Here is a 72,089-nt window from a genome sequence, read left to right on the forward strand (position 1 = left end):
CTCTGGACCGTTATTTTTTTTTTGCCACAGCAGCAAGATATTAGAGCTAACGCCTCCGTCACATCAAGAATAACTTATTCACAACGCTCAAAGCGCTAGTGCTTGTCTTCTGCAATATGCTGCCTGTTTTGGCCTCCGGGATGCATGAACGGATGCCCCAACTGTCACGAGAGGTAGGGCGCTCATAAATTACCAAGAACATAAGCTTCGCGATAGCGCATTGGTTAGCGCCTTCTCCACCCAAATGCATGCTGCCACCGGGGGCTTGAGTTCAAAATGCTATATAGTTGCGGTTGTTTCAATGCCTCGCTATATCTTCGTGCGTTTTATCTGTCTTTCGCGCGCACTTCCTACATGCAACCTGCAGAGCTGCCGCGAGCCCCAACTCTGACGTCACATTTTCCCCACGTATACCTTCTGGGAGGTCGCCCGAGAAGAACATGCCACCGAAGCCCTGATGCAGTCCCACAAAGTGCTGCAGCAGCTGGCTGTTAGTGACTGCTTCAGGACCGCTGATGACGTCAGCAGGAGGTATCTTTGTGAAAGTGATCTTCTGACGCGCTGCAGCCTGGCAACGAAAGAAAGCGGCAAAAGAATGATGAAACTATCCATTTCTCCGGCTCTAGAATCTTTTTTTTTTTCATATCAGCGAGATATCGCTGATATGGAATGATAGCGCCAGTGCATTTAACCGCAAAGTTCGGGAATCGACTAACTACCATGAATCGCCACATTTGAGCAATAATGCGCACTGTCTCGCATCTGAGAACACCCGCGATTGTGCAAACAACTTAGAGTTATGGTTTTACTCATGTTCTTACTAGCGCTTGAACATTACTAAGACCACAATTAGAAGCTCAAAACTTTGTTTCTCGTGTTGGTACCTCTTTTCTGCTGCGCCCACGACAGCTGTCGTTATCGCGTTCACCATCGCTGGGATTTCAAATCGTTCACCTCCGCCAATGGAAAGTGGACGGGCTAACCGCTGCACCACTTCGTAACTCACGTTGCGTTTTGCGGTCACGCGCAGGCCCCGAGAGTGGCGGCGTCTACGCGTGCGTCTTGGAGGCCACGGAAAGAAATATTTAGGCGTCGACTTAGTGTGCCTCGCCAAGAGCAAGTTGTTTCCCGAGAAGATGCCTGCGCCAACAGTTACCCCCTCATTTGTCTTCGGATGCGCGCTAAATTCTAAATATGCCAATCTTTCTGGCCGTCTCACTTAGTCCCTGATCGAACCCCAGAGTTCGTGCAGGATGTCTATATTTAACGCCCCTATTCGTTGCTCGATTCGATAATTGAAGGCCGATTTCTGCGAACGTTCGAAGTCCACTCCAAGGCTTTGAAAAATCGTCAGTTTTTGGCGAGCACGCACGTCTCCGTGAGGAGATTAGGCCAAGGACACCAGGAGCTCACCCAGAAGCAGAGGCTCCAGTTGACGCGCGACGCCGCCTGCTTTTCGGTTTCGGGTTGTGCGTCCGCAGATGGTTGCCTGTACCGGACGCACAGCATGGCGAGCCCGATGAGGGGTACGAGCACGGCAAGGAGGGTACTCGCCACGAGCAGCAACAGGACGCCAGTGCTGCCCAGCAGCAAATCGGTCGCCTGGACAAACGGGCATTGATCACAGGCCGCACGAGGTAAGCGTGAACGTTACGGATGCGATGAAATTCGCTTTCTACAAGCCAATCAATATAAATAGTAAGATGGCACTATAGGGTTCGAGAAATCTCATAACGGAAGTTTGTATTGGTGTTTGTATTCTTGTTAGTGTGTTGGCCTAACGAAATTCTGGGGTGTTGCGGGCCAAAAACCCCGATATGATTGTGAGGCACGCCGTAGAGGGATCACTGCGGGTTACTTTCGAAGACCTGGGTTTCTTTATTTAACGTGCGCCCAATACAGGTTACACAGGTGTTCCGTAGGCCTCGCGTCCGGACGGCCCGTCGAAGCATACTACAGCCACCTGCCTTCTCACAGGGGCGCGGAACCTCCCCTCCGTTTTTTTCTCCAAACATCGATGTGCTTGTTCACGGACGCGCGATGAATGTTGCAATGACTAAATTTATAGGCTTTAAAATGAGATGAAAACAAGGACACATATTATTGAATATATGTAAGCAGTCTAATAAGGTACCCAAGGCGGATGGAGTCGGATTCGTTTTGGTCGACCGCGGAACCCAAAACAGTCATTTGCGGAACACCTGCGTTTCGCGGAACTCAATTTGGGAACAACTGCTGCACGCTCTTGTCGAAACGTACGTTGAGTGTTATATCCGCAGAGAAACTTTAGAGACCCGGAATGTCGACCCTCGTCTGTGGGTGTCACGTACAACAAAAGGTCTACGTAAGGATCGCTTTCGGCCAGCAAGCACGTCTCCGTGTGGAGCTTACGTCAAGGACGCCGGGAGCACCCAGAAGCAGAGGCTCCACTTGACGCGCGACGCCGCCTGCTTCTCGGTTTTAGGCTGTTCGTCCGCAGACTGCTGCCTGTAACGGACGCACAGCACGACCAGCCCGATGAGTGGCACGAGCACGGCCAGGACGACACTCTTCGAGAGAAGCAAAAGAACGTCACTGCTACCCAGCAGCAAATCGGTCGCCTGGACAAAAGGGCCCTGATCACGGGGCACATGTGGTAAGCGTGAGCTAGTAAGGTGGCCCTACTGTTCAATACATTTCATGACGGAAGCTTGTATTCGTGTTTGTTATTTGTGTCGGTGTGTTGTTACGACCTGGGTTTCTTTAATTACCGTGCAACCAGTGCACGTTACACAGACGCTCTTTATTTCATCATCGAAGTGCGGCCGCAATGGCCAGCATTCGAACCCGCGACCTCGTGCTTAGCAGCCCAACGCCAAAGCGACTAAGCAGCCACAGCGGGTGCTTGTCACCTTGTATTGGTGACGGTAAATTAAACTAGGTGGCTGGCGCAGATGTTGGACAAAGTAACAAGACCGATTTATAAAGAATAATGAATATTGATTGTTTGATTGATTGATTCATTGACTTAATGATTGAGTAACTGGCTGGCTGATTGATTGATTGATTGATTGATTGATTGATCCTGTGATCTGGCGATTTTAATGGACGTCTGGGCTTTCACCTCAGGGCCTCTCTGGAAGTCTACGGACCGCAACTGCACCTAAGAAGTATGCTGTCTCACGGTTTTCGTCCAGTGCCTCGTCGAGATATTAGTTGGATGCCCGAAATTTTCCGTCAGGTAAAGTCAAGTCTTGGACAGTCGTCGACGTTATACCTTAAGGCGTCCTTGATTACTAAGGTTGAGTTTTCACTAAGAGTGCAACACCACGTACGACGACGTACAAAGGTGGATCAAATGTAGTCTTGATATTCTACAGTAAAGCACCAATAGGGAGTAGATCTACCAAGTCAGCTATCGACGCGACAATAGCGCTTGCGTCTGTCAGACGGGTGTGTCTATGACACAGCTATGAATATTCATTTCCAAGCATGAAACAGTGAATCACAGCAACGTGCATAATGGTTCCGTGATACCTTTGGGCTACATTCGGGACCATGCATGCCCAAGACTTTCTTTCACAAAGACAGTCGAGTAGATGCGATACTCACTAGTTTGGCGTCCGCCTTGTCGATCTTGTTCATAACTGCTGCCGAGAGAGAAAACAAAGAAATAGAAAGGTAACGATGCGCGCAAAGCAGGTACGAAGATTCCTAGATACCTTGTTAACTAGATTTATAGACAGATACAAGAACCAGTCCTATAGCTGACCATGGTGGAAGCTTGTGCTAGTTGGTTCGATACCAGGAACAATAAGGCCGCGCCAAAGACATGGCGAAAGACCAGCTAGTGTGCGCGTTCTACAAGATTTCGGTTCGTCGATGTATTTTGAGCTCTTTTATCATGGCCAGTCGGTTAATGCTGTCCTTTTGGACGGTTTTCCAGGCAATAGTTGCCAAATGTGCGTTTTCTTTTTCGTCATCCTCAATGCAATCTGCCTGTCTGAGCACTTGGGTAGGCACCACGACCTTGGCAAAGAAATGTCGCAGTTTCACCCGAAAGGCGAAGCACCAATTGCAATAGAAACTTAGTAGAGAGCTGTACGGAGTAAGGATAATAGTTTTATCAGCTGTATAAACTTGGACATGTAGCAGCACCAGTAACACGCAGAACTGTTCTCGACGCCGTCGCCGTTTTGCCCGCGTTCGCACCGAACGCGCGCGGTGTTGGTGATTGTTGCCAGGGCCTCCGGGGGCGGATCGGAGGTTTTCGACGAGATCAGAACGGGAACTCGTCGAGCAGCGTCAGAAATCTTTACCACCTTCTCACCTCGAAACGTTTTTATATAAATACCCATTTGGTGCCGCAGTTAACGTCGCCATTCAAACCAGCGACATTGAAACCAGCGCATCGGTTCTGTACCCATGTGTGCTCTACTAAAGGTGCTTCCACAATGCACCAGATTATTGCGGGAAGACAACGAAGGCAGGCGCAACACAAAAAACGCGGCTCTGTCTCGATATATGCTCGTGCGTTTTCTCTGTCTTATCCGCACACTTCCTACATCCAACATGTATTGCTGCAGCGAGCCCCAACATTGACGCCAGTGTTCCCCGCATACCTTCTGGGAGGTCGCCCGAGAACAAAATAGCACCGAAGCGTCGATGCAGTCCAACACAGAGCTGCAGCAGCGCGCTGTTGGTGACTTCTGGAGGACCGCTGATCACTTCGGTAGGGGTCACCTTTATGAACATGATCTTCTTCGACTCACTACAGCCTGGCAACGACAAAAAGCGGGGAAAAATGACCGCACTTTATCAATTTCTCCGGCTCTAGACCGCTCTTTTTTTGCCACAGCAGCAAGATATGAGAGATAACACTAACGAGCTAACCCCGACGATATACCAGCCAGCGTCTCCGTTGCGGCTACAGCGCATCGTTAGTCTCGCTCCCGCTAGGACTAGCTTGGCGTACATTACGATGTTCCGGAATCTGAACTGAAACCGCCTTTCATCGATTGCGAACGGATTTTCGCAAGGGAAAGCGCTGGCGAAACAACGTCGCGGCTAACATGTACGTACGTTTTAGTGCGGTTGAGGCAAACTGCAACGTTAGAACAACTTTTTGGTCTAACTGCAACGTTAGAACAAAAAGCATGAGTGACCGTCAAAGACTGAAAATGTGCTTTTCGAAAGAGACTGAAATGAGCGCTGGGTGCGACTGTTGGCAAGCATACTTGAAATACTTGAAAATATCTTAATACTTGAGCACAAACCTAGCATCTCCATTCTCCCTCTTAACGCAACTCGTGAGCCATAACGATTTTGTCGTGTGGTAAGCCAACTGAAAAGTGTTTACTTCGAATAATTCCTTATGTATTTAGCAACACTTTTCATCCTGTGTGCTTGAACCGTTTTGTTCCAAACCGGTAATCGTTAATTTTTTTTTCGATTCAGGTTTGGCTCGGATTCAGGCACGTTCGCCGAATATCGGTTGGGGTTCATTTCCCGTAAACTTCCGGTTCGGGCTCAGTTTTCGGTTCACCTTAGGTTCGATATCCTGCTCTGTTTACAGTTCACTCTTGACCCGGACGAAAACGGAACTGCGAAACTGACGATTACGAAGCAGACGACGCTTGTGTTCCGATCAAAAAAGAGTGCGGCGTCCTAGTAAATGAGAGACGAAAGCTTTTGTTAAAACAGGTCGTTCCATGCGCTGGCGTTCGCAGCCATTTGTTAAGCGCGTGACATGTTTTGCCTAAGAATAATTCGTAGCCAACACAGAGGTTGTAAGACCTTTCGTTAAATTAGTTTCATTTTAGCGTTCTCAGCCGCTTGCATAGTGCAACATATGCTATGGTAGTACGTACGGTACGGCGCTGGCAGGGCTGGCAGCATTTCAGCTAACCGTACGCAAAAGCAAAAACGTTTAATACCCTGAACCCCGATGTTATACCAGCCAGCATCTCCGTTGCAGGTCCAGCGCATCCTTAGTCTCGTTTCCGCTAGGACTTGCTTCGCGTACATTACGCTTTTCCGGAATCTAACCTAAAAGCACCTTTCAAGGGCAAGGTCTTAGGCCCACGCTGTATGAAAATTCATATGCACATTGAATGCGAGTTTTGCAGAATATATCTGTGCGACGATCTTGCGCAAGGAATTTTCGCAAGGGAAAGCGATGGCAAAAGAACATCGCATTCTAACATGTACGTACGTTTTAGTGCGGTAGTGGCAAACTTTCTCAACGGGTCGGTGTCCGCCGCTTTTCCCGCTATGGTAGCGGCCTTCTCGGAGCAGTCTGCAACGTCACAACAAACAGCATGAGTGACCGTCAAAGACTGAAAATGTGCTTTTCACCAAAACTGAAATGAGTGCTGGGTGCGACTGTTCAAAAACATACTTGAAATACTCGAAAATACTTGAATACTTGAGAAATGTTGTGGAAAAGAACACTGCACAAGTGAACTAGATAGCATACAGAACTATCCGCAAACATACTTGAAATACTTGAAAATACTTTACTACTTCAGAAGTGTTGTGGAAAAGAACAGTACACAAGTGAACTAGATAGCATACAGAACTATCCGCAAACATACTTAAAATACTTGAAAATACTTGACTACTTGTAAAGCTTTGTGGAAAAGAAGACTACACAAGTTAACTAGATAGCAGCGCATCCAGCCACCGCTCAAATCTTTTCACATAAACACACGCTTCATCTGGTGCACCGAGCCTGGTATTCTCAATGCTTAGCGTTTGGCAGTGCTATCTAAAGGCTAAACACGACGTTCGGCATTAAGGGTGACACTGAAGCTCCGCGTTCAATGATTAGCTGATTACTGACGACTATAATAAGTAGTGTTGCACAATTACCGTCCACGTTCACTGCTCAACGATTGATTGACTGGTGGGCTTTGTGGATCGAAAGAAGCCCGTGCGCAATATGGGAGACGCTGTGTATGGAATCTATCTCCAATGTACTCCAACAAATAACCGGGTTAGGATGTCCAGTATATTTCGCTTGTAACCCCCTATTATAACCAGGCTGGAATCGTCGGTAATCAAACCCATGGCGTTGCGCTCAGCAACCGAACGCCAAGGGTACTCAGCTATTGCGGTGGTGGACAGGAAAGCGTCAGTTTGATCGGAAGTGACGTAAAACAAAACGACAGGCGGGGACACTACAGTGAACTCCGCGTGACGTCTCGGGTTACGACATCACGTAGCGTTAACTGCAGCGAATGACCGAAGCTGTGAAACAAAGCACAACTAGTTGAGCTTGAACGTCTTCACAGTTAAAGATATACGAGAGTTTTGGCGTGTCGGTTACCATTTCCGGCTCACCGCGTCACTGGAGACGTAGACGCGAGCATTGAAGTTGGTGGCGGCACCGTGTGGCGCAGAATTAGGCCAGGCTTCTTATTGCAGTCACTAAATATAGTCTATATAGCAGCTAGACTACAGCGTCCATAGCGACATTGTTAACACTCTCTTAAATTATAATTTCTCAGTTTGTCTATTTTACAGCTTATGCCATATGTTGGTGTTTTTTTTTATTTTACTTGTGTGCTGTTATCCCAAAGGAGGATTAGTCTGATTTGACGTCTTTATTACCCTACATCCGCCAGCGGATTTTCGCTCTTTCTTTTGAATGGTCTATCACCTATCTTTCAACATCCCCTTTGAGCGAAAATTTCATTTCCTCAGGTTTAACGCGCGAAAACAGCCCCAATGCTGTGAGCGACGCTGTCGGCGGGTCTCTGGATTAAAGTTTTTGCTTTTTCTCAATACCATACAGGCGAGGCCCGAGTGGGGCATAGCGTATGGGAGCAATACTTGACACGTATGCATAGCAGTCATTACTGAAAATATATGTAAACAGCGTTAATTTTGCAAGGGCAGTGTCATCCCCTAACGTATGCATATGGGAAACGTAGAAGCAAACAAATAAAATTCAAAAAACAAATACACTAGTAACAATGCGATTAGCTCTAGTACAATGGAAAAACAATCAACGTACAGCTAACGCTAAAAAAAGACACGAAAAACGTCACCTGGCGCAAAATACACAACGACATCTCTGTAAGCGTGCACGGAGTTGTAAGCGTGCAAGAACACCTGGCAAGCAGCGAGAAATAAGAAAACCAGCAATTCATCAATGATGGCGCATAAAAGTACAAATGAATTAATTGGGGGGGGGGGTACATGCCAAAACCGCGATCTGATTATATGAGGCACGACTCCGGAATAATTTCTACCACCTGGGGTTCCTGAACTAGTCCCTCAATCTAAGTACATGGGTGTTTTCGCATTTTGTCCTTATCGAAATGCGGCCGCCGTTGTCGGGATTCGATCCCGCGACCTCGTGTTTAGCAGCCCAACAAAAATGAGCACGCTCTATATGAATTATACGCTAGCCCTTCTTGAGAAAGCAATGTAAAAGAAAAAGAATAACGGAACACAGGAATATTTTTAGTCGCAAAGCATTTGTTAAGGTGATCGTGAATTTTCGATCATCTAATAGGCTTCACTAACGTGCGAACAAAAGCCCGGTCGCCACCGCTTTCGAATTTGATCGCCAATCGGTATGCTCTCGCATTGTCTGCAATCGAACCGGTGATTTCGTGATAAGCAGCAGAAAACCACAGTCAATGTGTCCCTCGGTATAAGAAGATTTAGCTCATCTTAAACGAAACTGCTTATGGGGGTCTCGGAGTACTTTCCTTGAGGCGTTCAAGGCCGGCTTGAGGCGGCGGTGCTCGGCATAACATGTCACAGAATGATCAGCAGTGCTAGCTGCGTCACAATCGCGAGTTTTGGCCTGAACACGTAAAAAAATATTCAACGCTTATAAAATAAATGTTAGCTCGGTTAACTCACTCGAACAAAGAACAACTTGCTTGCACAGTGTTTTGTTTGTTTGTTTTTTTTTTTCGTCCAGTCATTCATTCGCACTACATACACATATCTCGGTCGGGCCCCGGGAAAAACACCGAAAATCAACTTTATTTCTGGAAACAGAAAAAGTTTCTTAGCAAAACGTCGTTTTCTGCATTGGAGCACGAAAGTAACTGGAACCCCAGTGCATTTCTCCGCAAAGATCTGGAATCGACTAACTACAATGAATCGCCACTTTTGAGCAATAATTGCGCACTGTCTCCCATCTAAGAGCACCTGCGATTGTGCTAAAACTAAGCGTTGTGGTTTTACTCATGTTTTGACTGGCGCTTTATCGTTACTGCAACCGCAATTAGAAGCTCATAAGTTCGTTTCTCGTGTTGGTACCTCTTTTCTGCTACGCCCACGACAGCTGTCGTTACCGCGTTCAGCGTCGCTGGGATTTCAAATCGTGCACCTCCGCCAGTGGAAAGTGGACTCGCTAACCCGCTACACCACTCCGTAACTCACGTGGGGCTTTGCGGCCACGCGCAGGCTCCGATAGTGGCGGCGTCTACGCGTGCGTCTCCGAGGCTGCGGAAAGAAATAATTCAGCGAGACAGCTCGACTTAGTGTGGCTCGCCAAGAGCAAGTTGTTTCCCGAGAAGATTCCTGCGCCCACAATGTGAGCCAACAGCCACCTCCTCAATTGCCTTCTCATGCAGACTACAATCTAAATCTGCCTATTTTTCTGGCCATCTTACTTAGTCCCTCATCCAACCCCAGATTACTGTGCAGGATCTCAAATTTTAACGCTCCTATTCGTTGCTAGATTCGATAATCGAAGGCTGATTTCTGCGAACGTTCGAAGTCCACTCGAAAGCTTTAAAAAATCAGAATTGTTTTTGGCCAGCAAGCACGTCTCCAGTGCGGAGCTTACGCCAAGGACGCCAGGAGCACCCAGAAGCAGAGGCTCCACTTAATGCGCGATGCTGCCTCCTTTTCGCTTTCGGGTTGAGCGTCCGCAGGTGGCTGCCTGTACCGGACGCACAGAATGGCCGAGCCCGATGAGGGGTACGAACACGTTAAGGAGGGTACTCGCCACGAGCAGCAACAGGACGCCAGTGCTGCCCAGCAGCAAATCGGTCGCCTGGACAAACGGGCATTGATCACAGGCCGCACGATGTAAGCGTGAACGTTATGTATGCGATGAAATTCGCTTTCTCCAAGGCAATCAAGAGAAATAGTAAGACGGCACTATAGGGTTCGAGAAATCTGATGACGGAAGTTCGTATTGGTGCTTGTATTCTTGTTGGTGTGTTGGCCTAACGAAATTCTGGGGTGTTGCAGGCCAAAAACCCCGATATGATTGTGAGGCACGCCGTAGAGGGATCACTCCGGGTTACTTTCGACGACCTGGGTTTCTTTATTTAACGTGCGCCCAATACAGCTTACACGGGTGTTCTTGCATTTCGCCCACACCGAAATGCGGCCACCGCGGCCGGCGTTTGAACCCGCCACCTTATGCTTAGCAGCGCAACGCCGAAAGGACAAACCGCCACGGTGGCTAAGTCGGCTAAGGCGTTGCGCTGCTGAGCACGAGGTCGCGGGATCGAATCCCGGCCGCGGCGGTCGCATCTCGCTGGAGTCGAAATGCAAGAACGCCCGTGTGCTTGCGGTTGTAGTGCACGTTAGAGCACTGCACGGGCTCGGTCTTACCCGAAAGCCGGGCCCGGCCCGGCCCGTGGGCCGGGCCGGGCCGGGTAGAGGAGTTTTTTCACGGGCTCGGGCCGGGCTCGGGCACGGCGTGTGCTTTTTGACCGGGCCCGGGCCGGGCTCGGGTTTTTTGACGCGGGCCCGGGCCGGGCTCGGGCTTTCTGTGAGTTATTCTCGGGCTTCTCAACTCTGAAAAACATGTATTTTTCGGTCTCGGGCCGGGTTCGGGCCGGTTTCGAGTCGGGCTCGGGCCGGGCTCGGGCTTAAGGTAAAGGGGTGGCGGGCCGGGCCGGGCGGGTAACGTAGATTATTTCCGGGCCCAGGCCGGGCCCGGGTCTCGCCATAAAGGTTTTGATCGGGCTCGGGCGGGCCGCCTAATGTGAAAAATCGGCCCGTGCAGTGCTCTAGTGCACGTTAAGCAACCCCAGGTGGTCAAAATTAATCCTGAGCCCTCCATTACAGCGTGCCTCATAATCAGAACCGGTTTTAGCACGTAAAACCCCAGAAAGCAGCAGCAGCCAAAGCAACTAAGCAGCTACAGCGGGTGCGTGTCACCTTGTATTGGTGATGGTAAATTAAACTATAGGTGGTTGGCATCGATGTTGGACAAAGTAACAAAGCCCTAAAAGACCGATTTGTAACGAAGAAATTGAATATTGATTGATTTATTGATTGATTCATTCATTGATTGATTGATTATGTGGCCTGACGATTTCGATCGACGCCTGGGCTTTTACCTGAGCACCTCTTTGGAAGTCTACAGACCAAAACTGCACCTAAGACATATGCTTTCTCACGGCTTTTGTTCAATGCGTTGTCGTGATAATAGTTGCATGCCCCAAATGTTCCGTCAGGTAAAATCAAGTAGGCGCTCTTGCACACTTGTCGACGATATGCCTTACGGCATCCCTGATTATTAAGGGTGAGTTTTCACTAAGAATGCGAGACTACGCACGATGGCGTACAACGGTGGATCAAATTTGTGTGTTTGTGTGTGTGTTTCCCGGCTATCAATTGGCACGTAGGCGATCTCCGACTTTGGCACTGATCTACTCAGGAGCCAAGACCGGACAAGACATTGCTTTTAGCGCCAGTCAGAACCAACTAATGCCCGCTTTCGCTCTTATCAGTAACCACCTCTCCAGATTTACTTCGATGACAACGACACTATTTCCGACGCATAGTCGCCGGGCTAACATTCGTCGGGTGCGCTCTACACATGCCATATCTTCGGCGTATAACGTGTACAGCGCGCAGATACCGTGCCGTATCCACCGCCGGAAAGATATTTACGATTTAATACTTTCAAATGACAAGCCACGTGGCGTCAACCTCAGTCGCATCGAAATTTCGGCAGATGCAATCTCGCGCTGCAAAAAAGAAGAGAAACTTTCTGTCTCTCTTGGTAAGACAGAGAAAGTGAGAGTGATCATGGTGTCGAACTCTCATAGCTTTTAATCGTAAAAGCACTTCGCCATTGACTAAATGATGTTGCGTGTCCGTTAACACCGCTCTATAAACTTACAAATTGCGTTGTCAAGGCGCCTCTTTTGAGCATCAATGGTCTTTCTTGTGCAATATGGTTTTTCTGCTGCAACGGTGCCGCCTAACATCCGCCTTTGTGTGTAGACGAATCGTTTGTTTTCAGTGCCAAAACCTTGCACAACAATTTTTTTACCGAATATGCAAACTGTAAGAGGAATCAAGAATTATGCTAGCATAGTTGTTCGCACGACATTGAAACGGACACAAATGTTGTGTACCCATTTGTGCTCTTCTCAAGGTGCTTCCACAATGCAAGACCACCAAGGCAGGCAAAACACAAAGAATGCGGCTCTGTCTCGCTATGTGTTCGTTTTCTCTGTCTTCCTCCCGCACTTCCTACATCCAACATGTAAGGCTGCAGCAATCCCCAACATTGACGATTAATGTTCCCCACGTGTACCTTTCGGGAGGTCACTCGAGAACAACATGGCTCCCACGCGTCGATGCAGTCCAACACAGATCTGCAGCAGCGCGCTGTTTGTGACTTCTTGAGGACCGCTGATCACGTTGGTAGGGGGCACCTTTAAGAACACGATCTTCATCTCGCTACAGCCTGACAACGACAAAAAGCGGGAAAAAATGATCGCACTTTATAAAGTTTTCCGGCTCTGGACCGATCTTTTTTTGCCACAGCAGCAAGATATCAGAGCTAACGTCTCCGTCATATCAAGAATAACTTATTCACAACGCTCAAAGCGCTAGTGCTTGTCTTCTGCAATATGCTGCCTGTTTTGGCCTCCGGGATGCATGAACTGATGCCCCAACTGTCACGAGAGGTAGGGCGCTCACAAATTACCAGGAACATAAGCTTCGCGATAGCGCAGTGGTTAGCGTCTTCTCCACCCAAATGCATGATGCCACAGGGGGCTTAAGTTCAAAATGCTATACATTCGCGGTTGTTTCAATGTCTCGCTATATCTGCGTGCGTTTTCTCTCTTTCTCGCGCACTTCCTACATCCAACCTGCAGAGCTGCCGCGAGCCCCAACTTTGACGTCACATTTTCCCCACGTATACCTTCTGGGAGGTCGCCCGAGAAGAACAGGGCACTGAAGCCCCGATGCAGTCCCACAAAGTGCTGCAGCAGCTGGCTGTTAGTGACTGCTTCAGGACCGCAAATGACGTCAGCAGGAGGTATCTTTGTGAAAGTGATCCTCTGACGCGCTGCAGCCTGGCAACGAAAGAAAGTGCCAAAAGAATGATGAAACAATCCATTTCTCCGGCTCTAGACTCTTCTCTTTTTTTTCCATATCAGCGAGATATCGCTGATATGGAATGATAGCGCCAGCGCATTTAACCGCAAAGTTCGGGAATCGACTAACTACCATGAATCGCCACATTTGAGCAATAATGCGCACTGTCTCGCATCTGAGAACAGCCGCGATTGTGCCAACAACTTAGAGTTATGGTTTTACTCATGTTCTTACTAGCGCTTGAACATTACTAAGACCACAATTAGAAGCTCAAAAGTTCGTTTCTCGTGTTGGTACCTCTTTTCTGCTGCGCCCACGACAGCTGTCGTTATCGCGTTCACCATCGCTGGGATTTCAAATCGTGCACCTCTGCCAATGGAAAGTGGACGCGCTAACCCGCTGCACCACTTCGTAACTCACGTTGCGTTTTGCAGTCACGCGCAGGCTCCGAGAGTGGCGGCGTCTACGCGTGTGTCTTGGAGGCCACGGAAAGAAATATTTAGGCGTCGACTTAGTGTGCCTCGCCAAGAGCAAGTTGTTTCCCGAGAAGATGCCTGCGCCAACAGTTACCCCCTCATTTGTCTTCGGATGCGCGCTAAATTCTAAACATGCCCATTTTTCTGGCCGTCTCACTTAGTCCCTCATCGAACCCCAGAGTTCGTGCAGGATGTCTATATTTAACGCCCCTATTCGTTGCTCGATTCGATAATTGAAGGCCGACTTCTGCGAACGTTCGAAGTCCACTCCAAGGCTTTGAAAAATCATCAGTTTTTGGCGAGCACGCACGTCTCCGTGAGGAGATTAGGCCAAGGACACCAGGAGCTCACCCAGAAGCAGAGGCTCCACTTGACGCGCGACGCCGCCTGCTTTTCGGTTTCGGGTTGTGCGTCCGCAGATGGTTGCCTGTACCGGACGCACAGCATGGCGAGCCCGATGAGTGGTACGAGCACGGCAAGGAGGGTACTCGGCACGAGCAGCAACAGGACGCCAGTGCTGCCCAGCAGCAAATCGGTCGCCTGGACAAACGGGCATTGATCACAGGCCGCACGAGGTAAGCGTGAACGTTACGGATGCAATGAAATTCGCTTTCTACAAGGCAATCAAGAGAAATAGTAAGACGGCACTATAGGGTTCGAGAAATCTCATGACTGAAGTTCGTATTGGTGTTTGTATTCTTGTTGGTGTGTTGGCCTAACGAAATTCTGGGGTGTTGCGGGCCAAAAATCCCGATATGATTGTGAGGCACGCCGTAGAGGGATCACTCCGGGTTACTTTTGACGACCTGGGTTTCTTTATTTAACGTTCGCCCAATACAAGTTACACAGGTGTTCTTGCATTTCGCCCCCACCGAAATGCGGCCACCGCGGCCGGCGTTTGAACCCGCCACCTTATGCTTAGCAGCGCAACGCCGAAACGACAAACCGCCGCGGTGGCTCAGTCGGCTAAGGCGTTGCGCTGCTGAGCACGAGGTCGCGGGATCGAATCCCGGCCGCGGCGGTCGCATCTCGCTGGAGTCGAAATGCAAGAACGTCCGTGTGCTTGCGGTTGTAGTGCACGTTAAGCAACCCCAGGTGGTCAAAATTAATCCTGAGCCCTCCATTACAGCGTGCCTCATAATCAGAACCGGTTTTAGCACGTAAAACCCCAGAAAGCAGCAGCAGCCAAAGCAACTAAGCAGCTACAGCGGGTGCGTGTCACCTTGTATTGGTGATGGTAAACTATAGGTGGTTGACATCGATGTTGGACAAAGTAACAAAGCCCTAAAAGACCGATTTGTAACGAAGAAATTGAATATTGATTGATTGATTGATTGATTGATTGATTATGTAGCCTGATGATTTCGATCGACGCCTGGGCTTTTACCTGAGCACCTCTTTGGAAGTCTACAGACCACAACTGCACCTAAAAAATATGCTTTCTCACGGCTTTCGTTCAATGCGTTGCCGTGATATTAGTTGCATGCCCCAAATGTTCGGTCAGGTAAAATCAAGTAGGCGCTCTTGCACACTTGTCGACGATATTATGCCTTAGGGCATCCCTGATTATTAAGGGTGAGTTTTCACTCAGAATGCGAGACCACGCACGATGGCGTACAACGGTGGATCAAATTTGTGTGTTTGTGTGTGCGTGTGTTTCCCGGCTATCAATTGGCACGTAGGCGATCTCCGACTTTGGCACTGATCTATTCAGGAGCCAAGACCGGACAAGACATTGCTTCTAGCGCCAGTCAGAACCAACTGATGCCTGCTTTCGCTCTTATCAATAACCACCTCTCCAGATTTACTTCGACGACAACGACACTATTTCCGACGCATAGTCGCCGGGCTAACATTCGTCGGGTGCGCTCTACACATGCCATATCTTCGGCGTATAACGTGTATAGCGCGCAGATACCGTGCCGTATCCACCGCCGGAAAGATATTTACGATTTAATACTTTCAAATGACAAGCCACGTGGCGTCAACCTCAGTCGCATCGAAATTTCGGCAGATGCAATCTCGCGCCGCAAAAAAAGAAGAGAAACTTTCTGTCTCTCTTGGTAAGCCAGAGAGAAAGTGACAGTGATCATGGTGTCGAATTCTCGTAGCTTTTAATCGTAAAAGCATTTCGCCATTGACTAAATGCCGTTGCGTGTCCGTTAACACCGCTCTATAAACTTACAAATTGGGTTGGCAAGGCGCCTCTTTTGAGCATCAATGGTCTTTCTTGTGCAATATGGTTTTTCTGGTCCAACGGTGCCGCCTAGCATCCGCCTTTGTGTGTAGACGAATCGTTTGTTTTCAGTGCCAAAACCTTACACAACAATTTTTTTACCGAATATGCAAACTGTAAGAGGAATCAAGAATTATGTTAGCATAGTTGTTCGCACGACATTGAAACGGACACAAATGTTGTGTACCCATTTGTGCTCTTCTCAAGGTGCTTCCACAATGCAAGACCACCAAGACAGGCGAAACACAAAGAACGCGGCTCTGTCTCGCTATATGTTCGTTCGTCTTCTCCGTCTTCCTCACGCACTTCCTACATCCAACATGTAAGGCTGCAGCAATCCCCAACATTGACGTTAATGTTCCCCACGTGTACCTTTCGGGAGGTCACTCGAGAACAACATGGCTCCCACGCGTCGATGCAGTCCAACACAGATCTGCAGCAGCGCGCTGTTTGTGACTTCTTGAGGACTGCTGATCATGTTGGTTGGCGGCACCTTTGTGAATATGATCTTCTTCCACTCGCTACAGCCTGGTAACAACAAAAAACGGGAAAACATCATGCAAACTTTATCAATTGTTTCGGCTCTGGACCGTTATTTTTTTGCCACAGCAGCAAGATATCAGAGCTAACGCTTCCGTCACATCAAGAATAACTTATTCACAACGCTCAAAGCGCTAGTGCTTGTCTTCTGCAATATGCTGCCTGTTTTGGCCTCCGGGATGCATGAACTGATGCCCCAACTGTCACGAGAGGTATGGCGCTCACAAATTACCAAGAACATAAGCTTCGCGATAGCGCAGTGCTTAGCGCCTTCTCCACCCAAATGCATGCTGCCACCGGGGGCTTGAGTTCTAAATGCTATACAGTTGCGGTTGTTTCAATGTCTCGCTATATCTTCGTGCGTTTTATCCGTCTTTCTCGCACACTTCCTACATCCAACTTGCCAGTGCTGCCGCGAGCCCCAACTCTGACGTCACATTTTCCCCACGTATACCTTCTGGGAGGTCGCCCGAGAAGAACATTCCACCGAAGCCCTGATGCAGTCCCACAAAGTGCTGCAGCAGCCCGCTGTTAGTGACTGCTTCAGGACCGCTGATGACGTCAGCAGGAGGTATCTTTGTGATAGTGATCCTCTGACGCGCTGCAGCCTGGCAACGAAAGAAAGGGCCAATAAATGATGAAACTATCAATTTCTCCGGCTCTAGACTGTTTTCTTTTTTTTTCCACATCAGCGAGATATCGCAGCTAACGCCACCAACATATCAAGAATAACTTAATCATGACTAAGACAACGCCGTCCTTGTCTTCGGCAAGATGCTTCCTCCTGTCTTGCCCTCCGGGTTGCCTAAACAGACGCCCCCACTGTCCGAGTGGTGGGTGGGGCAAGTAGAAATTACCAAAAACATATGCTTCGCGATAGCGCTATGGTTCGCGCGTTCACAACCCCAATGCACACTGCTTAGAGGGTGCGAGTCCAAAATGCTACAGTTGTGCTTGTTTTCTCACAGCAGAAGTCACTTATGATAGGCATTTCTCGCAGGTGTCTGCTTTGAGAACGGAACAGAGACAACGTCATGTCTCGACATGGCAGGCTTGAGCCGGGCCATTTCAGGCCGAACTGATAGAGATTGATGACTCTCGCTCGCTCCTATCACGGTCAGTGAACGAACGTAGTCTTCTGTTAGAATCTATTTCCCCTACGCAACAAAGATATGGAACAATCTAAGCTGCCTTCTTCACACTTGTTCTCGACTTGGGGCATGTGGTTGTACACAGGAGACAGCATAAAAGCTCTGCTTCGGTGATGGTAGCTCGCGTGTTGAAAGAATTGAAACAATAATTGACAACAGTTACAAAGGAAAATATAAAAACTCCTAATCTTAATTCATGCTATGGTACTAACTAAACCAGCCCATAAAGACACGTCGATCTTTGAGGATGCCTAGTTACATTTCGAGAGGCTATAGCATTTATTCACACATGTTCATATACCATATATGTATATTCATATGTATATTCATCGTATACAAGCAACACAACCACTTGTGGCGTGCATTCTACTTGTCTTTATACTGTCGTTTCTCTCGCTAATGTTATCAATACGCACCAACTGGCTGAATCCAAAGTACTGTCAGAGTCCCTTAATACGAGAGTAAACATGAAAATTAACGCGGGATGCTGCGTTTAGCATGTAAACGTGCCAACTTCAATCATTTTCGTTTCAAGGGGAAGTATTGAAAGCAATAACACGGTTCACCTTAGCACCCGAGCTACAGAAGGTACGCGCGCGTCAAAATCATGAAACGTGTTCTCAACTTGAAGTGTATCATCGCGTACATCCCTGAAACGCGAAACAGGAGTAGGTCGGAAGTGATTGCTTAATCCAAAACTGCCCACGAGTGATCCACGAGTGCGTTGCGCAGGGTCAGTCAGTTCTGAACCCGCAAAACTGCCAGCACATGCCCCGCGCAAACAAGTAGTACGCGAAGCCGTCTCCCTCTAGCTGTCACAGACAGAACGAGTGTCTTCAAAAAAGCGCGTCAGTGCGCGTGACCCGTTCACCCTTCGTCCACCTCTTTCGGCTACACGAACATCCTCTCCATTGTGCCCGAAGCGGTGCCCGTGTATACGGAAGCAGTGACGAACCGCAAATATTTAAGCGACTCCCAACAAGCGCTAGCGATACTCTTTCTTGATTTTGGTTGCGAAGACTGACTAAACAGAAACTCGCTAGACCTTTTCCGGTAGACGAAACGAAAACTTGCTGTAAGACTGGGGTTCCCAAATTTTCTGGACTTGGGGAATCCCAATGTTCTATCCTCAGTTTTGAATTCAAAGCGTTTGGTCACTAGCGCCGCCCCGCGCTCAACGTTTTACGTCATTTCGGTGAAGCCTGTTGGCGCAGTGTACCGCATCGTGTTCCCCCTCCCTCTCTGGTTGAAAAATTTCAATCGTCGTTCTGTCCCCGAAGTAGGAAGGCGTTCGGTCTTTCTTAGTAGCTCCGCGGCCCGGCCGTTAGGCCTCACTCCGTAAGCCTCGCGTCCGGCCGCCCCGTCGAGGCATATTACAGCCACCTGCCTTCCCATAGTGGCGTGGAACGTCCCCTTCCTTTTTTTTTTCGTCGACCAATGATGCCCTCATTCACGGCAGCCTCGCAATGAATGTTTCGATGATTAAAATGATTGTCTTTAAAATTAGAAGGAAAGAAGGGCCTATATTATTGAATAATTTAAACAGGGTGATAATCTAGCCAAGGTGAGTGGAGTCGAGTTCATATTGGTCGCTCGCGGAACCCTAACATGTCGTTTGGGAACCCCTGCTGCAGGCTACTGTCGAAACGTACATTGAGCTTTTAAAGCGACACAAACGACTTTTCAGAAGGTCGTGCTGTCTGCTAGACGCCCACAGATAATCTACAGAGTGGGCAAACCATTACTAAGTGCCACAAGTGGCAGAAGCGGAAGAATATGCTAGGCCTACTTGTGAGGCCTAATACCCGCTGGTTTTGGCAAAGACGCCGGTAACATAGGTGCGGAATGGGAGAGAGATGAGGGCGCGTTGCTGATGCGCATGAATGATTCAGCATAGAACTAAGGCAACCTATGCACTTACCAATGCTCTTGGGGATTTGGCAAGACGCCGACCTTGCTTGTAGACCTTGCTTGCTTGCTAGCCAGGGCACGCTCGGTTGGACCTCGTCTTCTACTCGCGCGGCGGCTGCGTGCTGACCCCGCGTGGGAGCGTGCTCGGATAGATGATGATAACTGCGATGCTGATCTGCCACAACATCGCACATTCGCAAAATGCGACTGTCCAAGAATCACGCAGCACCGGCAAGTGCTTTCTTAATAAACACATTCAAAAGACAGTTATTGATGATTCAAGACTGAATCAATCTGATGCTGGTGCCGAGGTTTCAAAAGAGGGGACTTTTTTTTGCCAAGGCACCAAGTTACTAGTAATCAGTTTGTCTTTCTGCGACCTACTTTTTTTAAAGAAATTTCAAGAGAGAAGATTTAAAAGTATGAACAATCAAGAAAGGGGGAAATTAAAGTGTCCGAATGGTTAGTCAAAAGGCGATCAAGAGTAGTTTATATCAAAAGAGGAATTAGGTCATGTTATCTTAGGTGGCGCTGCCGAATCTATAATCATCAGCAGTTGGTGTGCGGTGTGTCGTGCTGTTTTCTGGTGTCACAAGTAGCACTCGCGACCATTGTTATCTGCAATGTCCGCCTGATGGGGCTGCGATCCCATGTCCGTACATGTATATAGGTTCCCTAATATCTGTGATTTGTAGGGAATTCATTAAGCCCATTAAGTATGTCCACGCCACTTCTTTAACAACTAATGACATGATGCCACCTGTGTGTGAAATTATATATAAGCCGAATAAACGCCACGTTGCTCAGACCCTCTCACCGTGAAGAAGCGCCTCCGCCTACCTCGCTGCGCCGTTCTACCAGACGCTAGGCCTCCTCGTCGGCCGGCTCGGGTTCGACGTAACAGTCTGGAACGCTGCGGTGTATTTGTATGTGTGCGAGTCCCAACTGTGTCACGATATGTCTATTTTCATTATAATAAACGTTGTTTTTTGCAACATCGCTTACACATCAGAAGCGGCATGAGACTGCGCGTCTTCGGTGATTGAGAAGGCCATCGAACATTCGCGAATGACTGTTACCATTCCGAGTTCTAGAAACACGCTACTGCGTGTTTCGGCAAGGTTTACTGACAGTGAATCAATATGACGTAGACGTTTTCAGTACATTTTTTGGCTAATATCTACAGGTGTTTCCGTATAGAATGGACTCGGGAATTAATAGAAGACGATAAACCAAAGGAACGGCTTCACAGTGACTACCGTTCATAGACAGTATATACCCTCTATAAGAATAGCTTATAAAAATATAAGCATTCTTCGAGAAGTCTGTGGTCAATCTAAAGTCAGTCTATATTCGTTTTCTTTATTGGTTGTAGCGAATACCACCATTCATTAACTTTTGTGCTATTTCAGGTGCTTTCAAATTTATTATTATATTAAGCTTTAATACTGTTTGTAGGAAAATTTACACAATAGTGAAGGAGGCACAAATCTGCAAACAGGAAGTGGGACCTCCTGCTTAAGCATGTCAGCAATGAATACTGTACGGAACGCAATGAGAGCTAAAAGAAGCGATATAAACAGATGTCAACATAATGCAAGTAAGCAAACGAAACTACGACTGCTTAGAGATTACGCTGTAATGAACAAACGTAATTTCCTTCATTGATTAGACATTTAAGCTCTGCAGTAAGATACATGATTTATTGGGCACAATACGGTAGACGTTCTCAACAGAACGGAGGCTTTGAGAGACTAACAATTCTCGAACTTGTCTCGTTGGAGAAAACGTTTCGACAACAGCACTTCTGCTCGTCAGCGCCTAAATCAGCCGACTGCCTAGATAAAGAAAAATTCCTTTGCTGTCATTACTACGGTTCATTTTTAATTTTCATTTGCGAATTAGTTAACCATAATTCTATATTCTCAAGAAGCATGCATAAAGGATCTTTTTCAATAGGACTACACAATTCCATGTAAGATATGCAGTCATCTGCCGATATTTTTATTTTTACGGAATGCGTGCGAGCAATACCAGTATTTAAAGAAAGAGCCCATGCCCCAACCACTGTGGTATTTCCGTCTGAACTTTACACCTGCTAGAGGTGTAAATTTATTCAGCGATAGCAGCCAGACTAAAGTAATCATGAAAGAACCATGAAAAAGACAATGCGTCGTGCTAAAAGGTATAAATGATCTGAGTCAGACACCTTTTGTTCACCACAAGCTCATAAACCTTGCTAATACACCTCAACTCTACGAATGGAATTTCTTTGGAAGCTCTCGTACTGCGGTGTACTTTTGCAGCTAAAGCTTTGCCTACTGAAGTCATTTAGCAATTATGCGATGAAATTCCTTCTTGTTTTCAATTGACTTGGACCGCCGTGACTAGACACCGTTTTGAGGAATGCTGCAAAATTGTGCATGACATTTCGAACATTTCTTATCAAATTATTGAATGGTAATTTGGGATTGAATTTCACGGACAATTCTCAGAGGTCTACTGGGGATCCTGAAAGACAACTTTTCTGTTTTTAGCAACTATAACTATTCAGGTATAACGATTTCTCGGATTATTTTGTGGTAGGAAAAGAAGTTCTAATACATGGTGCAAATTGTCGCAGAAGTTTCATATGGGCCATGTATACTGACATGCAGATGCGGTGGCTTTGTGGCAATAGCATTGTTCTGCTATGAACAAGGTCGCGGGTTTAATTGCCGACCCGGACTCTCGCTCTCATTTATGGGCAGCATGAAAAACTCGAGTACCACGATTAGGTTGTACGTTATTGAACCTCGATGTTCAAAATTTGTCATTACCTCTCCATAGGTCCTTCATGAAAGAATGTGTGGTTTATGCACGCTAAAGCAACACAATTGGAATTCTATTGTAAATAATAACAGCTCTACATAAAATAACCACTTGCCGTGACAATTTCGATTCATTGGTTTTGATTTATTGACGGTTGAAGATGCATATGTGCACCTTGCATCCTCTAATACGCTTGTAGCAGGTGATGGGCCGCGCTCAAAGTAAACGTAATTAACATTCAGTCGTATAAAGGGTTGGTCATTATAACTATTTGTTCTCGGTAAATCATAATTTATCACTGGAGCCGAATGCCCGACAATCATATGTCCTGTGAAGTTTTGTAGCGTGAGCTACACTGGCCGAGGGTGAGCCGTTTCGCGTGGCTCCTGGAGAGCCGTGCTGCGCATGCGCGAGGAGCATTGACGTCACACGGCGCACAGCTGGCGTGCCGGGCGTTTGCCCGGCGTTTTCGTTTTCGAACAAAATTTCTGGCTACGCCACTGGCCGAACGCCACGTATATCCTGCTTAGCAGCCTACTAAAATTAGCAGCTAAGCCACTGCTAATTTTTGTACAATAACGAAAAGGCCCTGGGTGTTCACCCAAACGCAGGCCTAATACTGCAAAGTGAACATTTTGTAATAAGCGAAATGACCAAGATGTCATTGTGGCACTGAAAAGTTTGATAATGTGGGCATTACTGTAATTATAGGCCGAAGTTATTAGTGGCTACCTCATGCGAAATTCAATAGAAAAAATTTGAAACGACCCTCATCCTTGAATTTGATGTCTGCTAGTGGCGCTCGCACCTCGGCGTTTCTGTACCCTGGTGTATTGTTTGGTTTAACTTTGTGTTTAACTAGTGTTAACTTTGTGTTATTGAAGTGAAGTACGACACAGACACACAGAATGCTGGTGAATTCTCGATGTAAACTGTGTAAACTACGCTACACTAGGCCCGGCGTCCTCGTCGTCGGAAACTCGACGGCACAACACTTGGCCGGGCGTTCTCACCGTCTACTTCCTTGGTAAACGGAACAGGCGGGAAACCGCCACGCACAGAGGAGCGGGCGAGTGAGCGCAGGTGGGCGAGGAGGGCGCGACACGCAGCTCCCTAGCGGACGGCGCACGAAGCGCACTTTACGCGCCTCTCCGCCTCTTACGAGAGAGCATGTAACGAGCACCGGAGCAGCTGCGTGCCATGAGAGGAGAAGCGACAGAGAAGAGAGAGACGTCACACCTCCAGTGTGTTAGGCAGGCGTTCAATTTGTGTCAAGTGGTGCGTGGTTCTAATTAGCTCGTTTTTATTTTAAATAATAATGACCGGGTACCCTTGGTCTAGGTGTGACGTCACTGACGATGTCACTTCTAGTGTTGGAGTTTCACGGGAGCCTGTACTGATGTTCTAGGTATCTAAAATATACGATTGTGCGCTTTGGTGTACAGCAATTAGACTTTCCTTAATTGTTTGCGATTATTTCTGACACCTAATTAGCTCTTTACTGCACTAAACCTGTACCCTGATATCATATCTGTCATCAACCATAAGTAGAACCATCTCTATCTACATGGTTTTATTTTGCTAGGAGGAGGAGGAATAAACTTTGTTTAGAGAAATGAGCAGACGCTAAAATCGTCCGAGGTGGCCGGCGAGGTCCAGGATGCCGTGGGCCTGAGCCGATAGCTTGGCCCTGCTCACCAGGCGATGCTGGTCTTCAGGGCTCGGGCTTGTCAGCTGGGCCTCCCACTGCTCGACGGTTGGTCGATCCGGTGATGGGTCTGGTCGATGGGCTTTGTTGACATTCCCATACCATGTGGTAGAGGGTATTGGGCGCAGAGCAGAAGGCGCATTTGTGAGTATAGCTCGTAGGATACATGGTGTGTAGCAGGGTGCCGTGCGGGAATGTGCCGGTCTGTAGTTTGCGGAAGATCACTGCCTCTTCTCTTGTTAGCTTGGGATGCGGGGGTGGGTAGATCCTCCTGCCCAGTCTGTAATGACTCAGGATATCGGAGTATCTTTTCGGGACGCTATCATGTTGGTCTGCCGGTGCTCGTGAACCCGGTGGGATAGCCCGGAGAATGTGATCTAGGGCAGAAGCGTTAGCCACTATATTACCCGCCAGGGACTCGTGTCCCGGGGCCCAGACAATGTACAGTTCTAGAAAATTGTCTAGTTTTTCGAGGATACTCAGGGCTTGTTTGGAAATGCGGCCCTTTTGATAATTTCTGCATGCTGTTTGTGACAACGTTTGTTTGTGAATAATTTGCTATGATTATTTTTAATTTCGTCCCACTTCTTTGAAAACCGGAAGACGGCCCCTAACCGGAAGTTGCTGCACAGGAAACAAACAGTGTCACTCTGTGCTCGAGTCACTAAAAGCCACTCGGCGCAGTATTTCTTGAGAAGGAGAAAGGGGCAGTAAAACATTAGCTTCCTCTATCACCGAAGGTAAGTGACCGCCTTCTTTATTTCACGTCTACCATTCATAGGCGCCGATATGGCTAGGGCAATATCTCAAGCAGAGTAATTGATTCAGGTGTCCTGTATTTCATGTCTACCATTCATAAGCGCCGATATGTCTAGGGCAATATCTCAAGCAGAGTAATTGATTCAGGTACGCCTGCCACATTCATCAGTGTATGTATATGCACCCTTTCTTCTCTTGTATTGCACTTCTGCAGCCAAAAATATTACGTCGTAGAAGTGTCAGACACAGAAATAATAGCAAGAGGTCATTTGCAAACAAAATTCATTGTTTTTACGCTTTTTTTGTTTCAATTTATGATACTAATATGTAATTATAAATGTTATCCTTGGTAGTTATGTGAATAAAAAATGGGCAAGGCTGGAGTGAGCATCAGCTTTTAGAGCATCAAAAATAAATTTGAAGTTGAGTGATAGACTGTCTGTTATTCTTAAATTCTTGTTTTGTGTGGCGTTAGTTTTGCTCTCAGAGAAGTACTCGTAGAATAACAAGTGAGATAGTAATTAAGTTGTAACCAATAAAATACGGTTTTGATTAAATGAAGGCCTGTTTCCTCAAGCACAAGTGAGAAAGGCGCGATACTAGGCAAGAATGAAACAGCGAACTCACACACACTGAAATTGTCGGCAAACTCCCTAAGCAGGACTAATTAGCAGCCAGAAACCAGCAATCCATAACTAGAGCCATGCACCATATCCGTGCCAAGCATACCGATCGCAGTGTCGCCTCGGTGCATGCTCTTCCAACCGCTGATACTGCAGGACTTTGCAGCGAAATGACTTGTTTACTAGGCCTACTCAAGGTTGATGCTGCGTTCGCGCACATCAATCAACTGTGCATAAACACAGTGGTTTCTCTCTGCTGTCTTCACTGTGATGTCAATGAAACGTGCTATCAAATTATGTTTACATGCCCGGCTCACCAAACTCAAAAGGAATGAACTATTTCGTAGTGCTAAACTCTCTCGGTATACGTGAGGTCGGTGAATTTTATCTACTCTTGTAACTTTGTGGACGCCATCGTTTCTGGGCAGTCGTCACTTCACGGAAGCACTCTAGTTTTTTTGTATTTGTTACTTCCATGATCCCCTAGCATGCACACTTTCCCTGTGGCGTCTCATGTGTCATCTTTCACCTTTATTAAAGACAATAGTCTTTCTTGGGTTACTTAAACGCGAAAAACTTTGTCTGTCTGTCACTCGATTCAACCGCCCGGCCAAAACCAACCAAGCTACTAGCACTGGTGGAACAAGGTCATACACATAAACATTATACAGCGCAAAGGAAACCTCAGGCCTATTTGGGGCAAAATATATGTATATAACCGGGATCCGCAGCGTTCATTTAATTAAGAATACACATTGGTCTGTTTTTACGTTAGTAAATGAAAAATCAACGCGCTAGAAATAGTGTCGAAGAGACGCTACGCGTTAAAAAGGAGCCGACTGAAGCCGCGGCTCTGTAGCCGGCTTTAAGCCAACAGTAATAAAAGGTCCCAATCGATGGTGCGATAGCAGGGCGAATAAGGGAAATTTGTATTGAATTCAGCAAAACCTCCATTGCATCCATCATGGGAGGAGTGAGAGGGGAGGGAAAGAGCGTGAGGATTGAACTCACTCAGAAAAAAAATTTAATATGGGTCGACCCATATATATATAAAAGAACTTGAAACATGACACACCTTTACTTATCATAGACACTCTACTTAACTGCGCTATAGTCGATGCCACAGGCGGCATCATCGTTAGTACTGCTAGTGATATTCTCGTCGGATGCTTCGCAGGCGTCCGCGCCACCCCAAACGGCGTCTCGGTGCCTTCAAGTGCGTTGGATATGCAGTATTTCTTTAAGTCAGTCTGTATAATCTCCACACTGGAGTTATGGCGGGCGCTATATGAGGGAACTTCCTTAGACTGGCACTTTACTAGTTTTGTTCACGAACAGAGGTCGACATTTTTGGACAAAGAATATAGATCGATAATCGATCGCGCCTGACATCTGCAAAAAATATTGCCGAGAGCTAGTGGGGCTCTACTAGTCCAAATGCAACCAAGTTAGGAAGGCCCACTAAACTTCAACAAAGTCACTCCCAATGCACGTGTTTCACTTATTTTCGGCTAAGTACGGTACGCCAGTTTCAAGGATTGCCTCGAGAAATGAGATCACTTCCACGCGTCTATACATGCTTCCTAATCGTGAAAACTAAATAATCTGGATTTAACGTGAAGTTTGTAGCTTTACTTTTTTTTAGCTGGACTGGACTGGACAAACTTTATTTGGGTCCTGCAGGACGCGCTTAGGGCGTAGTGGGCGTCTCCCACGTAGGGACCGACAGGGAATACCTGGCGGCCGCTTCGTGGGCCTGCTGGACGGCCCATTGCTGGTCGGCGAGAAGCGAGCTTCTGAGGGACTTCTCCCACTTGTCCGAGGTAGAGTCGGGATGAGCGTTTCTACACTCCCAGAGCATGTGTGTGAGTGTCGCCGTGTATCCGCACGAGGGGCACATGTCGCTGGGGTACGCGTCAGGATAGAGAACGTGGAGTTTTTCGGGGTTTGGGTACGTGTCTGTTTGTAATAAGCGTAGGGTTAGCGCTTGCGGTCTGTTAAGTTTGGGTGTGGTGGCGGAAAGATGCGGCGTCCAAGGTAGAAGTGTTTGGTGATTTCATTATACGTAATGGGTGCATCCCGGTTGGTCTATCTCGGCAAGGTGAGGTTGCCCTGGGACGGCGCGGTCAGTAAGCGCACGCGCTGCATCGTGGGCGATCTCGTTGAGGTTTGGCGGGGAACCCGGCACCCGTCCGAGATGGGCGGGGAACCAGATGACGGTGTGATGCTTCAGGGTACTCTGATTCGCGCTGCGAAGGATGCGTAACGCTTGGTCCGAGACGACACCGCGTTCGAAGGCTTTGATGGCCGGTCTGGAGTCGCTGTAGATGACATTGCGTTTGCTGTCGAGCATAGCTAGGGCTATGGCTACTTGCTCCGCTATTTCCGGCTCTCGAGTGAGGATCGTGGCGGAGTTGAGGTTCCGCTGCGAGGATTACTTTTTTTAGCTGACGAGATCTTTTTGTAGCAGGCAACCGTTATTGCAGCGGTGGAAAATATGAAATCTCTCATGTGATTGAACTTAAACCTTGATAATGATGTGAAATGAGCAAACATGATACGTCATGAAGCGTGGAAGGCAGATGAATGTTTAGCCAACTCCATGGCTGCCGATATATATATATATATATTGTAACGTGGCAAAGAGGAGATAGAAGAGGAGGAGAACGAAGAACTCAGCAGCAGCCACTCAGGACAACAACAACAACAACAACAGCCACGGCTACATTTCGGTGGCGACATCGTGGCGACCTCTCATCCATCCTAGTCTTCACCTGTGAATAAACATCGATCATCCGTAACAGTTTTTGGTGGAAGGTGCTGGGTACCCCCGACCACCACGCAACACGGCCAGCACGGTTCTCCAACCTCCTGATCTGCGTCGAAGCCGCCGAATCGCTGGATTGCCCGCATTACTTCCGGTGTCTTAGATGTCCCACACCGAAGCCAACACTCGCACGGGAACCAGCGGCATCTTTGACCGAAACGATGGCTAGTCCATGGCAGCGCCAACATCTGGTAGAGCCTCGCACATTCAGAGGGAAGCCCGGCGAGGACGTCGAGGAATAGCTTAACCACTACGAACCGGTGAGCAAGCACTATCCTTGGGACAGCGTAACGCGACTCTCCAACGTAGTCTTCTTTCTGATGGACACGGCGCTCGTGTGGTTCGATAATCACGAGGAAACTCTGACAACGTGGGATCGTTTCACGTCCGAAATTAAGGTGCGTTTCGGTGATTCAATCGCAAAGAAGCAGCAGGCCGAGCAAACGCTCCTTCAAAGAGCTCAAGTTCCGGGCGAGACGTGCACGACCTACATCGAAAACGTGCTCAAGCTATGCAGAACGGCCAATCCTCGTATGTCAGAGGAGGACAAAGTTGGCCATTTGTTGAAGGGAATCGCGAAGGACGTTTACAACTTCCTCATTGGTATAGAGAACCTTGGCTCAGTCACCGACGTAATACGTCATTGCCGTACCTTTGAGGCTCTCAAACTGCGCCGCATAATCCCGAAGTTTGGCCGGCTAGCAAACGTCACAACTGTTTAAAGCATTGAAGACGACATCCCATCAGTCGATCTCGCGACGACCATTCGACAGATTGTTAGAGAAGAGCTACGTCGTTGCACGGAATTGTACAATGAGGTCCGTGATAGTCAACATCTGTGCAATCCTCCACCAGCTCCCGTTTCCATCGCTGCAACGACTGTCGAGGAGTACCGCTCGAGAAGGCCAATGAGAACGCAACCGAACTACCACCGGGAAACCGGCAACGGGCGTGCTGAGGGATATACCCGTTGCTCAGCAACAGCCTACTCGGAGCCACGTCCCATCCTACCCATCCTACCCGAACGTTAGCCGCGAGCCTCCCGTGTGTTATATACCTGCGTTGTCACAGGACACATCTCTCGATTCTGTCGTCAGCGTCTTTGGGCGCCGAGGTGGTACTAGTCACAGCCAACGTCCTATGGCACTGAACGTCCTAACGTCGACAATTCCTGGCCTCCACATCCCTTTACTTCGTCGACGACCTTTCCAATCAACAGTCCTCGACAGAATCACCGCAGCGACTCGCCCGTTTCAGACCGCAGTCTCACTCCACCTTCTTCACGTCAGCGTCGCTCTCCTTCACCGAGGCGACGTTCATTCTCACCACCGCCGTCGGGAAACTAGACTGCGCGGCCGATGGAGGTGAGGTCGCCAGACTCGACACGACACTGATACCTCCACCGGTTACAATGCTCAGAAACAAAGTGGAAGTGACAATTGATGGTTTATGTACAATGGCATTGGTGGACACCGGGGCTATGAGATCTGTTATGAGCCTTTCTTTCAAGAACCGGCTTCGACGCAAAGTTATGTTTTTCCTCAACACGCATGCTAAATTCCGCGGAGTAAGCGGTGAAATATTGCGTCCCCTTGGTGTTTGTGCTGTGAATATGTTACTGGCGGACAAGTGTTATTTAACAGAGTTTGTGATTTGGGAACGCTGCACGCACGACGTTATATTAGGTATAGACTTTCTGCAAACCTGCAGGGCTTCAGTCAATTGTGGTGCCGGCGAGCTTTCGATAAATAGCGGAAAACCTGGGGTCGATGCTTGTAAGGATCCGTCATTATCAGACCTCGTGAATCAACAACCCGCTGGACAAGAAACGTTTGCCGTTGCTGAGGGAGTGACGCTGCATCTGTGGTCTTTAGCACCGGTATCGGTCATGGCATCTTGTACAGACACTTCATTTGACGCCGTGGTACAACCCTTTGGCGACTCTTGTGGGAAGAAGAACCTACTGGTACCCAATAGTATTGTATCTGTGAACAATGGTAGCACGTTCTTGTGGACGTTAAATTGTTCTGCCGTCCCTGTACGTGTCCCCGAACACATGAAGATTGCTGTCTTCGACGACGTCACGTGCTGTTCATCGATGGTCGTCAGGGACGAGGATTCCACTGATGGACGAGCCACTTGCGCTTACGAGCAGAAAATTCTACGCATGGTCAGCAAGTCTTTGTCTTCACGTGAAAGGGACACCTTAGTACAACTGCTAGCCCAGTATGCTTCCATACTCGACTTCTCTCAAGATGATCACCGTACAACTATCCCATCCTCGCGTGCTCGTCATCGCACTGACCCAGGATCGGCACATCCTCTTCGGCAAAAGCCCTACCGAGTTTCCTCATCAGAGCGCAAAATTATTGTGGACCAGGTACAAGAGATGCTGAGGAAAAATGTGATTCAAGAATCATCAAGCCCGTGGGCCGCACTTGTCATCCTGGTAAAGAAAAAAGATGGCTCGTGGAGATTTTGTGTTGATTAAAGGCGACTAAATGCAATTACCAAGAAGGTTGTGTACCCACTCCCGCGAATTGACGACGTAATAGACTGCCTACATTCTGCCTCCTACTTTTCGTCCCTCGATCTGCGTTCAGGCCATTGGCAGATACCTGTGAATCCCGTCGACAAAGAGAAGACCGCCTTTGTTACGCCGGATGGTTTATTCGAATTTAACGTTATGCCGTTCGGGCTCTGCAATACGCCCGCAACATTCGAGAGATTCATGGACACAATTCTCCGCGGTCTAAAGTGGGAAATATGTCTTTGCTACCTGGATGATGTTGTTATTTTCGGCAGCACTTTTGAGGAGCATAACGAGCGCCTTAGCCTGGTTCTGAAATGCATGGAGAAAGCAGATTTAATTCCTAACTCTGGAAAGTGTAGGTTTGGGGCACGACAGACTTTGGTTCTCGGTCATCTAGCCTACAGAGATGGAGTCAGACCTGACCCCCGCAAGATTGAAGCAGTCCGTGCCTTCCAGCCTCCGCAGTCAGCGCGGGAACTGCGCAGCTTCCTGGGACTCTGTTCTTATTTCCGTCGTTTTGTCCCAAAATTCGCCGACGTTGTGCAACCGTTGACGCGTCTGTTGCAAAAGGATGTATCCTTCGACTGGACACCAGAATGTGAGTCATCGTTCCGTCAACTTAAATTCTTGCTTACGTCAGATCCCATCCTCCGTCATTTTGATCCGTGTTCCCCTACAGAAGTTCATACTGACGCCAGCGGAATAGGCATTGGAGCGGTACTTGTTCAACGGCGAAACGACGCCGAACACGTTGTTGCCTATGCCAGTCGTTGCTTAAGCAATGCTGAGCGAAACTACACAGTCACTGAGCAGGAATGCCTTGCAGCTGTTTTTGCTGTTCAGAAGTTTCGCTGTTACATCTATGGTCGCCCATTCAGCATAGTTGGTTGGTCAGCCTTCGGGATCCGTCTGGTCGTCTAGCATGGTTGGCCTTGCGACTACAAGAGTACGACTTTGTCGTGAAATACAGAAGCGGCCGCCGGCATGCTGACGCCGACTCTCTTTCGCGCTTACCACTGCCAACGGCCAATTCTGAAGACACTTTCGATGACTGTCTGGCCGAATTTCCGGACGCGTCCATCTTCCAGGAGGATCAACGCAACGACGTTAATCTGGAACCTCTTTTTGTGATGACCCTGAATCCGAAAGCCAGTGGTGGTTTTTCCATACGTGACAGCTTGTTATATAAAACCAACCACTCTGCAAGTGGCGCCCGCTTTCTTCTTGTAGTCCCGGAGAGTCTCCGTGGTGCTGTGCTACATGGCATGCATGATGATCCAACATCAGGTTATCTTGGATTCTCCCGTACGCTACAGCGTGTACAAGAGCGATTTTACTGGCCTCACATGCGTCAAACAACAAAGCAATATGTGGCTAGTTGTGACCAATACCAACGGCGAAAACGACCTTCAACCGCCCCACCAGGTCTTCTGCAGCCGTTGATTCCCCCTCACGCACCTTTTGAGCAAGTTGGCGTAGACCTCCTGGGCCCATTCCCACGGTCATCGAATAACAATCGATGGATCATCGTTTGTGTAGACCACCTTACACGCTACACAGAGACCGCAGCAGTGCCGTCATCTACCGCTGTTTGCGTCGCTGCTTTCCTGTTGCATTATGTCGTCCTACGCCATGGCCCACCTCGCGTGATCATAAGTGATCGCGGTCGTAAATTCGTGGCCGACGCTGTTGAAGAGCTGCTTCGGCTATGTGGAACACAATTTCGTCACTCGACGCCGTACCGTCCGCAAACCAACGGTCTTGTTGAATGCAGCAATCGAACTTTGACGAACATGCTATCCATGTATGTGTCCTCTAACCACAAGAACTGGGATGATGTGTTGCCATTCATAACATACGCGTACAACACTGCGAAGCATGAGACAACGAATTACAGCCCTTTCTATCTGCTTTATGCTCGATCGCCGCGGAGCTTCCTCGACACGATTCTGCCGTTTTCTCTGGATGTTGAGGATTCCGTCGCCAAGACACTTTGCCTCGCCGAGGAAGCCTGCCGAATAGCCCGCGTCCGCACATTGGCATCGCAAAACCGCTCTAAGGACCGGTACGATAGATTCCATCAAGCCATTTATTTTGAAAAAGGTGACCTAGTGCTGCTATGGACCCCACAATGCAAGCGTGGCTTGTGCAGCAAGTTTTTGTCACATTATGTGGGCCCGTTCGTTGTTTTAGATCGCCTGAGCGACCTTACTTACGTGGTTGCACGGGTTTTGTCTAAAGATAGGCGTTCCAAGAAAACCCAGCTGGCTCATGTTGCACGCCTTAAGCGCTACTACTCCGCCGAAGAACAGTGACTCTCCCAGTGGGCTTCGTCTGCGAAAGGGGGATTGTAACGTGGCAAAGAGGAGATAGCAGAGGAGGAGAACGAAGAACTCAGCAGGAGCCACGGCTACATTTTGGTGGCGACATCGTGGCGACCTCTCATCCATCCTAGTCTTCACCTGTGAATAAACATCGCTCATCCGTAACAATATATATATATATATATATATATATATATATATATTGATAAGGATATTTACTGACGGCAAGCGGCAGGCGAAAAACAAGTTCAGTCGTCAGAGAGCAACGGTCTCAACGCCAAGAGCTCGTGATCTGCGCTCGCGCCCTACATCTATGAGAGCGCCCCACTACTGCTTGCTCCCTGTTCTTCTTCTTCACTACAATAACCCCGGCGGCGAAGGGGAGCCATCCTGGCGACTCAAGGGGACGCAAGGATGAGAGGGTCGTGATGCGGCTTGAGGCGGCTGACGGGGACCGTGTCGCGACCGAGACGGCGCTTGTCCGAGGAGGGGTTGACCGGCTCAATGACATAAGTGACGGGAGACCTGCGCTCGATGACGCGGTATGGCCCGTGGTACTTGGCAGCAAACTTGGGGGTGAGGCCAGGAGAGTTGAAAGGTATGCGGAGCCAGGCGAGGGATCCAACGGCAAAACTCAGCACATGCTCATCGGTGTCGCGGCGATCTTTCTCGGGGGCTTGGCTGTCGGACGTGAACGAGCGGGCCAGCTGACGACACTCCTCGGCATGCTGGGCGACGTCAGAAATTGCACTGAATTCGGAGGCGTCCGGGCGGTACGGTAAAATTGTGTCAAGCGTGGAGGATGGTTCACGGCCATATAAAAGAAAGAATGGTGAAAAGCCCGTCGTAGACTGTGTCGCGGTGTTATACGCATAAGTCATGAAGGGGGAGAACGACGTCCCAATTGGAATGATCAGAATCAATGTACATCGACAGCATGTCACCGAGCGTGCGGTTGAAACGTTCCGTGAGCCCATTCGTTTGAGGATGGTAGGCAGTTGATGGGCGATGAAGAATACGACAAGAGCGGAGCAGCTCTTGTATCACGTTGGACAAAAACACACCCCTCTGTCGCTCAGCAGTTCCCGTGGGGCTCCATGACGGAGTATGAAATGGCGCAATATGAAGGAAGCGACGTCACGAGCACCAGCCGCAGGGAGTGGAGCGGTTTCTGCGTATCGCGTCAGATGGTCCACCGCCACAATTATCCAGCGATTGCCAGCAACAGAGCACGGAAGTGGTCCATAAAGGTCGATTCCAATGCGTTAAAAAGGGCGGGCAGGACATGGTAAAGGCTGCAGCTGACCGGGTGTATGGTTAAACGTCTTTCGTTGTTGACATGCGGAACAAGACCGTATATATTTACGGACAAATGTGTACATCCCACGCCAGTAGTAGCATTGGCGGAGCCGTTGATACGTTTTCAGCCCGCCAGCATGGGCATGTTGCGGATCAGCATGGAAGTATGCACACACATCGGCTCGCAAGTGCTTGGGTATGACCAGCAGCCATTTACGTCCGTCCTCCAGGTAGTTGCGGTGGTACAAAAGTGAATCGCGTATTGCGAAATGCTTGGCTTGTCGACGAAGGGCACGGGGTTGGCTAGCGGGCGAAGAGGCGCAGAGAAATTTCAAGAGGGACGCGATCCATGGGTCCTTGCGCTGTTCCGAAGGCATGTCGGTGATGGCCAGAGCGTCCAGGGAAAAGTCTACCGCTGAAGGAGGCCCTGCTTCGGATTTGACGGGTGAACGAGAGAGCGCATCCGCGTCAGAATGCTTGCGCCCGGATCGGTAAACGACGCGAATGTCGAATTCTTGAATACGAAGAGCCCATCGACCGAGACGACCAGAGGGATCTTTGAGGGAAGCCAGCCAGCAGAGGGCATGATGGTCGGTTACAACGTCGAAAGGCCTGCCGTACAAATAGGGGCGGAATTTTCCTAACGCCCATACAATCGCGAGGCACTCTTTTTCGGTGACCGAATAATTCGCTTCCGCCTTGGTGAGGGCGCGGCTTGCATAGGCCACAACATACTCAGGGAAGCCGGGCTTGCGTTGCGCGAGAACTGCACCAAGACCGATACCACTGGCGTCAGTATGTATTTCGGTTGGCATCTGATATATATATCAGATGGTTTCAACACCGACACGCACATAAGCCTATGACTCAGCGGCTGTGTTATGCACCCTACATTTCTGCAGAGAAAGAAACATCAGGATGGCTTTAATGCACCCCAGACAGAGTGGCTGTTGGAGCGTGGATCATTCGCGAAAATTTCGTCATACCAATCGTTCTGATTCAACAGCGACTGAAATATGCGCTGGCCTATTGCACAATAATTGATTACTGATGTCTGATTTCCTACTAGGTTCACGTGATTGACAGTGTTCGCATTCTTTTTTTTTATTTTCCTGTCACTAAAGGTGCTGCAATTGCGAGGTCTCCGCATGGCTGACTGGACATCAACGTCGACGTGGTGAAATGTTGCAACAACCGAGATCTTCATATTTTTATCACACAATATTTAAGAAGCTGAAGAAACCCTTCAGGACATCAAATGTTACTTTGGAATAGTTTGATTACGAAATATGCCACACCATTATTTTTATTTTTTATGCTAACCTCGCGAGAATGCAGTTCTGCTGTGTGAGATATTTATCTTATATCTTCTTGTATACCGCGCTCAGTGCATTTTTTTTGTTTTTTACAATTTTCTGGCGGACCAAGTTTAAAAGATTTTGTGGCAAGGAACAAAAAAAAAATTACGTGGCATGGTCCCGTACTTGGTGTTTCGTAGCACGCTGATTGAGGAACTTGGACGTTTGAAAGTGAACTTCGCTGCATGTATCAATGTGTTCAACGCTCCTTGATTGCGGTTTTTGTGGTGAATAACACGTCACGATTTTCGCGGTGCCATGCCTCAGATTGCGCTTTGAATTTTGTGTGTAGAAAAAATGCAGCTTAATTTTATTCGGGTTCTGTTCGAAATCTCTAAGAAGCCAGTATGCAGCATACGTGCTCACGTAGCTAGTTTTATTGCGAAAATGAGAACACATGCATTCGTTTCAAATGCCCTGCCAGTTTAATAATTACCAGAAGTATGACATAAGAAGGTTGTTCTTTGTGTCGTGTTTTTTCTTTTTTCAATCTGAATGGACACCACTTGTTTTTGTTGGCACTTTTTTTTCCCTGTTGATTAATTATTCTGCTCTGGCAAAAGGCTAATAACAAACTTCACGGATTGATGTTCTTATTTATTCCGTTTAGGGGACATGTTTCAAATTCATAAATAATAAAGGGCAATGAAGATGGGTAAATTTAGCCGAATAGCTAGATTAGGGACAGTTTAGGAATATAGTACATCCCTGAAATGCAGGTTTGGCATTGAGCTAAAGCTTTTCCAAAACGGTGCCTCAAGGTAAAGCAGCTTCGCCCATATGTACCTGAGTTTTCGATGTTTCTCGTACCCCCCCCCCCCCCCCCCAGAGAACTACTGTGCTTTTATACTGTCTCAGTATAACTGTTTCCAACTTGAAACTTGGAAGTGGTGTGCATTCTTCTTGGTCGCGGCCTCTACATGAATAACTAATTTCCAGATCGTAGGCACACTTGACGAAACCAAGTTGCTAATACGCCTGGAATTTTTTACTGCACTAGATCACAGAGCCAAATGAGCTGTTTGATTGTGGTGTGTCCAAAGTGCAGTTAGCACTAAGTAATACTTGGGCTTATCTCACGGATTTTATTACTGTGAAGTTGACGTTATAGTAGACTTACAAAATTATTATCCGCCATACCCAATGCGCACACACAGCGCAAGTCCTCGGCCGGGTGCCAATCTGTATGTAAATGCAACAGGAGTTAGGAGCTGGCCAAACAGGAGTTTACGGGATATCAATCTAGGTGAGCAGTAGGGAGCGCTATAGAAGCAGAAGAGTACCGCGGAAGTTTTACGGAATAATGAAGAAACGAATAAAAGTCCATATATGTCGCTAGTGGGATAAGAGGAAGAGAAATAAGGCAGCAAATATCTTGGGGACCATTTTACCAATAGAGTCGATTTTAGCAAGTCGGACCCATTACCTACTACCTGCGGATTACAGAATGCAAGGCGCGCATATACGTCCTGAACCATCAATAAATCAAATGCAATGACAGAAAATTGTCACAGAAAGTGGTTATTTTATATAGAGCTGTTATTGTTCACAGTCAAATTTAAATTGTAGCACTTTCTTGACTTTCTTTTATGAAGGACCTGCGGGGAGCGAACGACAAATTTTTAATATCGAGGTGGAATGACGTGTAACCCAGTTTTGTACTAGAGTTTTTCATACTGCCCATAAAGGAATGCGACAGCCTGGTACGGCAATCATACCCGCGACCTTGTTCTTCGCAGAACAATGCTATTTTCACAAAGCCACCACGTCTGCATATCAGTATACATGTCCTATATCAAACTTGTTTCTCGCTCTTTTCAACTTCCATTGTTAGCCGTACGTTATTAATTGCTGACATTCTTTAGCGGAAGCTCCCTCTTTCAGTTTGCGCATTTGTGCCTGCTTCACAATTACGTAAATTTGGAACAAACAATAATAAAGCTTCAATATAAATAATAATAGACCTGAATGAACTTTAAATGGGGCAAAAGTCAATGAATTGGGGTTGTCGCGTCAGCCAGTGTATATGATGAATATAGACTGACTACATTTACTACAGACTTCTTGAAGAATTACGAAGCCATTTTTTGTTTATTGTGGTCTCTTAATTCCAGAGTCAATTCTATACAGAAACGTCTGTAGACATTAGCCAGTAAGAATGTAATGACATCATCTACATCCTGTTGATACACTATTAGCAAACCTCGAAGAAAAGCGTCATTATCCTTTCTATAAACTGTGGAATTTTTTAGGGCTGAGCTTTAATTTTTTTTCAGCGAGTACCAAATTTCTTCCTAAAGATCAACGATTTGTCGATAGGGAGTTGGTGGGCTCTTACTGAAGCTGCCGCTGAAACAATAAAATTGCATAAATATAAATAGGAAGCATAAAATAGTGCAAAATGAAAAGATAATGTAAATGGAAATACAAATTACAGACAAAAGAACACAACTTCGACAAGATGCTCGACCTAATCAGTGCCTTCACCATGACGTTGTGCCACTGACACGTTCAAATATAAATAAATGCTAAGAGAAAATATTTAAAGTTTGATGACAGTTCCTCATTAGAGCATACGGCGTAGCGCGCTACCGTTAATGCTGTCCGAACACATTTCGCAGGACTGTATAAACCGTCTTATATTTATGGAGGAAAGGCAAGAGACTGCTGTAATGCAATTCAGCTAAAGCTGCTGACACAGTCGCACATCGGAAACAAAACTTTGCGAAATCGATAATTTTAAACTGAACAATGATGAAGTATGTGCTGGGATCTTGCACAATAATTATTGGTGACATTCGATTTCGTAATTACATCAATTGATTAGCTCTGTTCGCATTGTTCTTTCGCGTCACAAAAGCCGTAGCTAAATACGAAGACTCAGCTCAACCTACCTGTACACCGACCACGAAATTGTCCAAGAATTCAACTGCAGGCATTTTCGCACCCTGTTCACAAGCCATCTAAGAAATTGAAACAAAACCTTCGCAACCTCAAGTACGACTTTAGAGTATGTTTAATGAGAAATATGCTGCGCCAGCATTTTTCTTGTGTTCTGCAAACTTCGTTTCACAATAAAAATGCGATTCTGCTCCGTGGGACATCAATATTATTTCTTTGTGCTAATCTAACTATGTGAAAACTTCGTTGTTTACAGTTTTATAGGGGGCAAGTAGAGAGCTTTGTGCGTCGAGAAATTCTCTCCTACTGATATACAAAATATGTATGCGCCCAATATTGGAATCAGGGTGTGTATTGTTCTCAAGCGCTCCTTCGTATAGAACTAAGCCTTTGTTTCTTTTGGAGCGTGAAGCCCTGCGCCTGTGTCTTGGACTCTCCAGGTCTGTGGCTAATAATGCTATCTATCAAGAAGCGTGCCTACCAATATTGCCGTGCAGATATCGCATCTTAACGATCTAGACATTTATAAAATTTTACAGCTTGCCGCTTAAACGATCTTAGTACGCCTTTATCGATGATCCAGACTCCTTTTGTTGCTTATTGGCCACGTTCTCACACTCTACAGATCATTTTGTTCAACAGCAGTTAGATGGTCTGAATATAAAAATTCGAGAGGTAATTTCATCAACTGAATGAAATCGGAATATTAACATTGAATTCGATGACATTTTCCTCCAAAACCCTAAGCTACAATGAGTCAGATTCTTAAGGGGACACTAAAGGGAAAAATGATTTCTTTTGTATCAGTAGATTACCCTTCAACAATACCGAAAACTCGACTCTTACCGCGAGAAGCCGCTTGGCAAGCCTGAAAGAAACGAAAAACACGCAGGTAAGTGGCGACGCCACCCTTAATTTTCCGCACCAGCTAGCCGTGACGTGATGGATTTTCACAGCGTCTTCTAGGTCTCAGTTATTTCTTTAGCAGTAAATATTTACTACATTGTGTTCTAAAGGAGCCCAAGACTGAATATGGCAAGTTTCGCGAACTTTTACTGAGCCAACGTGGCCCAACTATGAAAAATTACTTTAGAAGTTGTGACGTCACGCTGAAGGCCCTTGCTCCGCGCGAAATTAAAAAAATAATAACTTTGAGCTTCATTTTCTCTTCTAATAATTGACCTATTGCAGTGTAATTAACGGCCGCAGAGTTTTCGAAGAATACTTTATCAGTGTAAGTTGATTTATTGCTTTGCTTTAGTGTCCCTTTAAATAACCGGTGGCCAGATTACCTTGCCCACGCTCAATCAAATGACATAATAGCGACAGACGCTTCAGGGAACAACGATAAGGCGGGCGTAGGCACTTTCTTGCTTTCGCTTGGCTGGTCATTCTTTTTGAGACGGCCAGATTATACTCCCGTTTTTGAAGCCGAGCTTTTGCCAATAATTTTATCACTGTGGAAACTCCCTTTGAACGAAATCAGTGCGGTTATTATAACAGATTCGCTTTCTGTCTGTTCTTTGCTTACAGCTTCATCCAATTCACCAGCTCTTAGGACAGTCACCATCGAGTGAAGCCTGGGACAGAACCCTAATGACTACAAGACTGGACGCCCAGCTCCGGGCCATCAAACGCGCTGAGGAAGTGGCGACCAGGCACGGCCGGACAGTTATCTCCTCGTAGTAAACCGACTGTTTTCCGAAATAAAGTTATTTACTACTACTACTACCAGCTCTAAAGACGTTTTAGCATTAGTTCCTCCACAGTTGAATTTTGTACAACTTTTTTGGGTACCAGGTCACGGTGGATTGCATTTAAACGAAATGCCAGATTAATTAGCGCGAGCATCCCTGAGTGGACCAATTATATCTGTTATTCCAGTAGTTGTGCACATAACAGCGATTAGATATAGAAAATATTCACTCCGTAAAGATGCCATTGAATCAATAACATGGTCTGAACTTCAGTATCTCCTATTTCTGTGGAAAATCCAGTGGTGTCAATCAAGACAATCGGAAGTGGTGATCACCAAACTGCGCTGCCGTCCCCCCCCCCCGCCCCCCCCCCCCCTCACTTAAATCCATATTTACACAGGACTGGTCTTGCAATATCACCCCTTTGTCAATACTGCCAAGAAACAGAATCCCTAGATCACTATATTTTGCTATGTCGCCGGTATACAGTATTAGGAAAAAGGCTTCTAGAAATGCTTCTTGCTAAACTAGGGTTAATCTTAACATCAGAAATAATACTAACGTACAGTGCGTCAGTTCGTGGCTTCTGCCATATTGATATCTTTTGATGCCGTTTCTGCTTTCATGCAATCAACTAAACTAATAAGTTTTTGAATGTTTCCTTTTACTTTGTATTTTTTAAATTTATGCTTTTTTCATTTTCTTTAAATTGAATATGTAAAACTTCAAAACCGTAGGCAAAAGTTCAGGCAGTCAATTCTTGGCCAATCCCCTAGTGTGGGTACGAGCCATAGTGTGAGGCCATCATTATCATCATCATCCTGGAAGCATGACAAGCAGTCAGGGATCTTTGAATGCGATCGCGTCGTACGAATGGCGAAGGTTAAGCGTCCTCTAATTTTTTTACTCGATTATTCTTTATGTGTGACTAACAAAGGCAACGACAATATTTTTCCTTCGCTCACCTACAGTACACATCTGCCCTATTAACTCTTATATAGCAAGGTGAAGCTTATCAATTGGCATTTTTTAACTTCATTCTTCTTTCGGTGTAAGCCATGTTCTGAGGCAACAACAACAATTCACAATCGCCTATCGACTAATCAGTCGGCCACTTTCATTTCTCCTTTTCTAGATTTTGATACCTTTAAGTTTCCTCTCTTTTGAAATTCATACAGAACCGTAGGTCGCAAAAATACAAACTGATTAGTAGTAACGTGTTGTTGCCTCGGTGAAAACAAGTCTTTTGAAACCTTGGCTCCAGCATGAGATATCCTGTTTTCAACCGCTCCTAATGACTGGCTCTGATTTGAATGTGTTTCTTAATAAAGCATTTGCCCGTGCTTCGCGATTCTTGGCCAGTCGCACTTAGCGAATGTGCGATGTTGTGGCAGATTAGCATCGCAATTACCATCATCCATCCGATCACGTTCCCACGTGGGGTCAGCAAGCAGCCGCCGCGCGAGCAGAAGAGACGAAGACCAACTGAGCGTACCCTGGCAAGCCAGCAAGCGAGGTCGGCGTCTTGCCAAGATCGGAAGAGCATCGGTAAGTGCGTAGATTGCCTTAGCTCTATGCTGGCTTATTCATGCTCATCTGCAGTGCGCCCTCTTCTCTCTCCCATCCCGCGCCTATATGTTATCGGCTGTGAACGGCGTCTTTGGGATAGCCAGCTGGGTTAGGCGTCACAGTAGGCCTAGCATCTCCTTCCACTTGTGCCGCTTGTGGCTCCTTCGAGTACTTTGCCCGCTCTGTATATTATGTGTGAGCGTGTGGTAGACTACATCAGCTTCTGAAAAATACAAACCAATTTGTTTCTCTCGCTTTAAAAAATTTAACCTATTTTTCGACAGTAGCCTGCAGCAGGGATTCCGAAACGGGAGTTCCCCGAAACGTAGGGACTCCGCCAGTGACAATTTAGGGTTCCGCGAGTGACCAACATGAATTCGACTCCATTCCCCTTGAGTATATTATTATCCCGTTTAAGTTATTCAATAATTTGTGCCCTTCTGATTTTAACGACATTATATTGATTAATCGCAACATTCATCGCGAGCCCCTGAATAAGTAGATTGATGTTTTTTGGAGAAAAAAAGGTAACTGCGGAGGGATGGGGAGGGAAGGGGAGGTTACGCGTCACTCTGGGAAAGCAGGTGGAGTTCCCCGAGGCCAGAAAATTTGGAAACACCTGCCCTTCAGCAAGTCTCGTTTGGTCTATCGGAGTGCCTATACGCTCCCGAGAGGATTACTTGTAGAGAGACTTTCGACATTACACGATGAAAAGTGGGAGGTTCGTCTTTAGTTCGAAAGCATACTTCATTTATACCGAAACTAAACTGCTAACATAAAAGGCCCAGAGAGTTTACGTAGACTGTTTAATGAGTGTTCACGACCAATATGAGAAAAACGTAACTCTAGGCGGCGTTGGGCGTCGTTTCACTGTCCGTGGTTTGCCACCGCTTGCGTACACACGGGAACCCCTTCGGGCACAATGGAGAGAATGTTCGCTTAGCCGGAAGCAGAGGACGAAGGGTGAATGGGTCACTTGTCCTTATCAGCTTTTCTGAAGACACTTCTTGTTCAGTCTGCGACAGGTAGAATGAGACGGCGTCGTGTAATACTTGCTTACGCAGTGTGAATGCTGCCAGTATTGCAGGTCCTGAACTGACTGTACCAGCCCAACGGACTCGCGGATCACTCACAGGCAGTTTTGGATTAGGCTTTCAAGCGGGACTAACTCCTAATTCACGTTTCAGGTACGTTCGCGATCGTACACTTCAAGTTGAGAAAACGCGTACATGATTATTGTGGCGTGCGTGCCTAAGCGCCTCTTTTCGGATTATGCGCAAAATGTGCCCTGTACGACACCTGATGTGGGAATTTAATAATAAAGCAACCGTCCACGAGATTACTGGCCAAATTGAAGCTGCTTTGAGTCCTTGTGTGCTAACCTTACAGGGTACAACCTTTCACTTCTCAAGTGCTGACATGATCTGACTGGAAGGCAGCTCCACCAATGTAAATAACTTGGCTGCATTTGCTAGAAAAGTCTGAAATCTACTGTGTGTTGGACGCATATTATTTACTTGGGCCTTCGCTCAATCCAATAGTTTTCTAAAAATGTTGAAAATAAAGATAAACTTGTGGTCCCGAAACAATGAAACAATGACAATAGGACATTTCTTTGTGGAACATTAATAGCGTCTGCAAAGAGTACGGTGATATTCAGTTCTTACCGTGGGCATTCGAGAACTTACGAATCGAATTGAAAATGGTTATGCGATGAAAAAGACATGAATATCGAATCTAATATCGAGTATGTTCCTTCTAAGGCAACGTGAAATGGGATGTTACCGCGGTTTACTTTCGGTGAAAAAACATGACTCGCCATCACGGCCCCACGAAAATGGATGTTGAGCGAAGCTGTTGAAAACCACCACTACAACTGCTGAGGGGGGCATGCAATGCTTTGTGGCCTTAGAGTAATGGTGGTAATGCTATTTTAGAGTTAAGCAACAGTAATCTTTACCGGGATACGTATGCGGGGAGAGCTGTGTGTTTCGCATTGCAATGTAGGTGCATGAGCGCCGACATGCAATCCAAACTAGAAGTGCATTTGTTAAAGCGTTTGATTCTGCTTTCACCATGTTCTAGTTTTGCTCACCGTCTTGAATTTACATCTCCCGCCTTCCCTTTGTTATCGATTATGTGGTTCGGATGCTTGTTTTGAGCTTGTTTTTTTATTGAAACGTATGCTGTTATCAATGCTGTATGCGTGGTTCCAAAGAATGTATGCACTGTTTGCTTCGCTTTGCTGAATGCTTTTAGCTTCTGCCTCACGGCGGTAGGAGCCATTGATGATGATAGCTTTCTGTCGACGTTACGCCATGAAGAAATCCCGCTATCCTATTTAGAGAGAGCTTCGCTGTAAAACAAAAACCAGGCTTATATAAATTGATGCATGCGTGTAATACCACGGACATTTAGATGACTGAAAGACCGTGGAGCAGCTAATCGTTAAAAAGATACAATATTTGGAGCGCCACGGCAATGGAAGCGATTATCGAAGCAAGGATGTGGTAACAGCATGTTACCAGATGCACGGACCGTGTGGTGTTCGTTGCTGGCTCGTAACTGGTTCGTTGCAACACTGTGACACCAATAATACATTGCAGCAAATTCATATATAGGTTGCCTAAACGCGACCGATCCCTACTTAATGACGATAAATTACTGTGGAGAAATTGTCTACCCCGTGCGCTCGCTCAAGAACTGGCATAAGTGCGCAACAACCTCACTTATGCAGCAGAATCATTCGGTGCTGTCCTCAAATACATCGCTCTGTGTCCCCCGAGACCCTAATAAAAAATTTTGGCATTATCTGTGAGAAAGAAAATCCGCTTGCCACAACTTCGAACAGTGAATTCTCGAATCAAGCATGAATCGTTTTGGAGGGACCCTTTAATTCGAGTTCGAAATTTCGAACAATCACACAGCTCTGCTTTTGCGTGACAAGAGTTCGCTAATTAGATCTTAGGAAAGCTAGGGCACTTATAGCATTTTACAAATTGGCACCGATCAGCACACAAGACATGTTCAAACTGTATGAATTCTGAGTTTACAGCTTCTATATAGTCATTGTGACATCCTGCCTCGAAATGCCCGTAGCGTTGGGCCATGGAGTTGTAGGAAGGCTTCGTGGGGAAACGGTACGTGCAGTACACTATTGCATAACACCCCCCATATTTGGGAGCGAACATTTCGATGTTGGTACTGGTCTCGGAACGAATCACATGTGGATGTGTGTCGGGCACTAAACGCCTTAATCGCACAAAGAGATTTTTCCTAACGGAAGAGGGCTAGCAATTTGCGTTTAGCAGATTTTGTTATCTGTAGTTACATCTGTAACCTCGCCGCAATAATTACGTTATAAGCTTGCACCAGTTATGTCTAGCCGGAAGGTAATTTCTCTCTACTACAATGATTTTAAGAGCTACACTCAATCTAGCAATGAATTAATCTACCACAAAGTCTGATGGCCTGGTGACAATGGCTACCTGCTGCGGAGCACGAGGACGCCATTCCCGATTGCGAATGGCGGGGACACCATTCCCGATTGCGGTGGCCGCATTCCGATAGCGGAGTAACACGCACACAACCGTGCAAGGTGCTTGATGTGCACATGTTTATGACGTGTTCAAAATTCAACAGGAGCGCTACGCTACGGCGTATCTAGGAACCTGTGAATTTGTTTCAGGACTCTAAACACAGTAATTTATTTAACTGCAATAGCAATGATACACTCCAAGTGAGTGTTTGCCATCGCCGTGATGTTCTTTATGAAGCGCAACTGCAATTAGAATGAGCGGCCCACATGCCATATGCTGCGAGTGCGAGGGAAAGTGTGCCGTGGTGAACCGAGAAGGATGGTGCCCCGATGCGTGCCGTCTTCCCGCTGCGCCTCCGCTGCTGAATGGACGTGGTCAAGCGCGCTCTAGGGGAGGTGAACGCGCATGCCATCCCTAGTAACGTAACTTAGAGGTGATCAGCGGCGGGTGCAAGGCTTGTAGGCTAGCCGTGATGGCTGGCGGCTTCATGCTCCCTGTTTTCAAGCGCGCCTAGCGTAGGGGGTCACGTAATGTTAAGTTTCGAATACGGGGTAAAGCGAGCGGCAGCACGTTGCCTGCCGGCGCTGTTCAACATGCCAGCGTTTTGACAGTGAGTGCTAGCAGTCACCGATTGAGCTCTGTTCGTGTTTAGGTGCGCGTGACACTACAGTCGTTAATTTAATAACCGAGCTCACGCTTACAGCAAATGACATGGTCGATAAAACTGCGAACGTTACTACGTGTATTCCTGTAATACTTTGCTACCTCTATAAATACTTCGCCTTTCGGAGCAAACTGCGACTTTCTTTTTGTAAATGTTTTCGTAATTAGCTCTTCTTTCCCACAGCCTTCGCGCAGAACCACGGTTGAAACACCGCCCGTCGTAATGAAAGCTTCAACAAGAGGACTTCTTCTCTTCGTGGTGCTCCTTCTCGGAGGAGACCACGTGTCCACACCATCCGCAGAAGCTGATAGTGAGTCACGCGTTTGTTCTTTCGCTCGCGAATGGAAAATTGTCATCTATTAGAGAGTTGCGCTTGCATTCTTAACAACAGTTCTGCATGAAATTTGTTCATCCGTGAGGAATAGTCTTTAAACCATAACGTTAGTACATATATATATTCTGCAGTCGGTAAACTGACGTGCCTCCAGCAATAGACGGCTTTCCATTTACGTAGATCTAAGGTAGGGCGTAACAAAAATTGATTGTCCAAAGTAAAAAAAAATTAAAATGGCGAGTTATTTTCATCCTGCTCTGGATTTAATTCTTCCATACCGACTGATTGAAGTACGAAAGTATAGGCAGTAGCGGGAAAAGCGTTAATGCTTATGTCTCCGCGCTGAGAATGAAGAGCGTAGAGATGTAAGATGAGGATGTGCATGTACTTTCTGTAAACTGGGCGTGTTTATAAAAAACCGACGAGACTTCCGCAAATGTCTGGAAAATCTATTAAAATGTGTAAGCTCCTATTGGGGAACGTAGTTGCGTGAAATTCACTATATTTTCGAAATGATGAGAATAGATGAACAGGTCCCGTCATCGAGGTGCGCTCCTGCGATAATATCTTCCTTAGACCCAAGGTGGTGGTGAAAACATATTTACTGGCCCTAAAGTTACTGCGGAGAGACTCCGGGTGTTCGGAGGTTCTTGGCTTGCGGTGGGGGGCCCTCAGTCCAGGCGCTTGCGGCTGACGCTCTGCGGGCCCGATCAATCACTCAGCTGATCGTCCAGGCTAGCGCTGGCCAGCAGCTCTTCCCATCGCTCCACTGTAGGGTGTTGTATGGGGGGGGGGGGGGTACGGTAGTGATAGCCTGACATGCCCACGTGATATAAGGTTGCTTTAGCTGAGCACCATGGGCAGCGAGGAGGGTATGCCGTTGGATGTATTTTACTGAGGATATGTCAATTGGGATACGTGCCGGTTTGAATTTGTCTCCAACTGACCGATTCCTCTTTATTTAGTGTTCGGTGTGGTGGGGAATAGGTTCTCCTAAGTGGTTTAAAATTGCCGAGTAGTCGCACGGGATGGGAACGGGTTCCTCAGGGAAGCAGTTGAAGGGTGCTCGGCTCGTGTACCCTCGAGCTACCCTATCCGCCGCCGGGTTTCCCTCCAGCCCCATGTGACCCGGGGTCCATATTATCCGATGCCTTATTGGGTGTGTGTGTGTGTGTGTGTGTGTGTGTGTACTGAGACGCTCGCCAGTGTCTGTCGCGCTCAGGATGATACCGGGAGCAGGCTGGCTGATGCGCCCTTTTACGTAGTTGCGGCAAGCCGCTGGGAGTCCGTCATAACCGTGAGCGATCGTCTCTGTCTGTAGCCGTGGGCAAGAGCGAGCGCAATGGCTGTTTCTTCGGCTTCGGTGATGTTGTGGCACCGTATGGAGGTGCTGGTCAGTTTCTGGACTGTGTTATCCACAACTATGGTTACTGCCTTAGTGTTCGTGTAGACCCAAGGTCAGCTTTTGGACGTAAGCTATGATTAAGTCGCTTTATTATTGGTCACTGTTACGTTAAATAAAACAGCTGACAATTTTGCCCGTAGGCGACGATACGGCTGCGATCGCATCGTTTAGTGTTGCGCCTTGAAGGCGCCTCAAAAATGCTCGCATGCTGAGCTGCTCCGCCACCGGCGTTGCACGCGTCGCGCCTTCGCCGTACACGGGACGGGACATCAAAGGAAAACCGTCGATTTGTGCTAGCGCTCGATGAATACATTACATAAATTTAGGTTGACGTTTAGTTGAGTTCCCGTTCGGATCTTTACATGTAACACGGTGTGAAATGAGCATAGTTGTTTGACGAGAACGCTAATGCGCGTGTGCTCAACGATGAAGCCAGCAGCCGAACGAAGCACGCTGGCGTGGGACTTCCACTCAAGCCAAGTGAACGGTGCGTCTTCTTCGCACAATCGTTTTTTTCAGTCGGCTTTTTTTTTTCTTTTTTTTTTCATCCAAATTTACTCCGCGTTTCTGGAGAACACTCCGCGCCTGGGCCCCGCATGCACCTTCGATAGCAGGAAGGCACGGCTGCGGCGCAAACGGCGCGAATGCGCCGCGGTCGTCCGTATAATTGCTATCGCAATAAAAAGTTCTTATTGCGATAGCAATTATATGGACATTCAAAGCGGATTTCTGCCATCGGCGTCGCAGTCGCCGTGAGGTTCCGTATGACGTCCACGGCGATGAAATCGTCGCCGCGCGCCGGACGCTGTATGTGCGTGTGAAAGGGCGCGAAGGACGCGTGGTTTCACGGGGAGCGAACGCACGGCGGAGAACAAACGCTCGTTCTCCACCGTGTTCCCTGAAGGGCTGCAGAATTAAACGTCTCTTTCCTCCTTTTCAATCCTGATATATATATATATATATATATATATATATATATAGAGAGAGAGAGAGAGAGAGAGAGAGAGCACACCGCTTCTTCCGTCGCGCGAAAGGCCGTGGGGGGACGGGAGAGAGGGAGGGAGGGGAGGCGACGCTTAGCTGCGGCACCAAATGCGTATTTATATAAAAACATCAATTGCGATAGCAAATTTGTCGAGAGTTATACGGAGTAATGATAGTAGCTTTATCAGGTGTATAACCTTGGACATGCAGGAGCACCGGCAACACGCAGAACTGTTGTCGACGCCGTCAGCGTTTTGCCCGCGTTCGCACAAAATGCGTACGGCGTTGGTGACTGTTGCCGGAGCCTCTGATATAAATAGGCACTTGATGCCGAAGCTAAACGTCGCCTCCCTTCCTTCCCCCTCCCCGCCACGGCCTTTCGCGCGACGGAAGAAGGCGCGTTTGTTCTACATATATGGTGATTGTAAAGGAGGAAAGAGACGCCTACTTCTGCAGCCCTTAAGGGAGCACGGCGCAGAACGCGCGTTTTTTTTTTATTGCGATATCAATGATATGGACACTCAAAAGCAGATTTCTGCCGTCGGCGTCGCCGTCGCCGTCGCCGTGAGGTTCCGTTTGGCGGAACCTCACGGTGTGTGAACGCACGGCGATGGCGACGGCGACGACGACGGTGACGCCGACGGCAGAAATCTGCTTTGGAGTGTCCATATAATTGCTATCGCAATAAAACGTTGCGAGGCGAGAAGGTCGGCAAGATTTCCGACGCTGCTCGACGAGTGTCCCATTCTGATCTCCTCAAAAACCTCCGAGCCGCCCCCAGAGGCATCGGCAACAGTCACCAGCGCCGCGCGCGTTCGGTGGGAACGCGCGCAAAACGGCGACGGCGTCAACAATTCTGCGCGTTGCTAGTGCTGCTGCATGTCCAAGATTATACAGCTGATAAAAAGCTACTATCCTTAAGCTCTCTACTAAGTTGCCATCGCAATTGATGCAGCGCCTTTCGGGTGAAACTGCGATATTTTGCGATAACAAATACACGAATTCGAAGCGCGTTCACGCCATCACCACAGTCGTGAAGTCGTGGTACCGTAGGGAGCCTACATGCAACACCGGCGTCGCATGTAGGACTCCCTATGGTACCGTAGGGAGCCTACATGCAACACCGTTTTAGGGTGGTGACAACAGCAACATTTTGACCGCTATTTACCGCCAAATTTGGTGGGTAGCCATTTTGGTCCACAGTCTTTCTGCCTTTTTTTGTCACGCTCTGATGTACTCATGTTGGCACGCGATCTATTAAATTTCTTTAATTTAGTTTTGCGCCAACGCGCACAAGAAGCCTGCATACATATTTAATATACTAGATGTCTTTACCTTCTATTTTAACATATCAAACTTACTTTTCTGTTGCACGTCATGCGACACATATAAAGCAACAAGTTATAAGGCACGATGGCGTGCTCGTGGTAGGATTATCTCACGCCGAGAATGTGAACTGCATTAAGCATTGTCGTTGTCTTCCAGTTGTACATAATATATAAAGGGTGCTTTTCGAAGTGTGCTGTAATAAAGACTGTCCTTGCTAGTCTGTTTAACTAAAACGTATACGTGCCGTGTACGGCGCTCAGACGCGCCGTTTGTCTCTGGCTGCTGAGGCCAAAGTTTATTAAAAGAAGTCAATTAATTTGACATCACCAAGGGTTGCGGGAAGTGTGGTCTGTCGGCTGGTCTTTCGCCATTTTGGTCCCCAAAATTAACCCGCCAATTTAGCTGGCGGCGGCAAGTGCCCTTACAAAGGCTGTCACCACCCTAAAACGGCGTCGCATGTAGGCTCCCTATGGTACCGACGGAACATGCGCCACCCCGTGAGTTAATGCTTAGGAAGTTTCCAGATAAGACGCCGGCAACGTGCAGCGTGTTTCGCCACAAGAACGAAGAAGCCAAGGTTAAGCACAATTGCGCTGCGCTCAACCGACTCTGCGGGGGAACCAGGACAGCGCTCAATTTGTGTTCCTGTTGAGGAGCTGTATGCACACCGCATGCACTGTGGATGAGTGCAACGGTAACAGACAGTGCCGTTGTCAGATGGGAGAAGGACTTGGCAGCCGTAGCTGCAGCGTCCCAGAGCGTGTATACGTACTCGTCGACCCAGCATCATTCCATACATTGACCCCGGCACACTCCACTACCCGAGTTGACAGGGTGAGGAGGTTTGGTTCAGTTAACACCAGTCTAACGCTGTGTGATCACTTGATTCGGCGCTATTCATCACTCCCTCAATATAAGACGTCTTCTCCAGCGATGTTGTGTATCTTTTCATCGACCACCGAACGTATCCTTAAGGTTTGTTTTGATTTATGATTTCTAAAGTTCGCAGAGACACCTCCTTAGTTGACCAGTATTTCACGAGAACATATAATGGAACCATCGTAAAAAAGGCTCTATTTCAGCGATGAAACATTTCAGTTAGATACCACAAGCAAGTTTTTGGCGGTTCGAAACAAGCAAGAAACCCAGCGAGCAGGCTAGCCGCGTAGGCTGTAACTATTGACAACAAGGTGGTACTTGCGCACGTATTACCTATTCCATTTTAAGTGCGAAGCACTAAATGGGCCCGGGCTTTCGGCGTCTAATGTGACGTCATGTCATCGTGGTCACGCACAAAAACAAAATCTGCCGAAAACTCGCGTCTCGTTCACTTGGTATGTACAACACCACCTAGATAGCACAATTCTGACGCGCTCCGATCCATGACGTCATGATACCTCGCCCGACTGCCATAGAATCTAATGGAGATGCTCCCGCGTAAGCAACAGTGATTTGGACGTCACCGCTTTCGCAGCCTCAGCCTTGACAATGGAAATTTCGGGCCAGCTATAGCATGACCTCATAGATCGGAGTGTGTATGCTTGTGCTATCTAAATGGTGTTGGTATAGGCACCGGGCGGCCGTCGTAAGGCGCCACCGGCGCGCCGGCGATATGCTGGCGAACAGCGCCGCAAACGGCAGCTGTCACAGCACTGGCATGTGAAGCAGACGACGGGACGAAGGCGCTCGGTGCTTCCAGTGATTTGGCGCTGCGGGTTTTAAGGGCTGACACACCGGATAACCCATTTTCGTGTGTATGCTTTTCAGAAAGGTCGTCACTTGTACGAGGCAGATCACATTCGTGGCATCAGGTAGTATATAAAGCAGAAAACGAGCGCAAATTGCGATGCAAATGCACCACGCGAACGGAGCTCACCACGGCAAGCTACGACGTGGAACTCCAGCAGTTATATTCCAGATGTTATTTTGTTGTGCGCGTTAACATTCTCGCGTATTTAATCATGTAAATACGGGAAGCACACAAAAATTATGGAGAGAAAAAAAAAGGAGACATACATCTTCCTTATTCTGCTTCTTGAGCAGCTTCGCCGATCACACATGTGTTAGTAAGTTCCGGTTCTCTGTCCGTTGCAGTTCTTTTATCTTTGCAATGCTTCCCCACTCTTAATTGCTTATAAACTAGCCAGATCTTCAGTCACGGCTCATTTTATATAGCTTAGCGTGACGGGAGCCGTCGGTGGCGGCGAGTGTGAACACGCCACTGCATTGGCGTTCGCCGTCGATGCACAGCACAGTCATGTGCCGGACGCAACCAGAGTTGGAAATTGCTGGGAAGGAAAATGTACATTAAAAGGAAGACTGATAGACTGATAAGACGGCAAAATGACTACAAATCTGAGTGTTCGCCTTCGGTGCCCAAGCTCCGGAGCCGTTACACTGCGGAGGCGAAGACAGGCAAGTGGGACACGAAGTTCTTGAGTATGAACGGCTTTTTTATGAACGTTAGAACAACTAGACCACAGCAAATCATGCGTTGGAAATGTACAGTGCCCAGCAATTGAAGCACTGGCAGCGCGCTGCTGCCACCGTTTTTTTTTTTTTTTTTTTTTTGCGCCACAGGTGAGTGCTGTGGGACCAAATGCAGTCATAATGCCTTACGAAGGTTCTCGCTTTCACTCTACACCACAATGCATCAGTTTGGTGTCCCCAGCGCTTACAGTCAGTGGAAAAAGCGCTGGCGACCATGCGATTCAAGTATCGCGTTTCAATTGCTGAGCACTGTACGCGCTGTTGCCTACAGACCGCACATATACAGACTTTCCGCCTGAAAAACGCCATGCCGCGATGAACAACGATTGAATTGAATGTCCTAACCAGCTTCAGTCAGGTTTCAGTAACTGTTGGTGCACCCAAAACGCAACATGTTTGACCAGACTTGGTTTCACGGCAGCGCCTGCTGCGCGCGGGCCGGCCGCCACATGCCATTACAGTCGCGGCGCCGCCGCATGAAGGCGCCACCAGTCCAAATTCATCCCGCGCCCGGTGCCTATAAACCAAAATTCACATGGAAGGGTACGAATGTATGACTAACATGAGTGATAGGTGATGACATCAATAACATCACAATCTCGTCAGTTACGTCACGATTAACGATAATAAAAGCACGTGTGGTGCATACCCGCATTGAATATGTGGGTATGAGCCAGGACTATGCGCGAATTAGCAGGAACTCGTGAAAATCACTTCGGAAACGTTAGTCTGGTACCATAGCAGCACTAGAGAGGGCTCGACCACCCAACAAGCGCTCGATTCCTCTTCACTTGTGCAAGAATAGCACAATAAAAACATAAGGGAAACAGCAGCGCATCACTGCTTCGCACTTCCCCAGGTTCCACGTTAGCGCAGCTGGATTAGCGCTGGATTTGAACTACGCAAGCGCATAATTTGAATCCAGCGCTTATTGTAGCTCCAATCCTGCTCAAATCTTGCGCTTGTGTAGTTAAAACCAACGGTGAGTTAACATAAGGGAAGCACCGCGCGGCGCATCACTGCTTGGCACTTCCCCAGGTTTCACGTTAGTGGAGCTGCATTAGCGCTGCACTTAAACTGCACAGGCACAGAAATTGAGCAGGATTGGGGCTACATTAGGCACAGGATTTCATCAGGCTTAGAACAACGGAAGTCCAGGATTTGTTTATTGTGGCAGTAGCACCCACCATCCTCAGCTACAGCGGTCCCTTACTTTCGTTCAGAAATAAAATAGCCCTTTATTTTACTGCGATACCAATTATACGGACACTGCATGTGCGTTCGCGCTGTTGGCGTCACTACCGCTGCCGTAGGGTTGCCGTGGTGTCAAAGGAGCATGCCGGATACCGGTCTGGAGGATTAAAACATCGAGTTTTTTACAATACTAGAAGCGTCCGCCAGCAAAAACACTACGACTCCAGGTGGCCGCACCATAATTCCCTGCTCTCTTCTCTGTGCCGGATAAAGTCATCTATCTAGGCATCTTTGTGGCATAATCCTGGGTAGCGATCTCAAGCTTAACGCTGCTGGCACGAGTGTTGAGCGCTCACACATTAGCATTCCGGCTGAGGAGCTCTGTAATGTGGATGCCACATCGGCGGTCCTCCCACCGGTCTGACCAGAACGAATAGACTGCGCCTCCTGACATCCTGGCAAGCACCCCCAATGTGGAAATGTCAAGCAGCGCGGTCGCGCCGTCGTGAAGTTACGGTGGCTAGTGCAGTCTCCGCTTTGTTTACATTGTTTCGCCCGCGCTTTTCTTCGTTGCTCGTGCTCACAGCGCTCCGTTTTCAACGGCGGCAGATCGCGTGCTTGCTGAACAGCGATGCAAATACTGCAATGCGGTTTCAAGAAGGTGGCCGACGCCGACAGCTTTTTTCGTGGCGGCAACCTCAAGAAAGGGGAGCGTCTGCTTCCACACGTGTTTGGCGTTGAACAAATTGTGGGTGGTGGTGTGACAGTGAAAGCCAAGTGCGTGTCGGAGGTGTCCACCAAGATTGTATACGGCACCGAGTTAGAGGTACACACCGAGTTCAGTAATTTAGTCACTTTTATTTCTCTGTGATGCAGTCACAAAGCGGCCACGCATGCTTGCGGAGATGTACAGAGACAGTGACGATTGCGGTTGGTTTCGTTGGTCGCTGGGCGCGCACACACGGCTGCTCTCATTTTGGCTCCCAGGGAGTGGCATCAGCACTGTCAACACAGAAATAACACATGCATTAGGCACCAATAAGGCAATAAGACGAATTAACGATGTAAGTACTACATATGCACATAATGGCTTATATCATGCTGTATAAATATTTAATGTATATCATACGTTATTCAATGCAGACGTTAGAGTCGTGGCGACTCATTGCATTAGTGAGCAAGGTATCTTTGCACTGCTCATGAGAAATCACTCGTACAAACTGCTCCGCGAAATGAACCCGAATCACGGAAACCGGTGATTAGGTTAGGACCATAGCACGAGCGCAAGAATTAGCGGTACATGTCTCATCAAAGCAAATCTACTTTCTCGTGGGGCAAATGTCCCGCCGCAGCTAAAGTAAGCTCACACCGATTGCCGGCTACTACACGAAACGAAGATTCTTGGCGGGAAGAGTGAAGCAGGAAGAATGTGCAAGGTGGCAATTACTTTAAAGCATGCTTGGATATTGTGAACCTAGAGAGCATGGCCAAGCAACAAACATAAACGCGCATGTCTCGGTCAGCTGCTTTCTGATCTGCCGCTTACCGACGCACGCGATGACCGGAGCTTGCATTAAATACGGATTGCCACCACACAAAACACAAGTAGCACGTGGACCCTTTTCTTGCCTCCACAACTAGCGATTTAAGTTGCAGTGTTTGGAAGAGGGGCATAATTATCTTGAGCTTGTCCTTGCCGATCGCGAGTGAACGAACTGTACAATCAATTCGGGGGTTTTTCCTGCCAAAACCACGATATCATTATGAGGAACGCTGTAATGGAGGGTCTCAGGAATAATTTTGACCGCCGGGAGTTCTTTAACGTGCACAAAAATCAAAGTACACGGCAACAAGTGTATTCTTGCATTTCGCCCCCATCGAAATGCGGCCCCCGTGACCGGGAATCGAGCTCGCGTCGTCGACCTTAGCGGCGCAACACGTAGGCATTTTCCGATAACATGGCGGATGTCACTGTACGATTCAACTACGCGACACGTCTAAAACAAACCGCCATGCGCTAAATACAGGCATATTACTATGGCGTTTTTTGCGAGCGGCAGTGATATTGCACGCGAATGCGAAAGTACCTGAGTTACTTGACTCGGCGCATTGCAGTTATCCATGCTTGTCGTCTGTCGTTCTCGTACCGCCTCCCCGGAATTCTGTAGGACTTCACGGGCGGCTTTCGACCTTTCGAGGCTATTGTGGAAATCAACAACACAGCAGTATTGCGTGCCACTTTTCCTGGTTGATGAGTTTGCGCTCGCCGTTGCGAAAAGAACGCGCCGTATACAGAACACGGGCGCGGGCTGGCCCAGCGACAACCTTCGACCACTTACATCCTTCCGCCAGGGGAGTATTCGGCACTGGTGCCGCGCGGGCAAACTTTAGGTTGCCTCGTCTATAGCAGACGTCGAGCAAAGTGGAGTCGATTTATTCGTTTCGTCGGACCCCGAAAGAACACCAACAGGTTTCTGTTTCTCTCATACATAGAAGTGTACTAGAATCTTTCTTTCTTTTTTTTTTTTTGAGTGACGCGACCGCGCCTCTCACTGTAGTCGAAGTGCGATGCCTGTAGCGCCTCAACCAGAACTTCTCATTGTGGCAGCGTTATGGCATGCATGACATCTTGCCAGGGCGTTGTTCGTGCTGCACTACAGTACGTGTCTCGAGAGCGTCGTTGTACTACATAGCCGCCGCGTATTGTTCGAACACCGTGCTAGCACCTCGAGGGCTACGCTAGATATTGCTATCACTTTCAATGCTTACCCTTCGAGCGTAACTGTCAGTAATTGAAATTGGCACGTTTAGGCGCTAAACGCAGTATCTCATTGTACTCGTGTTTAGATCGAAATGCGGCCGCCGTGCCCGGGATTCGATCGCACGACTTCGTGCTTAGCAGACGAACACCCCAGTCATTAAGCAACCATGGCGGGTGTTGTACTCGTGTTAAATTTTATGTTTATTTTCATAATAAAGCACACTGATAGTACTTGGGGTACAGGTAGTTGGTGGGTATTGGTAACATTGTCAATGACGCGAGAGAAACGAGTATAGAAAGGCAAGTAGAATACACGGTTCAAACGGGTGTGTGTTGGTTGCATATGATGAATATATATGAATGTATGCTATATGAGCATTATGAATAGATGCAATAGCATATACTCGTATTCTGATCATATTGAAGAAGTCACGCACAAAGACCAATGTGTGTCTTTATGTCCTGGTTTATTTCGCGCCATAACTTCTACTAGGATTAGAAGTTTTGATACCTTCCTCTGTTAGTGTTTAGTTAATTGTTTCAATTCATTCAAGGCGCGAGCTACCATCATTGAAGGAGAGTCTACATGTTGTCTCCTTTGTATTACCACAAGCTAGGCGTTCATAGCCTACAAGTCGTGACGAGTATCAAAAGAGCCGTTTAGATAATTCTAGATTTGTTGCGTGGGAGAAATCGATTATAACAGACGACTACGACACAATTCGCTTTCCGTGACAGGCGCAAGCGAGTCATTAAGTCGCTATCAGTTGGGCCTGAAACGGGCAGCCTCAGCCCTGCCTGCCATTCTGACCCAAGACGCCACCGAGAAAAACTGATCATAAGTGACTTCTGCTGTATGAAAACAAGCGCAACTGTAGCATTTTGGACTCATGCACGCCCCCTGCGACAGTATGAATTTGGATGGTGAACGCGCTAACCACAGCGCTATCGCGAAGATAGTTTTTTTTGGTAAATTGTGCTTGCCCCACCCACCATTCGGACAGTGGTGGCGTCTGTTGTGATGCACCCCAGAGGGCAAAACAGGAAGCATCTTGCAGAATACATGGACGGCGCTGTGTTTGTTGTGATTCAGTGATTCTTGATATGCTGGCGGCATTAGCTGCGGTATCTCGCTGCTATGGTAAAAGAAAAGAAAACAGTCTACAGCCGGAGAAATCGATAGTCTCATCATTTTTTGCCCCTTTCTTTCGTTGCCAGCCTGCCGAGAGTCAAAGAAGATCGTTTTCACAAAGGTATCACCTGCCGACGTCATCATTGGTCCTGAGCGAGTCAATAACAGCGGACTCCTGCAGCTCTTACTGGGACTGCATCAGGGCTTTGGTGGCTTGTTATCCTCGACCGACCTCCCGGAAGGTATGCGTGGGGTGTATTTGACGTCAAAGTTGGGACTTGCTGGCAATAGATTTTGGATGTATGAAGTGCGCGAAGGAGAGACAAAACACACGAAGACATAGCGAGACACTGAGCTGTGTTTTTGTGTTTTGCCTGCCTTCATTGTCTTCCCGCTATAAAATGGTGTAGTGTTGGAGCACCTTGAGACGAGCACTTAACAATGAGACGGATTCAAAAGAGTTGTGTGCGTTTCAATGTCGTGCCAGCTATTCTCCTAACACAGTACTTAGTACCTCGCGATGTCCGCATATGGGAGAAAAAATTGTCGCGATAAAGTTTGGGCTCTGAAAACAAGCAATTGGTCATCTGGTCGACGAACAAAGGCGGATCTTCAGATTGCATGAGATAGGGCTGTGCCGTTCAGAGTTACCGCAGAAATTTCTGGACGGCATCTGAGAGAGGACGTTACAGTGCGTAAAAACTGCAAAAGACCATAGCGAGTGAAAAGAGGGGCCTCCACAAACCAGTTTGTAAGCTATATAGAGCGGTGTTTACGAACACGCAAGGCATATAGTCAACGACGAAGTGTTCATTCTATGAACACTTCGAAGCCTATGAGAATTTGACACCATGATCAGTCACTTTGTCTGTCTCTTACCAAGGTCTCGCTCAATCTGTCACGTATTATCAACGGCTTCACTCTCTACCTCACTGGCCCTTACGCTGCCCTGCTCTGCTGTGGTATCGAATATGCGTTTCGAGTTTATTGAAATCCTAAAATTTTCAGCAACAATGGCCTCCATACTGACTAACATAATATAGCCATGTCGCCATGCTAGTACCCAAGCGTGGTGGTAACTATGACGTCAGCGCAGCATGTTATCGTGCGTACATTCTTGGGATATTTGACGGGGACCGTTTTCCAACGGATTACCGCTGTTATTGATTTGTTACTCGGCGCAAGGCGCACCAGTTGTCGTGCTGCCACGCTTATCTGCCGCAGCTGGGACCCCAAGATGGCGGCTACGCTGACATCAATGCAAACCATCTATGGTGAGAGAGTAGCAGCAGCGAAGAGGTTACCTACTGCCAGAAAACTTAAGAATATAATCAAACATTTTACTGCGTGAACTTCTGCGCTGAACAGAAAACAACACTCGCATGTCAGCAATAGAAAGCTTAATGAACATGGTCGGCAGTCACGGAGATATTAACTACTGAGATGAGCACGAGTATTCATACCTGACAGAGTAAATTTTCGAGCAGTCGCCTCGGGCTCGCGTAGATTCCAGGTTGTGGAACACCATTCGCGTTGCGCGCCCAGTTTAATTAGACTTGCGGGTTTCGGTGTCGAAACGGTGACATCGTTCACAAAGGTTTGGATTTTGTAAACGTGTCATGCGCGAGCTTGATAACCTGATGACTACTATAATTTGATAAAAGCGATCATAGACAGAAAGTAAAACAATGGGGGCTTGCGCATTCGTTTTCTCATTGGCCGGTATTTACACAGCGGGCATAACAGCGTTAACTCCGATAATAAAAAATTACTTCAGTGAGGACCAATTGCGTATGGCAATTACGTAAGATAATTTTTTATGAAGATAATAATGAGAAAACACAATATCAGTACAAATTTGAACGACAAACGAAGAGGTGGGACAAGGTATGCTTTAAGGGTAATTGGTTTAAATATACAGACATACGGAATAACACAGAAACAAGAACGAGAAAGAAAAACGGAAGAAGTTTACCTAACTTTGAGATAAACATTCGCATTTTTTTCCTTCATTAGAACGGTTATCATTGGCTGACCAACTGTGCTAACTTGTTCAACATCAAGTTTTTTTTTTTTCACCTGCCTTTACGAGCACTTTATCAAATGGGCTCGTAAAAGCAGTTTGGAGGAGCCTTTGGGGCAACTCTTCCTACATATTGTGTCCTGTTATGCTGTTAACATCTTTCAGGAATGTAGCAAGCGAAAAACCCTTCTAGCAACTTTAGTTTTGGTCTGCCAAAGATTTTTGTGTAAACATGGGACTAATATTTCGGGCCCAATTGCCCAGTGAACACATTCTTTAGTTCGCACGTTCTTCATGGCACTGATCACCTGCCGCCGTTATCCGTTTAATCACTGACACGAACTGCGGTATTTTACGAATTCTTCAATCATGTAAACTGATTTGTGCGTATCGGCCCTGAGGCCGTGCACAGAAGCAATGGAAAGTATTCACTCAGAAATTTCATAGGCTACAACTGTTCGTAAGAACTGGTGTCGGCCAGTCGCGATGTAGAAGATTGAGTTACTGAAGGCGGTGAACCAATGGCAAGCAGCACAAGCCAAGGAAAAAATTGTTGATTATACCGAATGTCGCCCAATATAGATCGCCTGAAAATAGTGACACCTATCTCGCTTACGAAGGCGTCCAGCGTATACGGCAACCGGTTGACCGCAAAAGACATGGTGAATGTTTTTTTTTTGTTTGTTTGTTTTTGTTTTCATGAGAAGATTCACTCGCTCACGGAACTCAAGTTAGTTATGCAAGAGGCTTAAGTGCACTTACAAAACCAGCACCTGTTGCATTGCTGCATATGCTTTCTTTCTGACTGCGCGAGATTCGATCTGCCGAAATTTCAATACGACTGAGGTTGATTCCAAAAGGCGTGTAATTTGAAAATCGAAAGTCGTAAATATCTTTCTGGCAGTGAGTACGGCCCGATATCTGTGCGTTGTATACGCTATACGCTGAAGATACGGCAACTGAGAGCGTGCCCGACGAATTTTGGTGCACTGAATATGCTTTGAAAATGTCGTCGTTATCATTGAACTAAATTTGTAGAGGCGTTCACTGTTAAGTAAGAGTGAAAGCAGGCACTAGTTGGTTCTGACTGGCACTAGACGCAATGTCTTGCCGTCCGTTTATCATCAAACCATGTATCTTTTTTTTTTTTGATAGACGAATGTCTAGGCTGCTGAATAGATCAGTGCCAAAGTTGGATATCTCATAAGGGCAATTAAATGCTGGCCACGGCCGCAGCATTTTGATGGGCGCGAAATGCGAAAACACCCGTGTACCTAGATTTAGGTGCACGTTAAAGAACACCAGGTGATCCAAAATATTCTGAAGTCCCCCACTACGGCGTGCCTCACAATCAGATCGAGGTTTTGGCACGTAAAACCCAATATTTTTTAAAAAATAACTTTGATGTACATTCAACTTATAGTAAGGCTTGTCGAAGGACTTCGTCACATCAGAAAAAAAATTTGGGCAAGCTTATCACCATGCGGTGTATGTACTGCATTCCTTACCACGTTACCGCAGCGGTGGCCTAGCTGTAGAGCGTCCGCCTCGTATGCGGGAGGTACCGAGTGTACTGGTGTTCGGCCATTATGGGACCTCAACTCCTGGAGAGTGATGTTTGTCCCCTACCCGAAGGCATCCCCACCTCAGTAAGTGCATTTGGGGCGACACGTGGGTGATGGCCGCCTTGGGAGCGGCTCATCCATAACCTTTATTTTTATGCTCACGAGTGCTTCGACGGGAATTTAGGGCTCAGGCTTGGTTCCCAGACGTGTCACCCCTGAAGAAAGCCGAACGCCACGACGGGATACGGTTGTGCCCACTTGAACCAGTGGGGTCCCGGCGGCTGTGCGAATCGAACCCACAATCTCCCGCAGCCGAGGCGGACGCTCTAGAACAACATACTCAATGATAAAACAGCTTGAAATACATGGGACGAACGCAAGTTTTGTAGAACGTTCACAGATGCTAGTCTTTCGCCATGTTCTTGGCGTGGCCTTATCATTCCTAATATCGAATGAACTAGCACAAGCATCCACTATGGTCAGCTATATGACTGGTTCTTGTATCTTATATCTAGTTTACTGGATGTCTAGGCATCTCCGTATCTCCTTTGTGTGCATTGTTACCTTTCTTTTTCTTGTTTCTCTCCTCCGCAGGTGTAAAGAACGGCGATGAACTGGACGTCACGCTTGTGAGTATCGCATCTACTCAATTGTCTTTGTGAAAGACACTTGGCATTGTAAAGAGTGCAGCTCGGAGGCATGAGGGAAATTTTATTCATGCTAATGGGACGCAATGTTTCGCGCTTGGAAATGGAATATTCATAGTTGTGTGGGCAACTAACCAGACACCCTCGTCTCACTGACGCAAGCGCTGTTCTCTCGTCGAAAGCTCATTTTGGAGAGCGACTGCTCCCGCCTTATTTTAGAGCGCAGCTCTTAGCCGCCTGTTCCTACGCTGAGCGTCGGCGTGCCTCGCCGTCGTACCTCGTAACAGAGCGAACGAGCACAGCGGAAGATGAAAGCTAACGCGGAGCGCAGCGGAAGATGAAAGAAGAAACCGTCACGCGGAAAGCGGAGGAGGAGCGGTGAAGAGACGGCATGCGCATGCGCTAATTTGGCGGCGGCCACGGCTAGGGTGACCTATAATATAGGGGAGCGTCCAAAGCGCCGCCTCCGGCGAGGCCCTTTTAGATGCGAGAGCATCTTATGCTCGGGTACGGTGGCTAGAAGGGGAGGTGAGAGCAACGGCGGCGGCGGAGTGTTGCAAGCAATCATGACAGCAGCGGCGGCGCTGCAGTCGACAGGAAGATCGCTCCCCGGGCGCGTATTTCCAATTGCTAGTAGATACAGCGCTCGACCGCTGGCGCCACGCTGCGCCGGTCGCGCGTACCATGTTTCTAGCCGCCGCCGTTGGAACGGAGAAAACGCTGGGCTGGTGGTGACTATTCTGCTGTCGGGATCGGCTGTGCTTGCGCACGGGGACGCATCACTGTTTTGATGATCCAAATGGGGGTGTTGCGTTGGGGTGTTGCTACGCTGCGCTCCGCAACACCCCAACGACCGCCGCTTCGCGTCGGCGCCCGGCACCACGGCTGCCGCCGTGGCACCAGGGTTCAAGCGACCGCGCTGGTAAACAGAGAGAAAAAAAAGGAAAAGCGTGTTATAAAAAAATAAGCTCTAGCCGGGGCGGGATTCGAACCAGCGTGCGGATGATTCCGAAGCGAGCGCCGTAACCACTCAGCCATACAGCCACGCTTCTCGGGGTTGGAGACATGCGAACCATATTACTGCGTCCTAGCGCCCTCAGCGAAAGAAACCACCTAGAAACGCGGTACGCGCGAGCGGCGCAGCGTGGCGCCAGCGGTCAAACCCTGTATCTACTAGCAATTGGAGTGTTGCTCCCCGGGCGCGGAGGCACGGCAGTTGGTGCCCCGGATTTGAAACGGACGTTTCTGTTCCCAATTAGCGCTCGCATATTTGACATAACTAGTATTAAGCTAATGCATACCGTACCTTGTTAATAAAGGAGAAAATAAATGACTAGCAGATATCCTCTGATGGACCCGCCGTGGTTGCTTAGTGGCTATCGTGTTGGGCTCCTAAGCACGGGGACGTGGGATCGAATCCCAGCCACGGCGGCCGCATTTTGATGGGGGCGAAATGCGGAAACACCCGTGTACTTAGATTTAGGTGCACGTTGAAGAACTCCAGCTGGTCCAAATTTTCCGGAGTCCCCCACTACGGCGTGCCTCATAATCAGATCGTGGCTTTGGCGCGTAATACCCCATAATTTTTATCCTGTGATGAGTGGTCCAGTGTTAAAGGTGCATTCGCTTTAGGCACGTCACAGCCGGCACAAAGATTTTTTGTTGGTCTCGGTCGCACGCGTTCTACGCGCTTTCCCGAATCGTCGGGAGTGAACAAAAATTATTTCGGCAAATGCGAAGAATAATATGCTAGTGGTGTGGGTAAAGAAAGCTGCACCGATTTCTAGGCTCGCACTGAAGAGCTACTTAGGTTATATTACTGCGACGCACTGCATCCTCGTGCTCGTCAAAATGGTTATTACCAACATATGATGCTTTAGAAATCATTCCGTATAGGAGTTAAGTAAAAAAAAAAGCTAATTTAGTCGCCAATGCGATGAGCTAGAATGGTAGTGACCATGAATAATACTCAAAAGAACGACAGACAGCACTTGATTAATGGATTCCAATATACCCGGTGTCCCAACTAACATGCAACAAGATTTAAATATACGCATATGCCCCGTAGCTGGACAGAACCAAGGCAGTGTTGTTTGCCGTCGCTTGTAGATACTCAGATAATTTTTGCATTCCGCGTATACTTACATAATTAGTCCTAAGTAATTATTCAACTTCTCAAATATTATAATTAGATAAAAAGTATCACCGAGAAAATTGTAGAGCAACTTGAAAAACTACCGACACAGCTTTCTGTTGCTCAATACGTGCTGCATAAAAGTGTTTTTCCGAGGCTGAAAGCATAAGCCAGTGAATACACGCAAAGTGCCTCGAGCGGCCAGTCGCGCGCCAATTTTGCGCGTATTCGCGGGCTTCGTTCACGCTGGGAAAACACGTTTAGGTAACACATATTGAGCAACAGAAAGCTGCATCGGGAGTTTTTCATATTGCTCTACAATTTTCTCATTGACACTTTTCATCTAATTACAATATTTGAATAATTAGCAGATAAAAAATAATCTGAGTATCTAGAAGCGACGTCAAAGAAAATTGCCTTGGTTCTGTCCAGTTACGGGGCATTTACATATTTTGTTGAAATCTTGTTGCATGATAGTTGGGACTCCTGTATATGATTCAACTGGGGTTCGAAGTGCAGCCAGATCTTCGAAGTCCTGTCTATAAGGCCTTGGCTGCATGGGGCACGGCCCGCTGCCACGCTTTAAGTGCCTCATCGTCATCAGACACCGAGAAAATGGATGTTTTTTTTCTGCTTTTCTAGCAGAAACATAGCCTGTTGTGCAGCCCGGCGCAAAACGGTGCGTCTGTCGTCTCATGCGACTTGCCATTGCTTCCTACGGCATGGCAATGTGTAGAAATATTGTCACCACAAGGAGGCACAACTCCACAGCGTGTATGCGAACAGAAGCGAGCGTGGAGCAAAAAATAACCGACCATAACCATGCCAACCGAGCGCACTCGCTAGCTCCTACAGCAGATTAACTACAGCGGAAGCATCTTAGTGTCGACGCGCGCGCCACCACTCGGCATCATGAATCACTGCAACACGCGCCGCGCTTTCCGACGGCTGCGTTGCTCCCACCTCCCCCTTCTAGCCACCGTAGCTCGGGGCAGTGTCCGTCCTGCGGCGTCCGCACCCATACTGCGCATGCGCAACTCTCCCTCATTCTCCTCTCCTACGCAGGTGTGCGCTCTTCCTCCCCTCTCCCCATCTCCGCCACAGGTGCGGCGCAGCAAATCATTGCATATAACTCTCTCTCTCGCTGTCTCCCTCTCTCTCTAATTGTACTCCTATAGGTGGCGCAAATGTCGCGGCGCAGTATAAAGCGCGCGTTCACTGTGCTTGCGTCATTCTCTCTCTGTACAGCGATGTGCGAAACGTTATGAACAACGTCAACGTCGGCGCTAGTTGCAGCGGAGCAGAGGAAGGCTCGGGAAGCCGTGGTTGTTGCGTTCTGAGCTTCGGGCACAGTTTCAATGTGTGCGACCGGCTTTGGTTCGACAACCTGAGCAAGGTCGCGAGCATCCAGAACGAACGTCCGCGTCGGGGCAAGTCGTGAACGTTCCGATCGAAGTGCAGGAACTCGTGCAATGCCTACCCAGGATCGTTGCCGACGACGCAGCGATCGACGTACGCATCAAAAGAAAACAATCCCGTACAAACGTCTCCTCTCTTCTCAATACATTATCTCACTCTTTCATTGGCTTGTGTTGCCAAGTGAAACAAACCGGAAACTCGATGCGCACCCCCCGCGATGCTTTCGCATCCCACCGTGGTTGCCCGTAGGGCGAGATGTGATTTTTTCTGTGAACTGCCGCGCCGCTGCTGCTACCGACCCGTTAAGGACCCGAGGACTTTTCGCGCTCGCAAAGCGTGCGGGAAGCGAAGGTCGTCTGCTACGCGCTGTAGTTTTTTGCGTTCAGTTTCCACGTAAAGCACTTAGTCTGTTTAACTTCAACAGTGTGGTGCTGCATGGAGCTAACTCATCTTTGAGCGTTGTCTTTGTGCTTGGGCAGCAAAAGAATGCAAAAACTAACGTATGAATCTCATCAGCGCGGCCTAGCTCCGGCGCTAGAGTTCGGGAGTGGTAATGCGGTAACTGTGCGTGCGTAGAAACGCGCAAGGAAAGAACGTAAAAAACGGCATTCCCATGGGTACGCGGGCAATAGCACCATGCTTGCAAGAATAAGAGTAACGAATAAAGTAAATTAGTCGCGAAGTCGAGTGAAATACTCACACGCGTGCAGTCACCGCTTTGCTCACCACTACGCGCTTTTCCCTCACGGTCAGTAGTAGTTTAGAGCCATATGCATATTTATTTATTCGTGATTTTTTTTTGCCTCGACAATACTTTATTATAATTAACAGAGCAGAGTGAGAAGGTGTAAAGGAAACAAGAGAAAGAGCAGAAACGGCCCTAAGGCCGCAATATTGTTGGCCTATTTCGCTTCAGAGATAGCGTACACAAACGATTCTTGCTGTACGCCATCTCTACAATACGAACTTCGCGCACGATGTACCTTAAGGTTCAACGTGAGCGAAGCTTGTTTTAAATATTCAGACATTCGAAAGAAAAGCGATTCCGGCCAATAGGTAAACAAATATAAAAAAAGGTGAACAAAGATATATTTGTCTACATTGAAATGAATAGATAGCTACTACGGGACTAGCCATTTACTCATTTGTTTTGCTATAGTTATTGCTGCAATAGCCTTGTTTTAATAATCCGTGATTCCTCTGTGAAATTACTAACATGTAACTTCTCATGATATCATAGGTATTGCTTAACGTGTGATTTTTACGTAAACTAACAAGCATTCATGGCGCGTGACGATGTTTGTGCTTGCATTATATTTAGTGGAAAACCGCCTTGAAAATTACTGTCGTTGATGCACTATAAATATCGCTCTTGATTCTGCATATCCCTAAAGTAGTTACCTTCAATGAGTAAAATATGAAAAGTTTATGTTCTGGTGATTAGTTGCCTCTTTCATTACGTGACTACATTTGCGTAATTATTTGTCAGTAAGTATATTTGCTGTGTATGAACCAGCGAGCATACGCAATAAATATTCCTAAAGTTACTTTCATGTTAAAATTCGCTTAGGGTTTGCGCTATTTTGCAACACAAGAAGGCGAAAGACGAGTTGCAAATCCGTAATGCATCACGTTCGTTTTCTGATGTTCGCTTGTGATTATGAAATGAGGCATACGTACACAATGTTACACTGTTAGCGTTTCATTTATTTTGGTTTGTATTGTTCTTTGCCACGTATATTTCTAGCGTACCCTTTACCGTGGTACCGCCGTGGTAGCTTAGTGCCTTTGGTGGGTTGGACTGCTAAGCTCGAGGTCGCGGGTTCGATTCCCGGCCACGGCAGCTTACATTTCGATGGAGGCGAAATGCATAAAACACCCGTGTACTTAGATATAGCTGCACATTAAAGAACCCCAGGCGGTCGAAATTACCGGAGCCCTCCAATACGGCGTCTCTCATAGCCATATTGTGATTTGTGGATGTAAAACCCGAGCAATTATCGTTACAATTATTACCCTTTACCTGTGCTCTCAGTTCTTCATTATATATGGGTAAGTTCGACAGGTTGAGATCGAGATTGGCATTCAACACGTTCTTATCGTTAGACCCACACCATCAGAGAGATTTCTGGACGAAAAATGCGGATTTTCACCACACGTCATACTGTTGTCGTTAATCGCGACGTGAATGCAAGTATGTCAAGTTACTAATGACATGACCCATCAGTCATCTTAGTCACACATTTGTGCCTTTCCACGCTACACTTTGGTATACAAATTGAACGAGACGCGAGAGTTACGCGGTTTGTATTTACTTTTGGTACCGCGGCCCCGCCAACGGACACATTCTCCTTTCCAAGAGCCAGTTAAGGATTTCGCCTTGATACAGAAACAGCAGAGCGCGGGAGGCAGTCTTGTAAAACAAATCGAATGCATGAAATCAAAGGGAACGATAGGGTGAAAAAGCGTTAGCATGAGCTAGCCATATCTGCCCTGTTATCCTGGTTATCATCGCGATCTCCAGCTTATTTTCCCTTGCAGCACGTTTATGTTGCTCATTCCACGCATAACTAAATGAAGTAAGCGCGCGGAATGGGCTACTCAAACAGCCGCGTATGCGCGGACCAAGCGAGCTAGAAGGATATAGACAAAATACCCGTATTCACAGCCGGCAAGCGCGTTCTCTGTGCGGTGAGTCACTGCGGTATATCCTTGCGGTGACCTGGTACTTAATATATCCCAAATTATCACGATGTTGGCTAATAGGAACCAATATATCAGGCTCGTAGCAGACGCCCGCCGCCTTCGTGCGGCTTCCGCAGCGGAGAAAGCCCACGGGTCAGGTACAGCAGAGCCGCGGCGCGGGTGTTCACAAGAAAATGTCTCTCCAATATTCTAGGTTACTCTAACCTAGAGTGTACTAGAATATGGTCATTGTCTAGTACACTCTACTCTAGCGACAGAAACCTCCACCGCGTGGCCGATCTCACCTGTGCTTCCGAGGGGGGAGGGGTGCAAGGTTGAAGGTGGCATGAAGGGGGGAGTGCTACGCTCGTCCGCGGCGTCAGCTGCAGTGGTCGGTTCGCGGTACCAGCGCGTGTGACGGGGATCACTGCTTCTGCAAGAGGCGATGGCGAGCGGCTGCGAATAAGGCTCGATGTGACGCTATCTTGGGTGTTGTCGCCGTTAAACACTGGTGGCTCGATTTCCCCGCGACGGCGGGCCGCTCTCATCGTTCAGTTAACGAAACCGTGCGAAGGAAGCGTGGTGTCGCGATACGGTATGTCCCCAGAGTAGCGCGCGTCGACTGTATGGCAACAAAGCGATGCATTAGCGGAGGTCTGTCTGTGGCGGCTACTGCTAATCGCGCCCACGCGGCGCACACGCGCATCCTCTCGCGATTTCCATTTTGGCGAGGCAGTCGCACCACCAAGCGCTGCGTTTGTAATGTGCCGCACGAGACAGATTGTCCACGCCAGCTACGCTACTCACAGCGTTCTCTTCCAAATATAAACCATGTATCTATATAATCACAATACAAAAGATTGACACGTGTAATTAAAACACCTGTAGTGCGGCGCTCAAAGTTCGCATTAGGGTGTATCGTAATCGTCGGTCAATTTTTGTTCTTTCTGAATCATTGGAACTTTAATGTAGACTATCAAGACAAAATTTGATACACCTTTGTACGTCATCGTACGTGTTATCGCACTCTTAGTGAAAACGGAACCTTAGTATTTGAGGACGTCTTAAGGTATAACGTCGAAGAGTGCCCAAGAGCGCCGACTTGACTGTACCTGACGAAACATTTGGCGCATCCAACTAATATGTCAGCGACACACTGGACAAAAACCGTGAAAAGGTATACTTCTTGGTTGAAGTTGTGGTCCATACACTTCAAAGAGGTGCTCAGGTTAAAGTCCAGTCATCTATCAAAATCGTCAGTCCACAGGATCAATCAATCGATCAATCAATCAGTCCGTCGGTCAATCTTCATTTTGTTATTTACAAAGGTCTACTGATGCTTTTTTAATTTGCCCAACATCTGTGCCCACTATATAGTTTCCTTTAAAATCACCAATACAAGGTGACACGCACCCGCTGTGGCTGCTTAGTCGCTTTGGCAATGCGCTGCTAAGCACAAGGTCGCGGGATCAAATGCCGACCGCGGCGGCCGTATTTCGATGGGGGCGAAATGCCAAAACGCCGGTGTACCGTGCATTGGGGGCGCGTTAAAGAACCCCAGGTGGTTGAAATTAATGCGAAGTGATCCCAATATAGCGTTCCTCATGATCATATTGTGGTTTTGGCCCGGAAATCTCAGAAATTTGCGAAGCCAGCATAAAACACAAATAAAACACCAGTATGAACTTCCGTCATGGAATTTGTTGAGCCGCAGTGCCATCTTACTAGCTCTCTTGATTGACTTATAGAACGCAAATTCGATCGTATACATAACGCATTTGCTCACGCTTACCTCATGCGCCCTGTGATCAATGCCCTTTTGTTCAGGTAACCGACATGCTGCTGGGCAGCACAGGCGTCTTGCGGCTTCTAGTGACGAGTGCTCTGCTAGCTGTGTCCGTGCCCCTCATCGGGCTGGCCATTCTGTGCGTGCGGTACAGGCAGCCACATGCGGACCCTGAACCCGAAAGCGAAAAGGAAGCTGCATCGCGCGTCAAGTGGAGCATCTGCTTCTGGGTGCTCCTGGCATCCTTGGCGTAAGCTCCGCGCGGAGACGTGCTTGCTGGACAAAAACAACCCTGATAGTTGAAAGCTTTCGAGTGGACTTTGAACGTTCGCAGAAATCCGCCTTCGATTATCGAATCTAGCAACGAATAGGGGCGTTAAAATTTGACATCCTGCACAATACTCTGGGGTTGGACGAGGGACTAAGTGAGATGGCCAGAAAAATGGGCAGATTTTGAGTGTAGTGTGCATGATAAGACAATTGAGGAGGTGGCTGTTGGCTCACACTGTGGGCGCAGGCGTCTTCTCGGGAAACAACTTGCTCTTGGCGAGGCTCACTAAGTCGAGCTGTCTCGCATAATTATTTCTTTTTGTGGCCTCCGAGACGCACGCGTAGACGCCGCCAATCTCGGAGCCTGCGCGTGGCCGCAAAACCCAACGTGAGTTAAGAAGTTGTGCAAGCGGTTAGCTCGTCCATCTTCACATTGGTGGAGGTGCACGACTTGAAATCCCAGTGACGATGGATGATGAACGAATTTGTTTTCTTCGCGTTGTGGCGATTCTGAAGCTGCCTCACGCGAACGCGGTTACGGCGGCAGTCGCGATCGTGGTAGAGAAGAGGTACGGACACGAGGAACGAACATATGAGCTCCTAACTGCGGTCGCGGTAAAGTTATAACGCCAGCCAGAACTTGAGTAAAACCCCAAACGTTAGTTTTTTGAAATTGTCGGGTCCTTTTAAGATGGGAGACCGCGCGCGCATTATTGCTCAAAAGTGGAAATTCATGGTAGTTAGTCGATACTCACATCGAACATTTTCGAATGGTATTCACAAATACAGGATTACAGAATAGGAAATACTTTTCTGTTCTTTCCTTCTATCCTTGCGCTGCGTATAAAATATCTTCAAGGTGACCATACGGGGCCAGAAAGACGCCACGTTAGTGTTTCTTGACTTGTGAAATTTGACAAACGAGACAATGCTTTGCAAGAATGACACCATCTGTGAATATTCGCATATACCACTTACGCTGACTACGTTCTTGAATTATGTGGTCATGTAGGTGTTTACCGCGAATGCCAATTATTCTGCCATTACCGTAGCAATTTCAGATCCTACGTGAGGGTGTCTTTTAGGGGCGAAGCACCTTAGGGCCGAGCCTTGTCCCTCGTCGTCCGTTGTCCGTCCGTAGCATTGGTTTGGATGGAGACCGCTAGGAGCGCTGCTGTGGACATGGGCTATATAAGCAATACATATATACTGCACACATGTTCAGTATATATACGTATAAGTATAGATATATGTATATATGTGTATACACACACACATATGCACACATATATGTAGATATGGATATGTGTATATACACATACACACATATACAGGGTGTCCCAGCTAACACGCAGCACGATTTTAAAAAAGGAATGGCATTACGCGAAACAAACCTAGTGCGTATTGTTTCCAGTGCAGTGGAGTAGCCGCCAGTAATTTTTTCGTTACCGAAATTTAATGGGTAATTGTAATTATCTAACTCGAGAAGTAATGTCCTAATTATCAAAGTGTCAATGAGAAAATTGTAGAGTAACATGAAAAACTCCCGATACAGCTTTCTGTTGCTCAATACGTGCTACAGAAATGCGTTTTTCCGAGCGTGAGAGATGCCCGCGAATACACGCAAAGCACCGTGAGCAGCCAGTCGCGCGGCAATTCTGCGTGTATTCGCAGGCGCCTTTCACACTCGGAAAAAC

This window comes from Dermacentor silvarum, chromosome 7, assembly GCF_013339745.2.
Source record: "Dermacentor silvarum isolate Dsil-2018 chromosome 7, BIME_Dsil_1.4, whole genome shotgun sequence".
NCBI classification, from domain to species: Eukaryota; Metazoa; Arthropoda; class Arachnida; order Ixodida; family Ixodidae; genus Dermacentor; species Dermacentor silvarum.